This window comes from Podarcis cretensis (genome assembly GCF_951804945.1).
Source record: "Podarcis cretensis genome assembly, chromosome: 1".
NCBI lineage: Eukaryota > Metazoa > Chordata > Lepidosauria > Squamata > Lacertidae > Podarcis > Podarcis cretensis.
In genome coordinates this window covers 103,847,743-103,919,831 of record NC_137170.1, presented here as the reverse complement: position 1 = coordinate 103,919,831, position 72,089 = coordinate 103,847,743, and positions in this window count along the sequence as shown.

Genomic DNA, 72,089 nt, shown 5'->3' with positions numbered 1-72,089 from the left:
GGCAAATTGTGCACAAAAATTACATATATTTAATGAAAAAATGGTGCAAAATTCATTACATTAGGGAAAGCTGCTTGCAAAAAATCTGCATTAGGCAAAGTTGCATCTAAGAGGGAATACATTAGGAAAAAATAGATCTCAAAATGCTGATTAATATTCTTGAAGACTTCTTTAATTTAAAAAATGGCATACAGGAGTGAAAATATAAGAACATTAACTTAAGCTTTGTGGGTGGGGAGGATGAGAAACAGAGAAACCTAATTGACAGATTTGTCCATCTCTGCCAACCTCTTTGAACACACATTCTATTCTAGGGAAGGCTGAATATTTGCACATAGAAAGTTAATCTGTCAGAGAGAAGGGTAGGCTAGAACATTTCCCCTGGATGTCTAGTTTTCTAGATGAAGGGAATTATTCTGTATGCAGAGCTATTCCATCATTTGAGCCCCACCTGCCGTTTCAAGTGGGGCAGTCAAGACACAGAATCAACACCTTTAGAAAGCCCTCGTGTGCAGGAACACAACAGGTGGAACGCTAGCATTGCTAGCGTTTGCTCAACACGAGGTCAAGGTCAGCCACGTACCAGCAATTTAGTTGACAGCAATTTAGAGTACAGTGAAAACGGAGGAGCTAGCTGGCAAATACTTGGCATTCTTAAAGTAATTAACTCCCCAGACAAATGAACACACAATAGTTTGGGGGTACTTCAGCATATGCTGTACAACTCCAACATTATGTGAGGGGGAAAGCAACGTGTTGTTTAGGGAGGGGTTTGGTCTGCATAGCTTCATGTGATTTGCATCAGATCTGATTTGATGTTTCAATAGAAATATCGTCTGGTCTTTTATTTTGCATTGTGAAATGCCTTTGCTTCTGTTCTGTTCTGTTTGGTTGATTGTTTGGTCGGCTGCGGCATTTTCACATATACAGAAATTAATCCAAAATAGTCCATAAGCATGAAGCAGGTGGCAATATAGTAAAAGAAAAGAGAGGAAAAGAAAGGTGAAAAGAACAAAGATGAGTGGAAGGAGGGAAAGTGTGAATGGGGAAATGTAAGCATGAAGCAAACATGCAACACACTAGAAATGGCAGTTGTTCCTCTAAGAAGAAGAAGAAGAAGAAGAAGAAGAAGAAGAAGAAGAGGAGGAGGAGTTTGGATTTGATATCCCGCTTTATCACTTCCTAAAGGAGTCTCAAAGCGGCTAACATTCTCCTTTCCCTTCCTCCCCCACAACAAACACTCTGTGAGGTGAGTGGGCCTGAGAGACTTCAGAGAAGTGTGACTAGCCCAAGGTCACCCAGCAGCTGCATGTGGAGGAGCGGAGACGCGAACCCAGTTCCCCAGATTACGAATCTACTGCTCTCAACCACTACACCACACTGGCTCTCAATATTGATAGGATATCGATAGTGATCGATATTGATAGGATATCTATAAGAATAACTGCAAATTGTAGTCATTCAAAAATGATATTTCAAACTGTGCCAGCAGCCAGGAGACAGGGACAGAAGGAAAGAAATCACATGACATGAGATTATGGCAAAAAAAGGTTTGCCTGTTTATTGGATGCAGCATGGCATTCTGGCACATGAATGTCAGAAAAGCTTGATCCAGATCACCAGCTACAAAATGTGCGTAGGTGGGCAGGTCATCTCCACCCGTAACAGCTGACCCTGTTCCCCTGGTTGTCACTCCTCCCACCACAGCTGCAATAATGATGCCAGTCAGTCCTAAAAGTCTGTTGGCCTATGCCTCACCTGCCACCCAAGGCTTCTTAAGGGGTACCTCCCAGTATGAGGGAACATGGAGCCCTTGACCCCTCTCCAGATTAAATAACCTGCTGATGCCCTAGTGCCACTGGAGGGCAGAAGGTCAGCTTGTCAAGATTCACTGCCATGTTTCTGGAAGCAGTAGCCAAACTACAGTGGTACCTTGGGTTACATACGCTTCAGGTTACATACGCTTCAGGTTTCAGACTCCGCTAACCCAAAAATAGTACCTTGGGTTAAGAACTTTGCTTCAGGATGAGAACAGAAATCGTGCTCTGGTGGTGCAGTGGCAGCGGGAGGCCCCATTAGCTAAAGTGGTGCTTCAGGTTAAGAACAGTTTCAGGTTAAGAATGGACCTCCGGAATGAATTAAGTCCTTAACCCGAGTTACCACTGTAGTAGACCAGCTTCAGTACTTTCTAACCAGATACCATTACACACTGCTGAGAGATGACCTCCACCAGACCTGCTGAGAGATGACCTCCTCCCCACACCAAAATATGTTCCAGAGGACTGAGGAACCTCTAGGTGGGTGAGAGTGAAAAATTCTGTTGCATGAGGAAGTTCATTTACGTGAAGTTGGGTTTAATCGTTAAGTTTCACAAAATACAATGAAAATCTCTCTAGCTAAAATATATACACATGAGCAATATAAATAGCGCTGCATCCAGCCCTGAGACATTATCTAAGGCCTCTATTTTTTGTCATTAAGTGCCATAATATACTGCAATGCATTCCAAAGAAACAAAACACTTAATGGCAGGAATCAGCTCAAAATGTATGGAATAATGTAAATTACACATGTTTAAGAATTCTGAAACATATTTAGCGGCTACTGCTCCTCAGTCTATCAGCTACATAAAAGGCACTTTAAAAAATAGTGCCTAAATACATATTTAACCAATTGACCAGAATGGCACTGAAGGAGTTGTAATGTATTTTGAAAAATTGCCTAAATACATATTTACCCAATAGACTGTAAAAGCTCATTCAAAGGCTTTCTGGTCTCTTGGGTACATAATACGTGTTTTTTAAAACTGCCTGACTATATATTTACCCAATAGACCAGAACAGCTCTCAAGTAAATAATACACATTATATAACACTCTGTCAATATGTTTTTCATCCTTTCTTCAAACTAGAAAACACACAGAAATAAGCCTTAACAGCAAGCAATAGTAGCTAAAAATTCTGAGTGAATGATACATTTCAGAACTGTTATCTTCACACTGCATATGCAATGGAAGCCCCATGATGAAGAAATGCATTGTGCTCTGCCATCCTCAGGTAGCTTCAATGGGAATCCAGTGGGTGGGTTTGCAATCCTATTGTGAAAGGGTCACCTCAAGCTAAATATAAGAGAACCAAGTCAAGTCACTTTCGATGTTAGCTCAGTCACAACACTGCTGATGCCTTGTGTTGCCTAAACAAACAAACAAAAAAATGAGGAAAATTTGGAGGGAAGCTAAGTAAGGCAAGTGAAATTTCTGGTGGCCAGGCATCAGTTTTCACACGTCTCACTGGTCAACATAATTATAATGAGAGCTTCAATGAAGACCTCTGTGATACCCTCTATGCTACAAAAATGGTACCATGATTTTTCTTAGGCAAGAATCTACTTCATCAAATGTAGAAACAATGAATGTGTGAGATGTTATATACCACCTACAAGGGTCTGAGATGGAGACACTGTTATGTAAAGTGGGTGACAAGCTACCATAATCACAGGCCCCATGTAGACAACTGGGTCTCGCCATACTATAGCTTCTCTGTACAGCTGTGTGCCTGAGGACACCACTCCTGGTTCCTCCAAGTCAATGAAGCTGAAAGCTGTGCTTATATCACTGTTTATACCACTGACAATTTGGATGATAGGTTGGTGCCGGCTGGGTGCATGTATATGTGTGTGTATGTATCTGTGTGTGCTTTGACAATAAATATACCTAATGAAATAAGCTGTGAACACTCCTCTATTTCATATAAGCTGCTAAGAACCTTCAGATGGTGAACATTTTCGCTCATTGCTAGCCTCGGCAGGACATGATATACTATTCTGTAAGTGAAGGCTTCCGTATTGTCTCACCATCCCAACTGTTCTCCAAATTCCCATTTCCAGATGATTTAAACGAGCACCACAAATATTGCAAGCCCTAAATTCAAGAAAGAGTGAATGAATGAAGTTTAAAGTAAAATTATATTGGCTTTCAGTGAAAACTGTAAGGTATTAAGAGAAAGAAGAAGAAAAAGGATTTCCAGGAGGATTTTAATTTTGCTGTATCCATTCCAAGCTTTCTATTCACTATTGAGAAGCCTTCCTGCAAGACACAAAATTCATTGTGTAATATTTCCTAGCAGACAGAGGGAGTGTAAAAGTGTACACTGGTTCCTTCAAAAATGGAATCATCTTTCACAGATGTAGATGTGTGCTTGTCATGCCAAGAAGAGACAGATGTGTCTCTATTCACTGAGGGACAGGTGCAGAGGAAGGAGAAATAAAACATTTGTAAAAATGTAAGCAACTGCATCGCTGTCAAATAAATAAACTTGATGCCAAAGGGGGGGGGGAGTTTGTTTGTGTACCCCCACCCCAAACATTTCTTTTAAGCAGTAGCTAACTATACTTGCTACATTTTTTTTGAAAACCATATTGACATTAAAGTAGTCATAATATGCATGTGATATCTGCTATGTGCGTTGCATGAATGCTTCATGTTTTGTACAGTAATTTGACCCAACAGGTTTTTGGTTTTTTAAAAGCCTACTCATAGGCCTTATGACTTGCTAACCAAGCCCTATAATCTTGAATAGTCTGACTGCACATGATTTAAGGGTTATAACTGCAATGGCAGATGTGTCTGAGTTCCCATTTGCAATACAATTGGGTTTGGGGGGTTTTGGGGGTGTGTTTTTTTTAATGGAACCTCAACAAGACTAAAATGTATCACCCTCTTTTAAAAAAACCTTGTGAAAAATCCCTAAATACATACTCTCTGCTTCCTATTCCAAATCACCGGTGTCATATATCACAGAATTCTCATCAGATATATTTACATTCAGCTGATGTCACAACTGATTAGTTCTTGTGCCTGTACAGTTGTTTGGGGTTTTTTATGGATGAAGATGACACGGGGCTCAGCCACATGGCCCGAGTCTGGTGACTTCATTAGCCGGCTGCAAAGTTCAGAGGTCATTTCAGAGACTGAGTTGGGGGGAAGACACAGAAAGACTGGAATAGGGATATATAGTTTATCCCATTTATTGCCAGAGACTCTTCACTTTCTCTGCTGCAACAACACTGCTTTCCCAGGCATATAATGTAGGCTGGAAACATGACTTCCTGGTACCTTTTCATCTTTTCTCCTCTGAGACAGAAGGGAGAGAGAGCCCTAGAAAATAATGCATGGCAACATGTTCAGTGAAACAGTGAGAAAGTGAACTGGAGCAGGTTGGCAAAACCTTTCACATTCTTCCTGGATGTCTTCAATTTTGATAGAAAGATTTTGTTTAAGGATGTTTGGCTCTGCCTTAAGCACCTCCTCCCCACACTGAATTCTCAGGCCAATCTATGAGCTTGGCTTCCTCTTGGCTTTTATAATGTCCCTCCCCCAAGTTTAAGGAAGGTTCTCCACCTTTATTTGAAACACTCACAAATGTATCTGTTCATTGTCGCCTTAGTTAAAACAGGCACTTTGGGAGAAAAAATGTAAAAAGTGCTCGGCATTTCTGAATGACAGCATGGGAACCAGCCAATCGGCACTTGGCACAGACAGTTTCTGCTTAAATGATATGCATGTTTTCACCCTATGACAAACATAGCCTTTGTCAAGCATCATTGGGAAGTTGAATGAACACATGAAGAGTGATGAATCACAATCCTATAGCTAAACACCATCCATTTGATGTTGGAGAAAGTAGATGACACGTTTGGCTATTTTTCAGGCTTGATTGAATTTTGGGGAAGGCAAAATGGGGGAAATTTTGCCACTGACTGCAAAAATTCTTGCTATGTCCCTGAACTGCACTAGATCACAATATAGAATCATTCAGGAACACTATGAGATTTATTTATTTTAAAAATGGCAACCAGCAGCACAGAAGATTCAAGTTTTGCACCCTGCTACTCAGAAAATTTGCCCCACATCCCTCTTTTGTATCATCACCACCCCATAAACAAATAAGTAGCTTCCAGGTCAAGACTTAAGATGCAATAGACACACACTGTTCAATCAGTATGCTCTAGTTCAGCACTTACATTTTGATATATTTACCTTTATGTCAAGAAAGGAATCCTGACAGAGTTGTTGAAAGTAAAGAATGCATAAACATTCCGTTACTTCCTTTAAGTTTATATTTTCTGCACCCCATCTTGATTTGCTCCTTATTTAAGCAACATTTTCTTGATAAATTAAAAAAGCAGCAATAGCCATTACTGCGGGCTATATCGAGCCTCTAATATCACTTAAGCATATTACAGAATATAATATCTGGTACTTAACGACTAACTTGCATATGAAAGCTCACATAATGTCTCATAAAACCCTTAAAATGGCTTCAGTTTAAGAGTCTCCCTTTAAAAAAAAACACCTTCAGGGAATATCTTAAATGAAGTAGCATTCTAGCCTTGGAAAAAAATTTCACACACTTGCAGAAATTTTTAATATAAATTGAACACATTAAAAATTAATTTTGCATGACCATTTCGCATTGCAGTGCCAATGCATAGTTAAGATAAGGCCTTAACTCTGCTTTGTTTAAAATAACATGGAATCTTCCATTGCTCCCTGACTCTACCCTTTTCTTATCTGTACATAATTATTATTTTCATTAATCAGACACTGAAACCCTTTCGTCGTATGACAGCCCCAGCTGGAGTTGAATGAAATCATACCTGTGTTGCTGGGGCAACTTCTAGGAAACTCATTAAAGAAAGGTGCAACCTGACAATTAGCCAAGGCTATGCTAAGCAACAACCCCATTTATGCTGGAATGTATGCACATCACAGAGAAAAGGGATTTGTCGCATACGTACAACTAATTGCACTTTTAAGCCAGACTTGCCAGCAGAGTTCTGTCTCTAACTCCCCTTGTTCAACGGTGACAATTGTCAAAGCAGGCCTAAGTGGGTTTAAGGTTTCATGCACAGGTTATATCTGAATGCACAGTTTGCATTAAGATGTTACCCCGTGGCTGGAATAAGAAATACAAAAGGGGGGAGGGGGAGACACTCTCATCTGACTGTTTCTTTTTTGCAGATTTTCAATTGGACTTGTAGCCACAATTTTACAGCAAGAAATTCCCTCCTCGGCTGGCATCAGTTGCAATAAGACATTGACGAATGTCTTTTTCCACCAGAGCTGGTGTTGCATGGATCTGACATGCTGTAGCTGTATTGTGCGACTCTGATATGGTCTGCTAGAAGTGTTGAATACCACTGGGAAGCTTCCTTGGATTCTATGTGGTGATTCATTGAATTACATTATGCCTCTAGTGATTAATTTTTAAAGGCAGAAAAGGGTCCAAGAATGAAAGAAAATGAGACACATCTTAAAAAGTTTTAACAGAAAATCTATGCACTATTTTCCCCCCAGGGATGGTTTTTTGGTCTTTGGGCATTCATATTTCTGATCATCTTGCTTTGTGTATTAAAGAAGTATTCAGAAAGGTCTGAATCAGATCTGAAATATATTGCTAGCGCATAGTGCTTTGTAAGTCAATGAATCACCCATGGTGGCAGCAGGGGGAAATAGTGGGGATCACAGAAAGGAGAGTTTTTAGGGGGAAGGAGAATTGTGTTCCCTGCATTAGTTTTCTGAAAGAAAGAAGAATTAAAGGACAGGGGCTTAGGAAAAGTATTTTACCTGATCCTAAACTTGCTTTGCTGTCAATACTTAATCCTAACTCCGAACCAGTAATAAATAAAGACATAGATATGTAGTTGATTGTCACAGACAGTTTAACATTAGCCAAAGAGTGGAGAACATTGGCAGGTGACCTGATTATGGAATTTGGCACTCATGGAACAATTAATGCACAAACTTTGAGCTCCAAGCAATGAAAACACATCTGATAAGTTTTATGATATGTGATCAAGTTTTCTTTTTCACACCACTACCAAGGAACATGGTTTTTGTCCACTTGTAGAATAGCACTCTGGGATGAGCTTCATTTGTTTTGATGGCTGGTATGACCAGAGCAGGGAGAGTGTGGGTCTTCTTTCTTCTTTATCTTCTTATATTTTTGTTATGTGAAAACCATTTTTAAAAAGTTAAGACTGTCCTCTTGTGTTTACTCTTTCAGTACAAAATCTTCTGAAGCACCTGTGATAGTTGGGTGTAAGAGTAATACACAGCTTTTTTATCTTACATTGCAAATCTAACCATGTTTACCTGGAAGCAAGCTATACTGAGTTGCATGGTGCTTACTCCCAGAATAAGCAGTGTTAGGATCACAGCCTAAATATTCTTTTGAATGCAAGGCTTCCTATGTTAACATAGCTACGGCAGAAACTGGGTCCAGGTGGAGTGGGATCTTTTGTGTCCATTTATAGGTGGTCTGCATCACCATAGTCCTGCATCACAATGCAAGGAATTTAATAACAGATGTGCATCTAGAAACAGCTTCAGTTACTCAATAAAATATGAAAGATTCATGTATTATACATGTGTATGATAAATAAATTATACCTGTGGATGTATATGTGCATGTATCCACTTTCTTAATAACTGGTGGGATGTTATCTAGTGTGCATTGCCCTTTGACCTGTATAAGAGTCTTAATGATATTGTAAGGAAAGCATGGTGGATGTATTGCTTTTGTTCCCAAAGTTAACTATCGTGGACTAATTAAGCAACTCAACAGTGTAGGCTAAATTCCAAAGCAACTCAGGGAAAAAAAGAAATTCAATGTGCTGAATAAGCACTGGTTGTTTGGTTTTCAGCAGAGTACGAACATTTTTTTTGCCTGTGCTACCAAATGCACTGTGCTCCTCCCCAGCTCTAGAATGAACAGACTGCCTGTTGCAATTAATTATATGCAGGCATAATTTGAACTCAAAGAGGCTTGTTCCAAATCAATTTGAGTTTTAGCAGTTAGATATATACGCTCATCGTGAGCTAGAAGGGGCCAAAAGGCCATGATCTAGCCAAACTAGCTTCTCTGAGATATTGGATCCCCATCAGGCCCCACAGATAAGGCCAGGCAATCCCAGCCACAGTGTGACACCAGAAGCACAATCAGGACCGAAAGTTGCATGCAGAGCAAATATCTCTAGGAAGTCCAGTCAAATGAGCCAAGCTCAAAATATAACTGTCTTGGAGAATAATTCAGAATCTGAATTTTAATTAAAATTGCAACAGTAAATAGTAAAAGAGAGGAAATGGTGATTTTCCTAAATGTCCCTAACTTGTTTATCATAAGCATGCACATATTGAGCTCTACTGAGATGAAGAAAAGTACGTATGCTTCCAAGTGTGTGTCCTCCAAGCAGTACTTTGCTGCGTTGCCAGTTAATGAGGCTGCTGAACTAGAAGCACCTGGAAAAGAGTATCTACCAAAAGGAAGCACCAAATACTGTGCTGGTTGGGGTTCTGCACAAAATGCCTCCATTTAGACCAAACTCCATTTCTTCCATTTCCTCAACCTCGGCCCTCCAGATGTTTTGAGACTGCAATTCCCATCATCCCTGAGCACTGGTCCTGCTAGCTAGGGATCATGGGAGTTGTAGGCCAAAAACATCTGGAGGGCCGAGTTTGAGGAAGCCCGATTCAGATTGTGTAACTTATACTGACACCCATGGTTTCCTATTTAGGCTGGTGGGAGTCAGTGTGGACACTAGAAAGGCCACCATGTTGCATAAAGGCCAGTTCCTATCAATGACCACTTCTGAGCTTCACAGATACGATATATGCAATATAAAGTATCAACACGGCTGTAGCCAGAGGCATACCTAGGGTCCTTTGTGTCATGAAGGTGCTTCTCATTCTTGTCTCTAACAAAGCTGTATAAACTGCAAGTGGAGAAGTGGGAACCAGCACTTAGGTTGCAGTTGTGCCCTAAGTACTGGGGCTAAGACACTTGTGCCTAGTCCCATGAACATCTCTCATATGATGGGCAAAAGTGTGTCTTAAACATCACAGTGCTAATCATGTGCTCTCAGAATTCAGTCCTTTTGAATTCATCGGGGCTTACTTCCAGGTATATGGAGTTACGATTTGCCGCCTTAAAAATTGCTTTAGGTAGATACCTGTTGCAGAGAGGTCACAGCAGGGTCAAATTGTCTGTTCCACAGCAAATTAGAGACATGCATTCATTATCTCTCCAAACCTCATTAAAATGGCTTTAATGTGGTGACTAGTTGAGGTCAGACAAAACTTTAATCTTGCAAACATCAGGCACACCTGTGTTACATTTCCTCTTGAGGATAGTTAGCAGAAATAGGTTAACATACAATTTAAGTCCTCAGTCTGCTGAATTAGTATAGAAACCAGACGTTTACCCATTACCTTGTTTTGAACTCAAGTGGACTCTATGCATCCTTCTAATTTTCCTTCCTTTCCTCCTTTTTTCTTGTTTTACTAGATTATAATCTATTCTTGGCATTTTTATACATCTGTTTACTTTTGAATTTTAAAAAAATTCTGATATATTTTTTCCAGGCTATATATGAGACTCATATTTGTCCTACTTTTCTCCTCATCTTCTGACCTAGATTCAAATTTACACACTGTGAAATAGCTAATAAATCCCCATTAAGGTTGTAAAAGGTGAGGGTTCATCCAGTGTGCAAGTCATCAAGTCATAATGTAAAACTGAATGGTCCTTGATGATAGCCACAGAGGGGTTTTTTTTAATTAAAAAAATAAAATGGTGAGGGGGAGGCTAAAAGGAATCTGTCGGTTCTAAGTATTATTTTTTTTAATGAGAGGATACATTTTTAGTTGCTTAAACTAATGATATCTAATACATGTAGTATCATTACATACCACAACACCAATTTTAAGAGGCATTGAAGCACTTTCAGGATAACATTTTTTCTGAAAGCACTCCTCCATCAAATCAGTGTTATAGAAATTCTCTTTTTCATTGCGACTTCTGCATAATCTGTTCAAGTTTCCCCGTTCACTTCTATTCCCCCCATTTGTTGAAACATCAAACAAAATGCACCAAGCAAAGCCTACAGTAGTACCTCTATGATTTGGTAAACACCACCCCACCTCCAGGTTTCCTGCCGAATGGACTACAAAAACTGTACTGCTTTCAGGTGCCCAGCAGCTGTCCTTGGGCAATATGCCTTCAGTAGGTCCACCTCCTCCTCACCAAGGGCACCGTTGGCCATTCAGATGCCTTCTTACCTCAAGCTGCATATGACCAAACAAATGGAGAGGCACGGGTGCCTCACTCCTCATTCAGAAAGGTCAGGTGGAAAGGCAGCAGTAGGAAGCCAGAGGAGCAGGTTCTCAGGATCAACCTTTGCTCAGAAGCCTCAGCACTTGCCCAAAAATGCCAAGCCCTAATGCCTTGCCAATCCCACAAGACATGGGAAGTGGCTGGTTGGTTCAGAAGAACATTGTGCATGTATGCCTGTAGTGAATGGTATTCTGGGAAAACCAGGCAGTTGTCCTTCTCAAGTTTCAATATCTCCTTCCCCGCCTTCTGAAGCTTTCCTTCAGGAAGAAAAGGACAATGCTGGAAAACCCAATCTATGGCACATTAACAGTGCTGGAGATTGCTGCTGAAAGTGAAGCCAATTATCTATCCATGTAAACATTCAAGTTGTACCTCTTCATCAGCCATAATAATAATAATAATAATAATAATAATAATAATAATTTATTTATACCCCACCCATCTGGCTGGGTTTCCCCAGCCACTCTGGGTGGCTTCCAACCAAATATTAAAAACAATATAGCATCAGACATTAAAAACTTCCCTAAACAGGGAACAGTTGTCTTTTAGAAGTAAAATAGTTTTACTTTTACTTGACATCTGCTGGGAGGGCATTCCACAGGGCAGGCGCACTGCCTGGGTCCCTGTAACCTCACTTCTCGCAGCGAGGGAACCGCCAGAAGGCCTTCGGCGCTGGAACTCAGTGTCCAGGCTGGATGATGGGGGTGGAGAAGCTCCTTCAGGTATACAGGTCCGAGGCTGTTTAGGGCTTTAAAGGTCAGCACCAACACTTTGAATTGTGCTTGGAAATGTACTGGGAGCCAATGAAGATCTTTCAGGACTGGTGCTTCCAGCATTACTGCATGGGTGTCATGGCTTATGCAGCCAAAATGGCACTGCCCACCCACAAGAGGGAGCCACCAGCAAACTCTGAAGTACAAAAAGGAACCCTAAGGAGGGGAGACGCAAAACAGACAGGCATGGAGAATGGCAATGGAATGCTGACTGACTATTGTAAGGGAGGGGGGACAGAAGAATAGGTGACAAGGGGAGCGGAATGGAGTATTGTAGAAAAGGGCACGGCTAGCTAGAACAGGATATCTCTGCACTGCAGCATTTCCACTTGTTCCATATGCCGCTCATCACCAATGGGAGATTCTGTTTTCTCCTCCCTCCCCATCCTACATTTGAAAGCTAAGAAATGTGGCTTGTGTCAATCCAACATGATTGGGGTTCTTTTAAAACTAGTAATAGAGAACATTACAATGATTTACAGAGACACACACTGAAAGTAAATTATGTTGTAAACGCCTGTCCCTTGAGTCAACAAAGAATCACATGGAGGGGAGGGGGAATGCAAGAAGCTTGAAATTCCCAACAGCAAAGGTTGACAGGAAAATATGGTGCTGTTTTTCTATGAGTAAAAGTTACTTTTATGCCGTGTTTTTCCCATGAGAAATTATAAACTTTCAAAGGAATTTTAGTCTCTTGTATGCACACATAAGAGCAATTTATCTGGGCCTGCTCTAGTGGAAATGCTGTTAAGACTTTAAAGCTGTTAAGGGCTGTGGCTGAACTTCATCTAGACTGCTGCTACTTATTTGTTCTTGCTGCCTCATCTTGTCAAAACATTTACTCAGGCTCCGAAGAGTTGCAAGTTGGCAACGTGTTAATAATATTAGAATGCATTTGTGTCGGCCATGTGGCTGCAATATTTCAGTAAATTCATCACTTATTTAATGAATAATGAATCTGAAAGAGTAGCTATGGAGACAAACAACCATATGTAGTAAATTAAACAAGAACTTGTCAATGTATAGAAACACAGAGTGTCACCAAAGCAATTGTTTCTATTTTATGATGTCAATCAATGACAGACTTCCCTCCTGGCTGGCTTTACATGCATTTTATACCATATATGGATCCCTCCCCACACCCCTTCCCTTCCCTCTCTATCATAGTCTATGAGATGGGTAGGAGGTAGAGAGATACTAAGAATTTGGTTTAAAAATGGTTCAAATAAAACAGGATTGCACCCCCACCCACCCCCCAATTTAGGTTGTTTATAAATCCACTGAGCACTGACATGCAGAATATATAGTATAAAAGCAATAATGTTTAGAAAGATATTGCAGAAAAATGTCCCCTCCAGACTGGTGCTTTATTGCAGATATGTTCTGCAACATGTTCTTGACACAAGAATAGTGCAGTAATGGTGGATTTACTGTACTTTTGTTTGTTGCGTGATGCTTGCCCAGTGCTACTGTTGTACGGCTGTCGGGGTGTGTGTGTGTTGTAGCACAACAAAAGCAGGTTAAAAAACCCCTGAAACATTTGTAACATACAGGATATGCACTGATTGGAAATGAAGCAGTGTGGCAGCCCTGAAATCTTTACAGGCACGAACGCTACTGAAAGCGGGATTATGTATGACTGCCCTGATAGCACGATGAGCACAAATAATTATCAGTGTGCAGTAAGAAGGATGTCTGGAATGCCGCACCCCCCCCCCAAAGAACATGGGGCCAACACCATCAATGGCAGTATTGGGTCAAGTTCCAATTTCTCCAACTGGAACAAGGAGGTTGAATTCCTTCCAATCCCTTTCTTGGAGGCTGCAGGCATTGCCTGTAAACATACCTAGGAGTGGGGAGTTCCCTGGCTCCTCCTGTCTTATAGGACTTTCCTTCCTGGGCTGTATTTTGACAAGACTAATCATGTTTCTTGGTTGGCAGATTCCCTAGGATACTATATTGAATAAATACAGTGGTACCTCGGGTTACATACACTTCAGGTTACAGACGCTTCAGGTTACAGACTCCACTAACCCAGAAATAGTACCTCGGGTTAAGGACTTTGCTTCAGGATGAGAACAGAAATTGTGCTCCAGCAGCACGGCAGCAGCAGGAGGCCCCATTAGCTAAAGTGATGCTTCAGGTTAAGAACAGTTTCAGGTTAAGAACAGACCTCCGGAACGAATTAAGTTCTTAACCTGAGGTACCACTGTATAACCTTTTATTACCACAGTATTGTCTCCTGAGTCTTCTTTTCGGTGTAACTGGCAAAATGAAACATGTTTTTCCATTGTGAATCCAAAAACAATGTACAGTCTTATATCACCTTAAAGTCTTAAATATTTATTATGGTATAGGGTTTTTTTATGGAATAGAACCCACTTACAGAAACTGTTATCTTCACATGGCAGTATATACATATTGGGTATAGAGGAAGAAAAAAATATATGGCCACAAGGAGGAAGGCCAAATGACCATTCACAACAATGCTTTTCTCAGTAACTGAAATGATAAACAATGGATATTTTATATACCCAGCTAGCTCCCAATTAAATATAACAATATAAAGTTTTCAATCAGTTTCTCTTTGGATAGAATATACTCACCAATCATGTAAACTCAAAATGATTATCTGTTAATCACTCTGCTATCAAGGCTCTCTAGAACAGTAATTTTGGAACCCACGTCAATATGTAAGGTCCTTCACATACATATTCTTGAGATGTCCTATTTATCAATAATCAGATGAGAAAAAGGAGGGCAGGATTTACTGCTTCCCTTCAAAAGACACATATGTTGTGTTACTATATCACTGCTGCCCATCAAACCAGCTGGCACATCAGTTATGCATTGGGTACCAGAAAATTTTGCTGGCTAACCAATCCAAAAAAGAAGAACAATGGCTTGATGTTGGAATCTGCCAAAATTGGCAAATGATACCTCCTTCTTCCCATCATTATACACACAAACCTATATGTGAGTCTCCATTTGGGGCAGAAATATGCTTGAGTTAATCACACTAATCCTGTGAAATCAAACAACATATAATTCAAACACAAGCCTTTTAATCCTTGTTATGAGTTTCACATATGAAAAACCTCAGCATATTCTCATACAATAGAGCTTTGTTAGTGTATACTTCATGTGGCAATTAACCAACATGTGGTCAGTAACATGGCCTCCTTGGTTATGGAAGATATACTCTTCCAAAAAGTTTTGAAATCTGGATTCTAGACAACTGGCAATATTTAATATGTGGGACCAGATCTCATTCAATATTCAGTACAAAAAACAAGGGCACTTCCAAAGGCAGTGGGAGCTTGGTTCTGGGAACGGGTATGAAAAATGATGGTGCAATCTATCGTTTTGAGCACATAAGGGAACCCTGAAATGTCATGAAATCTCTATTTGATCTGTTGTCACTACTGTTAGTCATATGAAAAATTAACATATTTAATTAACTGCCTGACCAAAGCAGCTGTTACCTTATATACAACCTTCAACATGGATGCCACTAGATGCTTGAATGTGCCAGTGCAATAGTGGTTTAGGACTGATTATGTTTTCACATCGAATGGCACAGCGTAGCTCCACTTTACAATGTGCTCAAATCAAGATCTTTCTTAAATTTATGATGGAGCTTCAGCTGAAATTGCTTCATAGCATCCAACTTTAGGTCTGCCCAACAGGACGCAAGAAAATATATGACCTGGCCACCCAACTGCTTCCTGCCTTTTTGTGTTCCTGTCATCTAGCCCCCTCCCTGATGCCTAGATCACTGACAGGATTGGCAGGTTGTTTCCTTCTAAGTAGTTGGGCCGTGATTTCATTTATAACCAGTTTCTAACATGTGTTACTTCCCTTAAATGTTTCAATTCCCATAAATACCTTTTTAAAAAAAAAAAAATTCTTTGCTTGCAAAAAGGCTAAGTTTAAAATGTTAAAGAAACAAGTTTTAAAGCAAACTTGTGAAGCAACTTTTAAAAGAGCAAACAAATAGACCTGATTTGAGTAATGATTTTGCTTGCCCCCCTCTCACAGTACACAATACCAATAGTGGCAGGCCATGTACAGTGGTACCTCGGGTTACAGACGCTTCAGGTTACAGACGCTTCAGGTTACAGACTCTGCTAACCCAGAAACTCAGAAAGTTAAGAACTTTGCTTCAGGATGAGAACAGAAATTGTGTGGCAATGGCGCAGCAGCAGGAGGAGGCCCCCTTAGCTAAAGTGGTACCTCAGGTTAAGAACAGTTTCAGGTTAAGAACGGACCTCCAGAATGAATTAAGTTCTTAACCCTAGGTACCACTGTATAAAGATAAGGTAAAGGTAAAGGAGCCCTGGATGGTTAAGTCCAGTCAAAGGCGACTATGGGGTTGCGGCACTCATCACGCTTTCAGGCCAAGGGAGCTAGCATTTATCCACAGACAGCTTTCCAGGTCATGGGCCCAGCATGATTAAACCGCAACGGGACACCATGGAAACGCTGTTTACCTTCCTGCCACCCTGTTACCTATTTATCTACTTGCACTGGTGTGCTTTTGAACTGCTAGGTTGGGAGGAGCTGGGACAGAGTAACGGGAGCTCACTCTGTCGCAGGGATTTGAACTGCCAACCTTCCGATTGGCAAGCCCAAGAGGCTCAGCGGTTTAGACTGCAGCACCACCAATAGTGTCAGGCCAGCTATATGCTGCTGCCCTCCCTCACGTTGGTAGTCTTACGCTCCATGAATTTATCTAATCCTATTTTAAAGCTGGTGGTCATCACTATATCTTGTTGTGGTAGCAAATCCCAGTAAGTTTAACTATAGACTGAAGACATGCTTTATTTAATCGGTCCTGAATCTTCCAACATTCAGCTTACTTAGAAGATCCTGAGTTCTCATCTTATGAGAGGGAGAAAAATCCTTTGTTGACTTTCTCCATGCTATACTTTTCAGTGCTCTCCATGAAGCTCTCATTAATTTGTTGCATACTGTATTAACAAACCATCTGGCAATGACCTTAGTGATTGTCTTCCATATTTGCATGATCTCTCAATTCAGTTATCGTAAATATTCTGTGTGGTTGACCTTCCCTTCCAGATCTAGGGCCTCTTTTCAACCAGAAATGAGATAGGAGGTGGTTTGTTGCCTTTCCAAGCAGCTCCCAGCCCTGACTGATACTTTGAGAGGTAGAGTTTCCAAAAGATATGAGATAAGGCATCTTCATCCGGCGCATCTGCTTAAATATACCATGATAACAATTAGATAATCCATCTGTTTTTCTTCCAATGAAGTTCATAAGCTAATTCTGCCAACGGACAAATGTTCTCTGTTGGTTTGCACAGTGGCTGCCTTGAACTGCTTCATTTAGGAAAAGTGTGACCCTGGGCAAATGTTCACCTATCCATGCAGGGGATCTTTGTGGGGAGAAAGTCCCCTGTGTGTGAGGGAGTGTGGAGCATTTGCTCCCCAGCAGCAGTTTTCCTGAGCATAGTTTTGCTAATTCACTTTACTGAAATAAATGGAGGCACCATTCCCTATTAATTTTAATAGGGAGATTTAAGGTGACTTCAGCCTGCAAAACAGGGACGCAGGTGGCGCTGTGGGTTAAAGCCTCAGCGCCTAGGGCTTGCCGATCGAAAGGTCAGCGGTTCGAATCCCTGCGGTGGGGTGCGCTCCCGCTGCTCGGTCCCAGCGCCTGCCAACCCAGCAGTTCGAAAGCACCTCCGGGTGCAAGTAGATAAATAGGGACCGCTTACCAGCGGGAAGGTAAACGGCGTTTCCGTGTGCGGCTCTGGCTCTGGCTCTGGCCAGAGCAGCGATGTCACGCTGGCCACGTGACCCGGAAGTGTCTCCGGACAGCGCTGGCCCCTGGCCTCTTAAGTGAGATGGGCGCACAACCCCAGAGTCTGTCAAGACTGGCCCGTACGGGCAGGGGTACCTTTACTTTTACCTTTACAGCCTGCAAAACAGCAAAAAGCAACCCACTTTTGAATTTCTGAAGCACTCTTCAGTAGTGCGTTGCTGGTTGGCCCTAACCAGGCACTTCTGAACTGAATGACTGTTGAAAACTAATATGAGCCAGAATGAAATGTTGGGCTTCGACGATTCTCCTCTCCTTCCAGGCAAGCATTACCAAGCCACTGAAAGTCATTCCTTGGCCTAGACCTAACTATGCAACCTTTAGAAGACGTCTGAAGGCAGCCCAGTATAAGAAAGATTTTTAACTTTTCATGCTTCGTTACATTTTTATATGTGTTGGAAACCACCCAGATTGGCTGGGGCAACCCAGTCAGATGTGTGGAGTATTACTATTACTATTATTGTTGTTGTTGAATAGGATGCCTCTGTTTTCATCGGAGAAATTTGGAGGGTATGAGATAACAGGTTAATAGTTGACTCACTGAGTGGAGATGAGGTTGCTTGCCTCTTCCCTGTAAGAAGTAGCAAGAAAGGAAAGAAAGGGAAGAAGAAGAAGAAGAAGAAGAAGAAGAAGAAGAAGAAGAAGAAGAAGAAGAAGAAGAGTTTGAATTTGATATCCCGCTTTATCACTACCCAAGGGAGTCTCAAAGCGGCTAACATTCTCCTTTCCCTTCCTCCCCCACAACAAACACTCTGTGAGGTGAATGGGGCTGAGATACTTCAAAGAAGTGTGACTGGCCCAAGGTCACCCAGCAGCTGCTTGTGGAGGAGCGGAGACGCAAACCTGGTTCCCCAGATTACGAGACTACCGCTCTTAACCACTACACCACACTGGCTCTCTAAGAACTAAACCAGACACGAGCCATGTATCTCACAGGCTTAAGACCAGAAACTTGTGTGGTCCTTCTGCGACCTAAGACTCAAGCATTCTTTGTTTACAGCTTTTTTTATTGCACCTTACTTCAAACATTCATTTTAACATGCAACCCATCTGTCAAGCTATGTTTGCCACAGCACTGCTAGTGCATTTGTGCCCCGCCCTCCAATTTGGCAGTCCACACCTTTAACTAGGGCTAGAGCTGCAGAGCAATAAACAGGCTTCTGCAGTTTCAAGCATTAACAAAGCTCACAATGTGAAAGATACTTCTTTGAAAAAGAAAGGAAAGGAGGAAGGAATGAGGCTGAGGGCTGGCAAGCCAAAAGAAGAAAGCTAAAGAGTGACACAGGAAAATACACAGGGATTTGACAGCTTCGAAATGTCCATAGTAGCAAGGGGCAAACATGATAACGCAGTCTCCTTTCAATTATGTCAGTTGGACGGCAGTCCGATGCACGTTTTCTTGGAAGTAACCCATGCTGAACTCAATATGAAGCTTGGTTTTGAGTCGGCTTGCATATGAGTGCACTGTAAAGTTCTCTGCTCCCCTTAAAATAGCAGTCTATTGAAACAAATCCATGTAAAAATTCTTTAGCTTGATAGGGAAAAGGCTGGCTGTGTTTTAGTTAGTTACAAATATCCCCCCAAGTGTAGACAAATGTGAAGTTCTGTGTTCCAAACTTCCCTATAAAACTGCAACTTTCCCTCAGATTACATGAACAGTGGGAATATAAAAAAAACCTGGGGTGCGGGAAAGAAAGTTACTGCTTTACATGAAATATTAAAATCGCATCAGGAATACTTTTCTGGCATTAAAAATAAACAATAACATTTCTTCCTAGTCATGGTTCAGTTGGATTCTTTAAAAATTAATTATTACTTCCTTAAATATTTGATTAAATTAGATTTGGGTGGGTTATCAACAGCCAAAAAAAAAGCCTCCAGTCTCTGACATGCACATACATATGATACTGTTGTATATAAATAAAGCACGGAACTGAATGTCTCTTTCCTCTGGCAGCTCAGAATTGCTGGATCTTTTCGTTTTCAATGAACAAAATAGTATTAGCTGCAGAAATCCTAATAAAGTGAGGGTCGGGAAACGAAATGACTTTCTAAAATATCTGGGACTTTCTTATCAAGTTAACATATTTCACGTTCTAGAAAGGCCACATTACTTTTTAAAAACCATTGTTAATTAGGATTTGGAGATAAGAGCTTGGAAATTGGAAGAAATTGCAGGACAAATGAGGTTTATTTTATATTCGGTGGACAAGGCTTTGTGTACGCTGCAAACACCCAAGTTAGCAAGGGAAGGTTAAATCCCATGGAGTGTCCTAAGAACACTACAACAATTAACTATTATAATAAAAAGTGAATTACTATATTGATACGAAGGAACTGATAAGTATAATACTGGGTATAAGCAAGAAAAGAACATATGTTTTTAAACATTCTCATTTTCAAAATTAATCTCTTTCTCTCAAGATGCTGTCCCCTGGAGTATTTATTATTTCTAGGCCTGCAGCCTGCTTAGTTCCTCCTTAGTTGCAGCATCATGGCCTCTGGGATGGTCCAGTCACAACCTCAGTAACTCTTCTTATGCTTAGTAAAGGTGGGAGACAAAGAATTTGTGGGTGTTGTGGAGGAAGCTGTTGAAGGAAATTAGAATGTGACATAAAATGTTTGAAGTGCATTTGTACCTTGGTTCGCAAACAGAATGCGTTCCGGGAGTCCGTTCGGCTCCCAGAACCATTCGAAAACTGGAACACTCACTTCCAGTTTTTGAACATTTGGGAGCCGAAACGTACGAGTTCCAAGGCATTCGGCAACCAAGGTATGACTGTATTGGATTGGGGGCTGGTTTAGAAGGCTCCTGAACAAATCAGCTCCTGAACGTTGCAAACCCAGAAGTAAGTATTCCGGTTTGTGAACGTTTTTTGGAAGCCGGATGTCTGTTTCAGCTTTTGACATTGTTTCTGGGGACAATCAGCCAATCAGAAGCCATGCCTTGGTTTGCAAATGTTTTGGAAGTCGAACGGACTTCCAGAACAGATTGAGTTTGGGAACCAAGGTACCAGTGGAAACTCAGGTAGAAAGGATGGGGGAAGAAGGTGAAAGCTGTTGTAGGAAGAACTGAATGTAAAAAGCGGGGTAAAAGAAATTTGTAGGGGTTGGGGGAGCATAGGAGCCACCTCTTAGGGGCCAGGGTCCCTTCCCCCCATAAAATATTTGAGGATCCCCAAAGTTAATGGGCATTGCCATTCAAATAGTAAGTGTGCGCTGCATCATGTGACTGGCTCCAGTTACCGATAGCTACACGTCTTGGATTGCCTTGGGAGCAATGCCACATCACATCATGTTGTGCCATTCCTAAAGCATTCCAGGATGCATGGGTGGCAGGAAGTGACCAAAGCATTCTCCAAAGCTTTGCACCAGCCGAACTTCTCACCAAAACCTAATAGGTTGGCTTTCTCCCCAAATTTGGAGAAATTTCATCTGCCACTATGGAATAATCACACACACACACACACACACACACACACCCCACACATTCACAGAGCAGGATACTATTTTTGAGGGAGATAAAACTACACAGGATTTTGTCCCAGCCTTCTTCAACTTCATTATATAAAGTGGCAGAATATCAACATTTCTTAAAAACTCATTTTGAAATTTTACTATGTTGTTTGCAATCGGAATGAAATCCTGATAGATTACTTTTTTAAAAAATAAATACATACATACACAATATGCGCTTCTTGAGAGCTCATCAAGATAATATTTCAGTTCTGTGAGCCGTTTTTCCTACAACATTTTAGGCTTCCTGATCTAGACTACTGAATAGGGTGGGGGAAGCAGTTTCTTTCTGGCAGAAGTTTCCTCACATTCATATTAGTAGCATGGGCATCTCAGTCCAAAAATAAAACTCGAGTGAACTGAAGAGGCTAAATGACGTACTCCTATTTCCATAGTATTTGAATAGTGGCACCCAAATAACAAGTGCTAAGCAGGGGAAAGAGGAAGAAAGACTGGCAGAGTTATCAACTATGTCATGCAAGAGTGTGAAAGAAAGTAGCTTCTTTGATGCTTAATGCTAAGCTCTCTTCCTGTTTCAGTGTCATCCTTAAATTCTTCAGCTGAACAGTTCTATACAGTGCTAAAGCACTCAGACTGGTCGTTCAGGAAGCCAGGGACAGGCAATGGCTTAGGAATAATGTTTCCGTAATTGAACATTTAGAAAAAGGAAGCTGGTGTGCACATATTTGATTTTGCTATTCAGCACAGATTTGGGTCCCTCCTGAAATCTCATACGGTCAATCGGAGGGCTCTAGGAAGTGGCACTTGAGAGGCTGAGGGGAGAGTTGGCCCCAAGCCATGAAATCTGCCCCAAATGCCAAATAAATTATTTTTGCTGCAAAATAATTTTGGATAGGAGAGCTGTTTCGACAGCCAAGTGGAACTGTTTAAGTTGGCCAGGCTGACATGGTGGTGGCTAGTTGATCCCCTGCATTTAATCTCATTCCAAACTTCTCCTTTTGCCCTATGGAACAAAACGCTTCCAACAAAAGTACTAGGCAAGTGATTGTGGCTCCCACAGAAGTAGGTTAGAAAAGTTGCCTAGCTGCTGTAAATGGGCATCAGTCTAGCTGATGATTTCCAGATGGGCACACAATTTATTTTAGACAAAAAGTTGTGGGTGCTAGCAGTAGAGCACCCATCCTCCTCTCTTGGCACTATCAGGGTGAAGAGCTTTACCAACACAAAAAAGAATTAGTCTCTTTGCACTTAGATCACTAGAAGTTTTAAATCAGCATCTTTCAACTGAATCATCAATTAGATTAATTGGGTTGGATGCAGAGTTGCCATCTGACAAATAGAAAGGCTCGATCCGTTTCCAGAATGGGCTCTGATTCAGCATTGGACCAAGGAGAAAGAGATTTTTATCGATTCCCCCTTCTCTCTGTAACCACCAGCACCAAGAGCCCATGCAGATCCCCAATCCTTCCATCTGTAGTGTTCCCTGGCTTCTGTGTAGAATAATGCCAATCTTACTGTTGTTTCTCAGTACAGTGGTACCTCGGTTTAAGAACAGCCCTGTTTACGAACTATTTGGTTTACGAACTCCGCAAAACTGGAAGTAGTGTCCTGGTTTGCGAACTTTACCTCAGGCTAAGAATGGAAGCCAAATGGTGGAAGGGCACCGGAGGAGGGAGGCCTCATTAGGGAAAGCGCACCTTGGTTTAAGAACGGTTTCGGTTTAAGAACGGACTTCCGGAACGGATTAAGTTCATAAACCAAGGTACCACTGTACAGTGAGCCCATCCTGCTAATGGAACACATGATAACTTGGGAAACAAACTCAGATGCTTATTATTTAGCAACTCTGTTGATCATGGGAACTAAGTTAAATTGGTGTTGGCCCAGCCAACCAGCCAGCTACTTTCTCAGTAAACAGCTTTGGAGTGAATATATTGTTCTTTGTGGCTTTCCTTTATGAGACAGGAGGGATCGTTCCTTCAAAGGAGGAGTCCAGAGAAATATAAGCTACCCCTGCTCCAAAGTGTTACCTCATTTCCCTACTGTCGGTTGCCAGAGATTGTTCCCAGTCAGAACGGCTGTGATATCACATGATAAAGATACCTAAGGTACTTGCTGTGCAACATGTGAGACAGTGATGTTGTAAACTGCCCAAAGTAATCTGAGGAGATCTACTGCCTGAACTTCTGCAGTTGTGGTGGTGATTTCCAGTTCCAAAACAGACAGCAAATCTCTACCCCAAGTTGCTTCCAGTCTACAAGATAGTAGTTTAAAATCTGTTAATAGAAAGAGAGAAAAAATGGAAGTTCCATGTGTGCTGCAGCAAATGCAGGTCTAAAGGCAGGAAAAGGTGGCTTTTGAGGAAAGAATTAGAAGGAGAGAAAGTTTCAATCTCAAAGCTTTTCAGGCATAAGGAAATCAAAATACCTACTGCCTTCAAGGGTAAATGTATGCATGACTAGAACTTACAAAGTATAAATATAAGGCAGATTTGGAAGACTTATGTGAAACATGAATCTGATTAAGGAAGCCTGGAAATATTTGCAGGTAAAATGAAAAGGTTCCTAAAATTCCAATCCTTTCGCAATGGCACATACCTGCTTTTGGCATGTATAAATCTGACAAGTTATTTAAGGATATAGCCTCATTCGGATCTAGACAGTTGAATGATTTAGATGCAATATGCTAACATTTTATACCCGGATAGTATAAATGACCCCACTTGCTTACAATACATAAGAAGTATTCCCCTTTCCAATGTTCCTTCTACTTGGTAGGTGGTCAAATTATGTCCTGGTTTGCTTGCAATTATAATACCATACACACACTTTGACTCAACATATTCCTCAACACTTCTTCCTCCCTTTCTCTCACTCGCTGTCTCATCAGTTAATATACACCTCATCCTCACACCATATTTAAAATCACTGCATAATTCATTTTATATAGGAACACATTTACTAGGCTGCATTTATTGGAGTGGTGTTGTAAGGGGGAGACTTCTGTTTTGAATTCAACCTTTCCTTGTCAATATGCAATACAATCTCCTTCCTTTTCTTTTACTGATTTCCTTGCAACCTCCTCTCCTATCTCACTATTATGCCTTTGGGCATTCACCCATGTATAGGAAGAATAAATGGGCAGTGGAGGGATTAACCGTTGTGTTACACATACTATAGCAAAGTAGGATTTCTGGCAAATTGAGGATTTATGCAATTATGTGTTTGATGCTCAGTACTACGTATATGACCCCTTTCATGAGCTCCTTTAAAATTCCAGTGTGCCTCCATCACACAACAGGGGAGTACTGACCATGTTCCTTAGAGTAGGACCATTCAAATGAGGAGATTTCACCCCTCCCATATCCAAGAATCTCCTGATGAGTCTGCTGATTCTCCAGAGAGGAGGGGCAGTGTTCTGCTCCAGCACCACATCAAAGAGACTGAGTGTTACAGATCGTGTGTAGAGATAAGGTTGCTGCTAAGAGCAGCTGCAGACACTCAGTGTAGTGCAGCATTCATTTATGCTTAGACCTCATTAAGCTCTGTATATAGTTGTATAATAGTTGTACATAGAATAAAGAAATTCTACAGAGCTGCTCTCCGAGTCGTTTATACTCTGCTATACTCTGCTGTACTCTGCTGTGCGACGACTGCCTTCTTGTTGGAGTGAATCCCGTGCTCACAACTCTAAGCTGTGAGTCCACAGCACTTTGACCTGTTCCTGTGCAGAAGGTGGTCTCTGGAAGTGCTACCCAGCTCGCCTAGCCCAGTCGGGCTGAAGTGTATGAGTCCAGTTGGTGGCACTGGCTCAAGGGCGATGCTGACATCAAATGCCCCTAGCATTCTCAGAGCTCCCCAAAGCATGAGGAGGAAAAAGGTCAAAGCCTTTTCATGCTAGGACCCATGTCAGATTTGACATCAGGAGACACGATAGTGTCAAGTTCTACATCAAGTACTGTTCAATTAATTAACTGCATTGGCATTCAGTCTGTAGTTATATTATTCATTTTACACCAGAAGGAGGATGCTGTACCTGTGGAAATCTTCTGAACTACTCTCAGGCTGCATCCAAGGTAGCCAGCTGCCTGGGCTCTTGGTTTAGAGCATGTGTGCTAAATTAGAAGTTGTTTGGTAAACGGATTCTTTTCTTGAGGGCGCAACATAATACAACATAGACTCTGCCAACACCTGTGATATTGACATGAACTATTCAGGGATTATCCTTTCCCCTCCAATGCCCATTATAAAGGGGAAAGAGTTCTAAAACATATGTAGAACCATGGCCTCCCCATTAGGAGAGCCAGTGTGGTGTAGTGGTTAAGAGCGGTAGTCTCGTAATCTGGGGAACCGGGTTCGGGTCTCCGCTCCTCCACATGCAGCTGCTGGGTGACCTTGGGCCAGTCACACTTCTCTGAAGTCTCTCAGCCCCACTCACCTCACAGAGTGTTTGTTGTGGGGGAGGAAGGGAAAGGAGAATGTTAGTCGCTTTGAGACTCCTTAAAGGGAGTGAAAGGCGGGATATCAAATCCAAACTCTTTTTCTTCTTCTAATACCTACAAATCCATGGACAAATTTGAATAAGATAATCCTTACTCCCATAATTTGAGGCTGAAATACTTGGCAAATTTACCTGACAGAAAGCTGTGCTCAATAAATGAATTGCAACCTTCTTCTGGATAGAGTCTACCTCAGGGAACATTCTTATAACCTTTCTCCTTTGGTGATATTTTCCTCTACAATGCATAATTCTCAATCTCCTGCACATTTCTCCATTTGTAATTATATTTACAGTATAATCTTAAACCTGCCTACAAGGCCCTGATATCTAATTGATGAAGGGTGATTTTAAAGTATTTTAATTAATAAATAAATGCTCAGAAATAAGTTACTCTGAGTACTTTGGGATAAGTGTGCACATAATTTCATTCATAGTTAAGTGTTTTGCTTAAAATGGAAGTGAAAAAGAAGTCTGACAGAACAATCCTAACTCTAGAAAGTTGGCAGAATTTATGATGACATAGATCACACCAGCTTAAGTTGTCCCTATTCCAGACTCTGCTCAGGATCAAGTTAGAGGAATTCAACTTTCACCACACTTTCTGCCGGCTGTGTTCCACTGGGTTGCTAGGTCATGTGACTGAGGTGAAGGGGTTTGGAATAGATGTAAGATTCTTCTCGCCCTGCATTGCCTATGCCACTCCCCTAGAACATCCCTTTTGGGGAACATACACCAGTGTAAATCACACTGGCTTCAGTGCCACTGGATGAACTGGGGCGAGGGAGTTAAGCCTATATCATAGTTTATTTGAAACAGATGAATGGTGGTATAATTGCAATGTTTTTCAATTCTGTATTAGCATGCTCATTGTAGTGCTAGCAATTCTTCATTTAAGAAAAAAGGAGTAGTTACAAATATAGCCAAACTCTCACCTCAGAAAATATTTGCCATATGACAAATGAATCCATTAAGGCAGGCAGAGGAGACTATAACTGGGTTAATCTGAGGCTAATTTTGACCATGTCAATTAGCATATCCTGACTTGTTATGTATCAAATTCAGATACCTAGAACAACAAGAATGAAATACATTTGAATACATAAAACAGGTGACAACGTGTTTGAATTTGGCATAACATAATGAGCTGCATTTTCATTTGAAATGTGTCAAAATAAAATACCACAGGGAGATTGGATGTCTTATCGAATCTCTTATAATGGGCAACATAACCAAAATGTGAGAAATCAGATAAAGTTTTTTTTAAGAAGAAATGTTTATGTATCACCTTTCAAGAGTAACTACAAAGTTTTGCTACTATGAAAAGCCAGCATCACAAAGTACCCAACTTTTCTGAAATGTATTTGCCCATCATCATGTAGCTCTATGATTATTATTTCTTCAGGAACAAGGTCTAGAAGTATACAGAACTATGTTTTTTTCTGTGCCCTTGCCCCTTCCCTGGCCAGGTGTATCAGCCTGGTGTGCACCATCTGTTTCAGACTACAAATCCCATCATCCCTGACTAATGGCCATACTGGCTGGGGCAGATGAAAGCTGAAGTCCAAAACATCTAAAGGAACTAGGTTGGGGATGACTAAGTTATATCATTATGGGCATTACAGTAAATGTTACCTGTTTCTGTATGGCAAAGCTGCTGTTGGAGACACAGGAACAGACCTAGAAGAAAGAACTAGCAATTCAGTTCCGGAAACAACAAACAATTACTTTATGCTTACAAGAAAAGTTGCTTTTCTCAAGTGAATATCACAATTTTGTGGATTAGCCTTCTACTTTTGGACATACTGCCCCACTGTCATGTTTCTATCCCTCTTAAGAAGGCTTCATTCCCATGGTACTTGGATAACACCAGGTTACCAACTAACAGGGCAAATTTATTTGTTTATTTCCCATCCTTCACCTTAAGGCCATATAATATAAGAGCCCCCATGAAGGAAATATACCTGCCTGAGCACATTGCTGCTTCTGACATGTTTTACCTAGCCAAAAATAGTTAAGGAAAAACGCCTGAGAAAATGTTGTTGTTGTTTAAATTTATGCAGTCCTTTTTTCTGGGGGGGACACAGGGGTATGCATACCCCTAAACATTTTGTGAATCTAAGTTTAGCCTCATTGAGGGGCAGTACTTCAATATGAGTAGGAAAATGAGAGAAACCCTTTTTTTTAAGGAAAAAAAGCACTGAATTTATGTACCGCCGTTGCTCCCAAGGGACCTGGATCAGCAAACAACAAAACAACACATGTTAAAACAATTTAAAACATTTAAAATGTCTGACACATATCCTAACAGCTAATAATTTCACGGTTGCCAGCTACAACGTATTTCAGTCATGGAATGCCGAGGTGAACAGATGTCAACAGCAGTGGTATTCTTTGCATCTTCTGTGACACAGTGCCAGTGTTGCACTACCAGCACAGCATGCAGTGTTGCACTGACCCTACAAATTGATCCTGAGCATTAGGAAATGCAGCAGTCAGAGCTGCTTTTTCTCATTCAAGCCCCTTCTGGCTCCTTCTTTCAGTGAGCCTTTCAGCTTTAGATGCTGGCACTGGCTTCCGATGAGAAAAGGAGTCTGCAGAAGAGTTTTCCTCAGCGGGGAAACAAAGCTAAAACAGCGCAGGGTGTGCCAACCGACTTCCTACAAACAAAACTCCAAGTCCAACTACGGTGATTTTGAAGCCTCAATATTTCTACCAGCATCTACCCGTGTAGTACTTTGTGTTCTCAAGATAAAATAAGCAAGACAAGCTTATCTGAGAAGCATGTAAACAACAACAACCACTGTGATTAAAAAGACCCTTCCTTAATGGTAAACAGATACCTCTGACTAATTCTTGTAGGCTAAATAGTCACCGTATTTGGCAGTGGCACACAAGTTATCTGTGTGTGAGAGAGGGGGGCGGGGAGGCAGTTATTATTATTTTTAAATAGAACTTAATCCAGCTTTGAGCTGGATTAATTCCCAGTGAAGCTTGGGGACAGACAGCTGTTTCTCTTCTGGCTAGAAACTTCACCCTCCCGTATCTTTGCATACACATATGTGTCAGTATCCTCACTGTACCCCTCTTCCTTGCCTCCCCTGTGTGCAGGATGGTAGCATCCTCCACGTTGCTTGAAAGGAACGTGTGTGACAGTTGGACACCTTTCTCGTTTGGGCTTGGAGTGAGGCAGGGTTTTGTGTTATTGTTTTTGAAGCTCCCTGGCTCATCTGGAGATGGAGGTGGGGGGAAGGATGAGTGTTTGCAAAGGAGATAGTTGACAGGAAAATCAGTATTAGCCTCTAGGGCAGCACAACCAGATAAATCCTGCGCTGGCTCTTATGACTGAAATGCTGGAGAAAAAAGAGAAAGAGAGAAGGAGGGAGAGAGAGGGAGAAAGAGAGAAATGAAGGCCTGAAGTGTTTATGCACCTTAGGCCTTGAGGTAAGTTAAAGTGAAACATGAGAGGGTGGAAAAGAAGGAGGGTAGCAAATAATGCACATGGCATACTCCAGGGATAAAAATGTACTCTCATGTTGAGTGCAGAGGTTACTCATATCTCAAGGTTTGCAAATGCTTTTATTTATTCATTGGCCTAGACACTGCAGCCAAGTGAATTGCATGGCACTGATGCTCTGTGGACAGTTGGCATGACACACATTCGTTCTATAATAGCCGTAACATAGTAGATGTGAAATGCTAGATGGTTTTCAAAGCCGCGATTGGGGGTCAGAGTGGGGTGATAGCCAGATAAAACATCTGGAAGGCTTTCAATCTTTTTCTAGGTCTCCCATGTTTTGTTTTCTGTTATCTAGCTAATGTACAGAAGGCAGAACCTACCTAAAAAGTGCCTCAGTGTGTGTTTATTCTTGCTTTTTTTTTTTACAGTCAGACTTGGAAAATTAATAATTTAATGTTCTAATATTAGCTGTCATCTAAGCTATGATAAAATTAATAATTCATCCAATTTATATCCAACAAATGGCACCTTTTTATTGTGGATGAGAGAGAGCCTCTTTGCTATGGTTGAAGAGCTGGAATCAAGGAGTAACTGTTTTCCTTCAGATCAAATGCACTTTTCAGAACATAATTTGATTCCATATATAGTTGTCTCTCTTTTTTAAAGCTTTAGTTACAGCTTGTTAAGCTTATCTCCCCTTTTAACCAATAGCTTCCAATCCTGACACAACACGTAATTTCTCATAATGTGTAGTCAGGGCCGTCGTTACCCGGGGGTGCAAGGGGTGCAGGGCACCTGGGCGCTGAATTCTGGGGGGCACCAGGCACCTACTGCTGAAGCAGTCTAATCTCTTAACTATCTACCTGTTGTGAAATACTAAATAATTTTGATCAAACTAGAGAAACAATATATATATATATATATATAGGTATTACTGAAATGTCTACCTACTGTTTCACTAAAGGACTTTTGACTTTGTGTGCTCATTTACCAAAGACGCGCCACGCCAGTGGTGGCACTTGTCATTCATAACAGCGGCGCTTGTCAGACTCAATCGCAGTGCTTGTCATTAACTCTTGAAATTAACTCTTACATCAAAATATTATGTTACCTATTGTACTGAGCTGCTATGCGGCAGAGGGGTCAGCAGCACCTTTGACACGACTGATGTTTCTCCCAAGCAGGTGCCTAAACAATACTTATAAGTTTAGGTGTGGTGATGTTGTATACTTAAGTATAAGTATTGTAAATAAATGAGCAAATAAAAAAAAATGTTTCTTTTTCCTCCCTTCTTTCGTAAACAAGAGATAAGGCGTAAGCGTGGTGTCTGAGATAAGCATAATAAAAGTTAATTTGGGGGCTAAACTAAATTTGGGGGTGCTGGGCGGATCTTTGCATCCCGGCAGCACATATGCTAAAAACAGCCCTGTGTGTAGTGGGAATCGACTTCCATGCAGATTTCATCCATAGGTGAAACCCTTCCCTCTTGTGAACAAGTGCAATTGCTGGGTTTGGAAGCCCTTTGGAAGCTTGTTACTGAGAGGTCTTCTCACTTTGGCATACTTCTTGCCTGCATATGTCCCTAGTGGGAACTTGGGAACCAGAAAGTTTGATGCATAAGTCAAAGAGAGGCTCCAAACATTCAAAAAGTAATTGTTATAGTCTTTTGTTAACACAATAAACACTCTCTGGCTGAAGAGTTTGAAAAGAAGGAGGAACACAGACACTATGGCTATGCTCTCTTTCTATGGACTTTAAGGCTTGTTTGGATTATGGGCCTAGATAGATAGATAAAGACAGCCTGTCTTTAAAAGATTCATATTTCTACTTTAAAAATTTCCTGGTAGATTTGGAGATCTAATAGCAACATATTTTCTTGCTGGTTCTCTTCTGTCCTTGCTATAAATATAAAAGATGCATTTAGTGAGTGTAATGTTTGGCTAGTATCAACATGTATTGATTCTCAGGATAAAAATTGACTTGGCTACTGGACTTGACCTCACTTTCCCTCTATATTTACTTCTTGAGTCAATAGGGCTGGAAACTGATCTGACAGGAGTCAATAATGCTTTAAATTCTAAAAACTAACTGCTTCGCTGTAAAGAAACCATTTTCTATTCAACAGCTACCTCGGTTAAGAAGTCGTAACAAGTGTAACAATTTACTGTACACACGCCAATGTGGGAAAATTGTCCCGTTTGGTAACAGCTTTAACACCAGGTCCACAAAGCAGCTATGCAACTTCAGGCCAACAATTTCAGACCTGACTCAGGAGCATTTAAAACGTTTATCTCTCACTCTCCCTGCATAATCTTTGAATTTTGCTCTTAGGAGCTGAAGAAAAGGCTCTAGAGTCTAGAAAATGCAGGCTGGAGATGGTGGGGCCTTGTCAGCTTCAGACTCTGAGGATACACACATATCACTAGCAGACCCTCCAACTGCCTGTATTTTCCAGGGACATCCCTGATTTAGAGAAGCCATCCTGGTTTCTGATTTGATCTCAGAATGCCCCACTTTTCCTAAGGATGTCCCTATTTTCATTGGAGAAATGTTGGAGGGTATGGAGTTATCCGAGCCCCAAGCTGTCTGAAGGTGATCCTATATAGTGAAGGTTTTTTTAAAAAAAGTTTTATGTTTTATGGTGTTCTTATATATGTTGGAAGCTTCCCAGAGTGGCTAGGGCAACCCAGTAAGATATGTGGGGTTAAATAGTAAAATTATCATTATGGAATGGGACGTCCCTATTTTCAACAGAGAAATGTTGGTGGTATGCACTAGTAGGGAGAAAGTTAACATTATGATGATCTGTATTCTTATCTCACTCCCTTGTGCATTTTCTTTGAGAAAAACTATTGAAGGGGGAAAGTATTTTGAATTTTAAAAACAGTGTCACTTCCTATCATGTTTCCTAATGTATATTTGCCTTTCTTGGTTTTGCAGACAAATATTGGCTATGCTTCTGCCCTTAAGAGTTCACAGAGGCTTCACACTTATTTCTCTTTTCATTGACCTTACAACCACAGCAAATGCCTCCATGCCCTTTTAATAAAGTCTTCCAGCTGTGTGTCTCCTCCCTTCTTTCCAGCTTGTTTAGAATGCAAATTAGCGTTGCCTTTCTGGTACGTATCACAAATTTGATCTGCTAGTCACTGTATACTGTGAATTAAGAAGAGGCCATAGTACAGCTCTATTAGCACTTCGCTTTAAGGGTATTTTGAGTTGTTGGACTGTGTCTCACTGCCCCCAAGGTAGACATGCACACATTGGATATATTGCCATGACACGCCACCTGTGTGCATTCTGTGGCCTGATTTACATGTGTATGTTCAAGTGCTGACTGTAACATCAAGTGATGATTTACATGGGTGACTGAGTCATCACATACCTATGGATTTGGGGTATCAACTGATCACAAAAAGGACCCACAGAGTTTTGGAGGGTTCCCTCCCTCCAATTACCAATTAGAGGTAAAAGACAGATTTCCTCCCCTTATTTGATTTTATACTCATTTCTAAAAACATTGTTTGTATACATCTCTCTTTGTGCATATCTATGCTGTGGCTTTGTGGTCCACATATTGTTCCGGAAAGTATTGATTATGTAGGTTGAATTGAATCATGTTCTTCCTCCATCCCTAGACTGCACAGGGCAGTGGTATGGCAAAACTGAAAATGCTGTGGTTTCTCACTGTGTCACCTTGCCAAAAGGGCCATAGAGGCATGAAGGAGCCACTGACTTTAAAGTTCTGTCACCCAAACTGCTAGTAATAGCAGGGATAAAAAGCAGATTCCATTGGTAGGAAATGAACTTTTAAACTTTCATAAAAATACAAATTACATAATAAATGAATACCGTGAGATATGTATTTTAACATTCAATGTGATTTAAATAAATTTAGCAAATACATTTAACAGGTATCATCTCTGCTTGGTCTTACACCACCAGTGATTAGATACAGCCCCATTCTCTGAGGGACTTTTCTTCTTCTTCTTTTTCTTCCTCTATATTCTTGCCACTGTTTACAAGCAATAATGTCAATACTGCATGTTTATAAATAAATGAAATAAACTTTTATGCCTTCAGCTGAGTCCCTTTACCACGGTTGTCTCTTTTGTACGGTTCCTCCAGTCATTTTTGCTCCATTCCTTTCTTCTGATGCCACGATTCTAATTCCTGTTGGGAGGAAGCCATTTTCCTCATTTTTATCAGGTAGCCTGCCCCTCTTCTAATTCCAAAACAGCTTTCTCTGACTCAAAAGCAATAGCAACAGCTGAAGAGTGCTTGGCAAGAACACTAGTCAATTTAAGGCATTTTGCGCAACCTGTTGCATTTCTGTATGCTTCCCTTTTGCATTTGACATCATGCACACACCTCACCTGAGTCTCCTAGGCTGCATGACTACTGACTGGATCTCACAACCTAGGGCTAGGCCTTCTTGTTTCTCACATACAGAAAAGAGTGCATAAAGATGTCTGCTTCCACTTTGAATCCAGTAAAATCTCCCTGTTGGTCATTAGGGCTGCCTGCTTATTAAGACAGGGCAAAGAGACTGGGTATAAGGAATTTGTAAGACTTTGTTTAGTAGTCAAGCTTGCATTTATTTCCATGGAACCCTGACACCTCACCAGACATTTACAGTTTATTTCCAATGGATGACCAGACAAGGTCTCATTGTTTTCAATGGGCTTTCTTGCCATTTTAGTATGACCCCTGTCTGTGAAAAGGGTGTTTGGGTAGGAGGGGAATTTGAGTTTACTGAAAATAGGAAGACGAGCAAAGGGGGCAGTGACATGGAATCATAGAGTTGGGAGGGACCCTCAGGGTCATTTAGTCTAACCCCTGCAATGCAGGAATCTTTTCCCCAGTGTGGGGCGAAAACTTATGATGCTGAGATTAAGAATCTCATGCTCTACCTACTGAGCTATCCTAGCTCAGCTACTGAAAAAGGGTCCTTTAATTGAGGCAAAAATTGAGAATTAATGAAGGCTGGTGAGGGATTTTTCTAGTACTATATATGTTACAAAATATGACAGGTGAATATGACAAGTGATGGTCAGATCCAGGACAAAGCACCACCTTTCAGAAATTCCCCACAGAACTCCTACTTGCCTAGGGATTCTCCAAATTTCCACTCTTAGTGCCCATAGCAGGACACAGCAGCAGACAGCTGGGGAAGGAGAGTATGAATGTACCATGTCTGTTATGGATGAGGGAGACAAAGAAAATGGGAAAGAGATGTGGGGTGCGCTTGTGTGTGTGGACAAATGTCAATAGGACAAAAAGTGGTGTGTATGTGTGAAACACAGAGGTGATACGACACATGGATAGATGAATGGGAAGGAGAGCAAAAGATTGGTGGGTGTGAAGAAAAAGCTAGGATGATTGTGCATGACCATGAAACACAGGGGTGTTACATTTACGAAATTGCGTTTTACCCATGGGTTCACCTGATATGAAGCCTATGGCTTGGGTCATTTCTTTTCTGAGTTCTCTACATGGGTTTTGACTCTGCTGCCATGTAAGCCACAGTTAGGGCCAGGATGAAAATCCACATGGGACCAGTCATCCTTAATGATTGCAGGGGAGAAGACTTTAATGAACTCAAATGAATTTTTTTAAAAAACAAAACATTTTTGTGAGGATTGGACTTACCTTTAAAATGGGTAGCCAAAGATTTTTCTTTTAAAGAAAAGGTGAGGAAGCAGAGTTTTCCTCCAAGAAAGCCTGTGGGGATGATGTTATGTCACAACATAGCACCATTACCATTGAGGCATTCTGGCTCAAGTTATGAAGGTATGCCACTAGGTTGAGGAGTGCAGCCATGCTACTGTCAATGTGGCCAGTTTCAGAAGCGAGGAATTTGTTTCCCTAAACTTTTTAGCTTGAATGCTCAGTCCCAAATTGGCTGGGTTTTTGTTTGTTTATTTGTTTTCACCTATATGAAATTAAGTCCGTATGAAAATGACTCCTTTGCCACAGGTGTATCCCTTTGACTCAAGCCACAGTTCAATGGAATTATTTCTGTGTAAACGCAAGTGCATATCTACCTTCCAGAATGGCAGTCATTGGTTTAATTTTTTTAATTCACCAACATAATTAGAAGTTTCCAATTTCAGTAGCAGTAGCATTCTTGCATACACTGAACAAAGTGTCTGGAAGTAAAAGTAAAAATAAGGCTGCACATTTTCCTTCCTAAATTCAGGCTCAGTTCCCCACTTAATGTAGGCAGTTGTTAGAGATATAGATTTATGCACTATTCCTAGCAAAAATAATCTGTTGTAGCATGGTAAATGGTCATCTGGGACCATGATGGAGCACTTAGATGACCACCATGTTCACATCTAAAGCCAAAACAATGTGAATGGGGAAATTAGCCTTAAAGTGGCTCTGAGATCATCATGATGTAGGATGTAATGCTTACTTAATGACACCCTGATTAACACATGAAAATAATGTGCCAGGTTGCCGCTTGAAAAGACAATCATCCATATCATGTGTTGGGAACCTTTGGCTCTCCATTGGTTGTTGAACTACCACTTCCATCAGCCTCACCAAGTATGGCCAATGGTAAGGGCTGGTGGGAGATGTAGTTCAGTGACCTCTGGAGGGCCAAAGTTTTCTCCACAACTGATCTATACAGTACTTGATGACAGATGAAGGTAAAAAATGATGTTAGCAAGATTTAGCTTTCAAATCTATCATAGTGCACCGGGTGGAAAAATGTTTTGGACTGATTGCTTAAAGTACACTGGCAATCCAAGTGGACCAGAACTGCCAATACTGCCAAAAACTGTGTAGTGTGCAAATGGTCCTCTGATTGCTATAATGTCATGCTTGAACATGCCGCAGAAGGCTTTGCAATTTTCTCCCAAAAAGTATGTGATGCAAAGTATTTGTAGCTCCTCTGCATTGTTTGCTTTTCTCTCTGTTATTGTATTATCCTTTTAAAATCCCTTTTCTTTTTCTATTTGTCCTTCCCTGAGGTTTGTAACTGCTTTCTCTACTTATGTAACAAAATAAATTAAAGGCGCATTTGATGGGGAAAAGGAGAAGATGTATATAAGTGAAAAGAGCCAAAGCAAAGTATCTGATTTTTATCCCAGGACTTCTCCTTTTTGCCCCAGGATTTCCAATTTTTTAGCAGAAGACTTCTTGGTGGTCACAAGAGTGCACTGAATTACATTCAGACTTGTGGAAAAATATGTACAGAGACTACATAAACACTGGGTTGTTTTTTCATTTTTTATGCTACTTCATTTTTCACAATTAGAACCTCCCTCCTTTTGTGTTAACAAAATATAACTAGGATTATTATTATTATTATTATTAGGGGTAAAATAAAATAAAAAATCACAAAAGAGACAATATGCTAAAAATATGCAGTGAACAAATATCATCTGTACAGACTGGAAGAGAACCTTCATAAATTAACCTTATTAGTGCATTACTGTAAGTGAATGCCAAAAAAGCTCCTAATTTGCATTAAGATAGATTTTTCAGGTTGGCTGCATGATTTAATTAAAGAAAAGATTAAGAATCATTAAACAAGCTGCTCTACCTTGCAATAACAGAATTCATATCTGATTCAGGTTAACGAAAACACAGATGGTGATTCTGTAACTGTTGAGTTGCTGTAACAGAATGAAAATGATCCCATTAGTTCTCTGGAAATGTGAGGGAATTTGAAAATTAGTATGCAGATACATTGTATGGTGCTAGACAGCTTGGTCTGCTTGGATCATCACTGATTACTCTTTGTTTGGGTTGGCAACACTGAACTTAATAAATGAAAAAATGTTCCAGTATACCACAGTTGGAAACTGTTCAAGGTTGAAATAGGTGTGCAGACTTACAAGAAGAGAGAGTTAAGTAAACAAATGTCAATCATTTCAGGGCTGGCAAGATTCCTCCCCACCACCCGGATGTCTGTTCCTGAGAAGCAAAGTGTCATCAATTTTTTAATTATTATTTTATTTTAAAAAACACACATCTCTTTACCTACATCCATAAATCGTTTATTATTCCAAAGGCATTTTAAATGCATTGTGTGTCCACTAGTGAGGAGTGTTCTGCATGCAACAGGAAGAGCGATAGAGCCTTCCCTCAAAAATGGGACCTATGATCCAAGACAAATGAGTTCAGTTTGCTTCCATCAGAAACAGGGGACATGTAGCCCTCTAGATGTTTTTGGACTATAACCCCCAAAAACATCTATTATCCTGACCAGGGACTGATGGGAGCCACAGGTTTGCACAATATGTCGTTTGTTCATCTCACACATAATTAACTCATGGAATCCATTGCCTAAAATATTGCTATAGGTTTGCTGGGGCCAATCTGGAAGATATCTGTGTCAGAATTCAGTGCCGGTCAGAGGTATGTGCCTATCTCTCCAGGCACCGGCTGAATTCTTTCGACCTCCCTCCGGCGACTCCCGGTAGGAAAAACACACGAGGTCCGTTCCGGCGATTTTCCTCAGGCTGTGAGAAAAACACACCAAACTGCTTCTCCTCCTCCCTGCTCTCCAGCATATCCCCAGGGAGGGGAATCAGACACAGACAGAAATGTGTCTACATGTTTTATTCCTGTCTTCAGCAGTCAAACAGTAAAAGATGTCCGCTCTGTTCAACAAACAGAGAGAAACTCCAAACTCCACCCATGTACATCCTGTACAGGTCATATGACACACACACTGAGCTAACATCCGGTGCTCAGTACAGAATGGACTGCCCCTTTGTTTCCATGGCAACAGTCACACACATCCTGTTTGGCTTTCCAGCCACAAGCAGCTGACTTGGCTGCTAGAGCCTTTGCTTGCTGCTGCATTGCTGCTTTAGAATAACATACTCCCCCTAAAGTATCAATGCGTGCTGCGAGCAAAGCGTCATCCAGAGAAGAAAACAAACAGTTGTTATACTTATAACACTCCCCTGTTGTTTCAGTTCCACCCTTGGAACTACCCGCCACTGGTTTTACCAATGTACCTCTCTGGTTGTGTGACTTCCAAGGAATGAGTGCTTCTGCATTACCTTGGTTAACAACTCTCTGTTGTGCCTTTGTCTCTGACTCAGACACAGCTTCAATTTGACCTTGGTCATTTACAACAGCAACACATACAATAGCTTGGTTGGCAAACTCTTTTGAATACCTTTTGGGTGGTACACCCTTCGTTGCTCTCTCAGACCTACGTAAGAGGTGCTGCTCTCCCTTGCTTTCTGGTTCAGCCTCTGAACTCTCTGGAGAACCAGTACTAAGCTTAATCAGTGGTTCATCCTCCTCTTCTGAGGGTCTAGTCATTACGTGAGATTTCCTCTCAATGACTGTGACAACTGAGCTGTCTGAGCTATCGCTGTCATCATCAGTACTACTGAACTCAATAAGATCAAACTCATCATCATCATCATCAGAATCATCATCATCACCTGTGGGAAATGTGTGAACAATCACTCGCTCCTGTTCAGGAGCACTCTCTAGAAATTTTGTGAGAATCACCTTACCAGATTCAGACAAAATTACTCTGTAGAGACCCTTTTCATAACCCACAAAAATGCCTCTGGCATTCTTTACTCCACCCGGAGCTTCTGTTCTCACATGAGACCCAAAAACCTTGAAATGGGCAACAGAAGGTTTTCTGTGGAACAGTTTCTCAAAAGGAGAACTTCCCAATTCTTTTGAAACCTTTCTCAACCACGTGTAACAAAATGACATTAGTGACTCAGCCCAGTACTCATGTGGCAGATGTGAACTAAGCAATTGCGCATGCATTCCCTTTTGCAATTCTTTGTTCACCCTAACACAGACACATCTCTTCCAAGCTTCTTCGGAACTAGCAATTTTGTGTCTTATCCCTTTCTTCTTCAGGAACCTCTGGAATTCCTGTAAGAGAAAAATTGGCTTCTCATCTGTGCAAAGACAATCTATGTCAGCATCATGCATATTTTTAACTTTGTCACAAAACTCTTTAAACCTTTCTAAGGCTTCTTTCGGTCTCTCCAAAAGATTAATCCAGACAAAACCTGTAAAAGAATCAACACATATTAGGTAATACTTTGCATTGTCTCTAGATGGTGCTAAAGGACCAATCACATCAGCATACACCCGCTGAAATGCCCTGTCGACCCTCGAGGTGACCTTCTTGGCGTTCTTCTTGGCTACACCTGCAAAAGAAATCATGTTAGAATCACAAGAATTACATTCCATGTAATCACTTTGATCAAAAGTCAACAAATACAGTCCATCTTTCTCTTCGGCAGAAAGATACAACTCTCCATCTTTGTAGATCTCGCAGTGTTGATCATCATAGGACAGTTTTAGTCCCTTCTTGGCAATCTGCGAAACGCTGAGCAGATTGTACTTCAACTCTGGAACCAAATAAACATCGTTTATAGTCAGGTTCAGACTTTTAAGATACACAGTCCCAATTCCGGTGGCTTCCAGCTCTTGACCGTTGGCTTGTTGTACAACGAAGCTTTGCTTCTTAAACGACGAAAACAAATCCCTGCGATGGGTCATGTGAACCGTCGCTCCCGTGTCTAAAATGAAGGAATTCCCCACTTGTGGTGTGGCTTTTAGGGACATCAAAGCCTTTGCAGGCTTCGCCTGTGACTTGGCATGACTTCTGCCTGACGCCTCAGACTTCGTGGAGCTTCCCTTGGCTCCTTTGTTCTGACGTGGCTTCCTGCAGTTCCGCTGAAGATGCCCAGTCTGTCCACAATTGTGGCATCGGACAACGTTCAAAGCTACAGCGTCTCCTCCAGTAGCTACAGCAGTGGGGGTGTCTGAACTCCGTTCTTCCCTCCCCCTGTCCTTGACTTCCAGGGCGGCAAGCCTGTCATGTTCGTTCAGAACCACGGCAAAGACCCTGTCCGACGTTAGATCTTGCGCTGGGAGAGACCCCAGCTGACTGGCAACCGTTTTGTAAGTCCGATTCAGGCTGTTGATCACCATGAAGCAAAACACTTCCTCCTGCAGACGGAAATTGCGTTCCACCATCTGCTGACGCAGAAATTTCATTTCCGTCAGGTGCGCTTGAACATCTCCATCAGGCGCAAGCCTCAGGTTAGTCAGCTTTTCAAAATACAGCAACGCTGAAGAACCTGCATCTCTCTGATGTGTCCTTCTCAGCGTGTCCCAAACATCTTTCGCGTGCTGTAAATCTTGTATATGAATAAGCTGAGAGTCTGACACGCACAGAATTATAGCGGTTCTGGCCTTCACATCCTGTGACTCCCAAACAGGCGTTGGTGCTGCAGGGATGGGGTTCTCAATCACCCTAAACAGTCTCTGATTCTGCAGCAAAGCCTTCATCTTAATAGACCAAGATGCATAATTGTCACTGGTCAAAAGGGGTGGAGAAGGCAGGCTTCCCTTCTTGACATCCATTTTGAGTCCTTGCATTGACTCTCAAACACAAGCCTCTAAAATCCAATAGCTGGCTTGTTTACACTCTGTGCACCTGGCAGCAATAACACTGGCGGCTTGGAAAGTCCCCTTCCAACAGTTCCTTTGTAAGGGCCTAGTCAAAACACGAGCTGTTTGTGCCTATCTGGGCATAGCCTGACTTCCAGCCCTTATCTTGAAACTGGCCTGCGTTGCTAAGCAACCACATTCCTTTCCTTGGACAGGAAAAACCACAGGAATGTTTGGAATGCAGACTCTTCTCTCTCGGAGCTGTTTTTCCCAAACGTTGCTCCCATGAAGCAGAGAATTAATCCATCTGCATTCACACTTCTAAGCCCGAAGATCTCATACCTGGGCTCCGTAGCTTGGCTTTCAGCTTTTTCTGGTCAGCTTCTGGCTGCAGAGAATCAGCTTCCATCTCAGGCTTCCATGGAGAGGGATTAATACAGTCTCCTTGATGCAGACTCCCATGGATCGTAGCAACCATCCTCTGCTACCAATGTCAGAATTCAGTGCCGGTCAGAGGTATGTGCCTATCTCTCCAGGCACCGGCTGAATTCTTTCGACCTCCCTCCGGCGACTCCCGGTAGGAAAAACACACGAGGTCCGTTCCGGCGATTTTCCTCAGGCTGTGAGAAAAACACACCAAACTGCTTCTCCTCCTCCCTGCTCTCCAGCATATCCCCAGGGAGGGGAATCAGACACAGACAGAAATGTGTCTACATGTTTTATTCCTGTCTTCAGCAGTCAAACAGTAAAAGATGTCCGCTCTGTTCAACAAACAGAGAGAAACTCCAAACTCCACCCATGTACATCCTGTACAGGTCATATGACACACACACTGAGCTAACATCCGGTGCTCAGTACAGAATGGACTGCCCCTTTGTTTCCATGGCAACAGTCACACACATCCTGTTTGGCTTTCCAGCCACAAGCAGCTGACTTGGCTGCTAGAGCCTTTGCTTGCTGCTGCATTGCTGCTTTAGAATAACAATCTGTGGGTTCCTTCCAAACTCTTTCAAACCTATGTGAGATTAGAACCATAAGGGGAAACCTGCTGAACCAACCAACCCAGTTCCTTTGTTAAGGTAATGACCTTAGTTGACCAGTTAAGTACTGTCATTTGCAGACCCAAGTAAGTTGCCAGTTGCCATAGACACAAATGGGTGAGCTTTATCTCTTTTCAGAAGTTGCAGGGACTGAGCCATCAGTAAATCACACCATGCAAGTTGGCGTTAACTCTTTATTTGCAAAAACACAATCTGCACAGGAGTGTCAGGCCTAATGAGCAAAGCGACTCATATCCAGTAGGTCTTGCCCCGATGAAGCAGTTGCTGAGACTGAAGGTCCTCACCTTCCCACAACTGCTTAAGTCCCCTCTTCTCCAGGGTTTTTTCCAAGCCATCGGAGACTGTGTCTGCATGCAGCCAATGTTTCCTCTGCCCTTTTCATGCCTCTTCTGCTTCAGGGAGACAAGAAGAAGAAGAAGAAGAAGAAGAAGAAGAAGAAGAGTAGTTTGTATTTGATATCCTGCTTTATCACTACCCTAAGGAGTCTCAAAGCAGCTAACAATCTCCTTTCCCTTCCTCCCCCACAACAAACACTCTGTGAGATGAGTGAGGCTGAGAGACTTCAGAGAAGTGTGAGTAGCCCAAGGTTACCCAGCAGCTGCATGTGGAAGAGCAGGGAATCTGTTCACCAGATTATGAGTCTCCCGCTTTTAACCACTACACCACACTGGAGGAGGGGAGCTTGTTGCAGCAGGATGGAAGAGACACCCATGACTCTTCACCAGCCTGACTTATCTCTGCCTCTTGACCTCCCTCCTCCCACTCTCCTGCTTCAGCTTCAGCTTCTGCCTCTGATTCTGGACTTCTCTCTGCCACAAACTCTCTCAGCTCATTAAGCCCTGTTAACCCTTCTTCTTCTGACACCTCTTCTTCTTAAGTCTTCTCCATCTTTTCCCTGTGACCACTCATCATTATCCTGCCACCACACCCCAGGCTCTGAGCCTTCTTCCCTTGGTGGTTCCTCAGCTGGTTCCTCCAACCATTCCTCTGCATCCAACCAGTCCATGACACATTGAGTCTCCCTCTTCTCCTCAGATATGCTTCTCAGTATTTCTGCCTGAAACTGCTGGAGTTCCTGGTACATAACATCCACCTTCTCTTTGAACCGCCTCTGCTGCTGGAACACCAACTTCCTGGCCTGCTGTTTTTTCTCCCTCCATCTTTACTTAGTAAAGTTCCTACTCCAGGAAACACAACCCCCCTGCTAACACCAGTGTTGCCTGCAACAATATCTCTGAGATGCCTACACCTATCCAGAGTTCAGTTTCCTTGGAATGAAGGTCAATGGAGAGACTGTGGTGTCTTTAAGATATATGGTTTTAGTTACACATCTATACAAACCTGAGTGTAGGGGCTGATGGGAGCGGGAATGCACTACATCTGGAGGGCCACAGATGGGTTATGCCCATATCTAGCCCAGCAGGCTACACACTATTAGATGCTGGCTCCCAAGCATTCACACACTGCCTTTGAAACCCCTCTGCTCCATGCAGGATTGCCAGGCAATTCCTGATCATTTCATGAATATGGCTTGGTTCTGCCATACGTTCAGCCCTGCTTGCTTTAGCTCTTGGATTTTAGCTTCAAGTATTTACCTGGCACCCATTTTATTTTATTTATAGTTATAACTACGGGTATTTTGCTTTTATAGTCAGCTGTATGTTTTACATCTGCTGCTGCTATAGGTTGCTTTAATATATATTTTATTTTAAAACTCTAAAATCACAATCAGCATTTGTTTTTTACTGAAAGGAAATGGGGAAAGATTGAAATTAAATACAAGAAAGAAACATCAACCATGGCGTATTTGGACTGGTAATCATGGAGACAGAGAGAGGGGAGTGAGAGAGTTAACACGTGTCATTTGCCTACATGGGTGTATAGGTGCGCCTGTATTGGGATGGTATATATTTGCCACTTAAAATGCCTGTTTTTTTATGTTCCACAGCACACAGCAAGGAAAAGGTAGCTAAAGATTGCCTCTGTTTGCTTATTGTGTATGGGAGCTTTTCTTAAATATGTCAGGCATATTTACTACACCATACAGACACAACACATTGGGGTATTTTAGTATGATGGTAATAATAAAAGGTTTAACTGGAAAACTGTCTTGTTCTATGGAAGACACCACATTCTGAAGTCAGCTTTGCATCAGGTTTTGAGGTGAGAACCTTCTTTTGAATGTGTGAACCTCAACATCTCTGAAATGTGTGAACCATGAGCATTGTTTTCTCAGTGATAATTAGCTACAGGGTTGGTCAATCCAGACAGGATTAAACCATTAATTTACATTAAAAAAAGCACAATTTCACATCTACTTTTTCTGGATTTTTCAGTGCCTTACTTTCCTTGTTGTAGCTAGGTGATGAATCACAGCCCAAGAATAGTTTGGGCAGGAATAGTTTGATTTCAGTTTGTGTGCGCCAGGATGAGATTTTTTTTCTGGACTTGGGTCCACATTACCCTAAAGGAAAGCTGCCAGGGGCCACATTCCAAAGGTGAATGTAGATAGCACACTGTCAGACACTATTAAACCACACACACATGCATAACTACATACACAACCTTCACAGAAAGACATACATAGCACATGCACACACAGAACCATACTTGGTTCAGCTATGGAGGAGGCAAGTTTTATTTCCTTTCCCCTTCTGGAGTTTCTCCCTATCAAATATGTTTCAGATTGTACTCCTAGGATTATGGATCTGTAACGAAGGACAAATTCTGCCAAGAGGGAGGTGGCATAGACAGTCTGGGCTGCCTGCTAACTTGCTGTTTAAACTCATTTTGAAGGACCAGCTTTATTCTTCAACCTGCATCTGAAAAATAACATTGGGTTAGATCTAAACAACTTAGCACTTCAGTCTCACTGAAATCAATGGGTCAAGTTAGCCTTGGCTCAAGTCCCATTGAGTTCAGTAACAACTAGGCACAACTCATTTAGTCTGCATCCAGCTCTCAACAGAAGGAAGATGGCACATACAGCAGCAGAGAAACTTTTACTGCTTTCCATGACTACAATACATAAAGGAAGAGATGATGGAGACAATCTTGAATTTCCCATTAAGACCACAAGAGAACTTCAGGTGCCTAACTCTGAGAATACTGTAGAACTCGATTGCCATGGACATGTATTTTCTGACTTTGGTATCAAAATTTGGTTTGGCTTTGCTTGCAACCTGTTATTCAGGGTGCATTCCCAAGCACAATTTCTAGCGAGTAAGCCCATCAAATATGATGAGCATACTTCAGATTGCATGGCCAGTTGTCTCCAGTAGCTGCGTTCAAAACATTTAAGGCTGACCATTTGAACAATGAAAGCATTCTACAGGTTCTTCCACAGAGCCAGTATAAAAGGGGCCTTTAATTAAAGTTTCTCGCTGGTTCAGCTCTCTTCTAGTTCTCCCTCCCCCCTTTTCTCTAATTGCTCAAACCATCCTGTCACATTATAGTTTGTTTTATTTTAATTTTTCAGCATGTATGAGCATTCAGGAAGGCCAGTACAAAACCCGGGCTGTCAAAAGCTGCAGTGTGCGGCGTCATCACGTGGCTGATGGCTAGAAGCCAGGTCTGTCAACACATGGCTTTGTACTATCCGGGGGAGAGAATTTGATTCTTCAGCAGTGTCTAATCAGTTTAAAACAAATCTGGAAGATGTTACTAAAAGACTAGATGAGTTCCAGGCCACAGCAGCCTCAGCACACAAAGGAGTGGAGGATTTAGTTTGAGAAGTAAATTGAAGATACGGAGACAACACTTGACAGCTCCAACATGATTACAGCTGTGAATAACACGAAGTGCACTACTGTTCTAGAAAATTGGATTACAGGTACCTGGCAGAAGATGCTTGCAGATACCTTGGCTGTCTGTGGGAGAGGCAGGTTTGGTTTCCAGATTCCCAGCACAGAACATTTGCTTTGCTGTTGTGTGCTCTTCTGATGTTTAAGACAACAATCTTTAGAAGCAGACAATTGCAAAGAAAACAATAGTATAATAAACTTCAAAGACAATACTGAAGGATGATGCACTGGTGTACAAACAAGTTCCAGTCTTCCTCTCCAGTCTTGTCATAATCTCAAATTCCCCATTTTCCTTTTGTAGTGGTTTAATGTACAGGAATTCTAGTACATGAGGGACTCTTAAAGGAATCCACGCTGATTATGTTTTAAGGGAAACATATGCAGCATCTTACTTCCGAGTCACCATGGTTAGGTTCAGGCTGTGCATTAAAACCAGAGCTTGCCCAGCAGTTGTAAGACTTTTCTGCTTCCCACCACAAGAGCACGTAGAATGGGAGAGAACTGAGCTACTAGTACACCAATATATCTCACATAAAGCATTGTAGTATGAAGCCATTGCAGTAGCATTACAGGAAACAGGACAAGGCCAGAGGTCCATGATTGTGAAATGAATGGTGAAAAGCCCCAAAGATCTTGACAAGTGAGAGAAAGGTTGTGTGCTTGCTTGGGGGATCAGAGTATGGATCTATGGAAGATTTTCCCAACAACGCCCTCTTGTCCCACCTAAGATTGCCTTACAACAAGAATGGCAAAACTTTGACCCTCTTATTGTTGCTGAACTACAATTTCCATCACCCTGGCCATTGGCTATGCTCTTTGACACTCCCGGAAGACCAGCAACATCTGGAGGGCCTGAGCTTCCACATAAAAAGGTAAAGGTAAAGGTACCCCTGCCCGTACGGGCCAGTCTTGACAGACTCTGGGGTTGTGCGCCCATCTCACTTAAGAGGCCAGGGGCCAGCGCTGACTGGAGACACTTCCGGGTCATGTGGCCAGCATGACGGAGCTGCTCTGGCGAACCAGCACCAGTGCAGCACATGGAAACGCTGTTTACCTTCCCGCTAGAAAGTGGTACCTATTTATCTACTTGCACTTAAGGGTGCTTTCGAACTGCTAGGTGGGCAGGAGCTGGGACCGAAAGACGGGAGCTCACCCCGCCGCGGGGATTCGAACCACCGACCATATGATCAGCAAGTCCTAGGCACTGAGGTTTTACCCACAGTGCCACCCACGTCCCCAAGCTTCCACATACCTGCCTTAGAATAAGCAAACCTTAAGCTATGACATGTTCTGACCCAATTCAGTTTAAATCAGGCCTTGTTGTGCCTGCCACTGAGAATGCGATAAGCTCCTCCTCCTCCTCCTCCTCCTCCTCCTCCTCCTCCTCCTCCTCCTCCTCACCTTTATGACCATCCCAGACACCTTGCCAATCTTCTTTTGCTTCTATCTTTAGAAGTCTCTGGCAGTTTTAGAAGGTAGAGACACATGCTAGTCCCTGATACCAACACTGAAATAACAGTCATCCAAACACTCAGCACACTAAGACATGTGTTGATTTCATCACATTTTAGATCATTCTTTAATATGGAGTTATAAGGGTGATTTAAAAAACTTTAAAACAAAGCGACAATACAATAAAAATAAAGATTTTCAACATTTATCGCCCACTTTTCTTCAAAAATAAACCCAAGGCAACTGATAGACCACTTTACAAGCAGCGCCCTGCTGGGTAGGTGACCAGGAGGAGTTGACATTTTCTTCAGTTTGGATAATACACTAAGCTGGAAAACAAAAAGACTATGGGTTTTTCTTTAAATAATTGGTTCAATAAAGTAATGTTTATTATCATTTCTGAGAAACTGACTTATAAATTAAGGGTACAGCTAAGCCTATGTATTTTGCCTCAATTTGGAGGCCATTTGTTACTTAAATGATAGGCCAACACAGGGATGGCAAGTCTCAATGAAGTACAACGACTCTCAACTTACATTCTGGGGGTAGCATGTAAAGCCAAAATCACATATAGTCAAATCCCATTGGATTCAATGGGTTGAATTGCCAAAGTCTTTTTTCTCGGAGCTCTGGTGCACCCAACTGATCAGTGCCAGACCTGAAGGCAAATGTGCTATTCCCATGCGCATGCTAATAACTCTGACATTTACTGGTTGGAGGAACATGAGTGTATATAAGGGATGTGACTACAGCCACATAATGTTTCTCAATTCAGAAACAACCCATGATTGGTGTGGAATGGAAAACTCCACATTCATTCTCTAATAACAGCAACATGTGAACAGGTAATCACTCTTTTGAAAATGCTGGATCAAACATGCAACTATACCATTATAAATGCCAAGTCCACTACCATATATGTTTACCCAGAAATAAGCCCCATTATCTTCAGTGGATCTTATTTTCCATTAAAATGTGCTTACTATTGCAGCCTATGTAGTTTTGGCCCACCCCTGTCCTCCTTGCTGGAACATCTTCTCAGTACGGCCCTGGGTCAGTTCCACAAGGACAATGTTGTTTCTCTTCTAAGGGCATTATTTGTTGGAATGAGCATGGTGATGAAAGGATTTCCGAGTGGCGGTGAATCCTTTCTTATATCCTCCATTCTAACCACCTAATCTCTAGGTTATGAAGTCTCTGCAAGTCTGGCAGCCTTATCTTTTGACAGACGCTGCCTTCCAATGTGGTGTGCTTGGGGAGTTGCAGTACCTGGTATGAAAGGTGTGAAGAACCTCCTGGCAGCAACTGTGACTGAAGGAAGCCATATTGTGTGCCAAGATATTAAGTGAGCTGCTAGACCCAGAAGGTGGTGCCAGGTCTTCTGACAGTGCTATATTAGATGTTGTGGGATACAACCATCAAAGGAAAATGAATCTCTATTTGAAATGTGATTAAAGGTTCAAGTCTTGATCCTAGTGGACATATGTTAACATCATCACGACTGATGAATATCGGTGTTGGCAGCATAACGAAGGGAACACTGAGGTGAATAAGCATTTAGACGAATTTGCAGAACTTGGTTTTGGGATACTAAGCCTATAGAAGGCTGAGCACAGAAGAAATTCTAGGATTAAATACATGTAAAGTCTTTTTGCAGAAGAAGTTGGCACTGCACTGGTTTTGTTATTCTACACACTTTCATTCCAGAAGAACCCATGTTTGTGGACAAGAGAAACAGAAGTAGAAAGATATTTTAAATCTTCATCGCAGCATCTTCCATTGCTAACGAGGAAAGCAACTCCTCAGCTCAAAAGGAGTATTGTGGACCCATGTGCAGCAGTGCCCCCCGGGGTGGAAGAATGTGGAATTGACAGGCGAAATGAAAGAACACAACAACTTTGTGGAATTGAAAATTGGCCACAGCTTTATTGATTACAGATGTAGGTAGGCTTTGGTTTAAGCCCTGGGTGTGCATCCTGCATCAGGTTATCACCTAATGGCTGAAGGTTGAACAGGGTCGTGCCTGGTTATGGGCTACCTCAAGACACAAGTCAACTAAGCTGGCCCTCCCCCAGCCACCATTGGAAGTTCTACAGCCCATATACTTTCCCTATGGCTTCAGGACAGAAACTTCCACTCAGATATGGATACCCTGATTTGTCGGACCTACACATGATTGAGGTATTGCACCATGATCTAAACTAAGAATTCAACCCAAGGCTTTATCCACCAAAAGTTGTGACAATAGCTATGAGTAAGGCAAAAAAACAAACAAAAACAAAAAACCCCAATGGGTCCAATTTGTTTGCAGGCAAATTCCTTCCTTGCCCTGAATATGGAGACCAATGGAATCCACAGCAAAATCCAAGAACATGGTGCCAGAAACCAACAGAAACCACTGACTGTGCTGCTGGCACAGGAACAGCCGAGTTATATCCCCCCGTGGCAGTCCAGAGTGAAGACTTCTTCACTCAGGTCCACTGCCAAGGCTCCACCCCCTCTGACTGCCCCATTGGCTGGTTGCAATTTGAAAATTGGTGGGCTATCCCTCCATTCCCTGCAGTCTGGCCAGCTGTGTGGCCAGGGGGCTTTCTTCTCTCTCCTGTCTGATAGGTAAGTTGTCAAGGAAAACCATGGATATGGCGCTCATCCCCAGGTGTAAGATAGCTTCTTTTGATTATCGCCCATTTAGGATCAATTCCGTCCATTAGAATATTGTGTCCAAGATAACAGGCAGAGAGTAGGTGCAATAGAAGCTATCAAGGAATCTCCATGGGCACAATTTTGGAGTTGGGTCACTATGTGGAACTTGGTTTACCTTGGATCAGTTCTGCAAAATAATGCAAGAAATAATTCAATTTTCCACCCTAGGAAATTGAGAGAATGCTCCTCCTCCACCCATTGCTAACAAGGCATTTTGCTTTTCAACTATAGATATTTTAACTTTCCCCCCAGATAGTTCCATCAAATGGTACCAAAAATAAAATAAAATATGGATGATTATACTAAAGATTTCCTCTTCTTCTTTTTTTGTAAAAGAAAAAGAAAAAAGAAAAAAACACAGAGACACAAACATATGTTAAAAGACAACCTATGTATTTATAAATAAATAAATAAATAAATAAATAAATAAATAAATAAATAAATGCCATTACATACTTTTAAATATCTTGCTCAAAACAAACTGAATTATTCATGCATAGAATCGTACAGCATTACAACACCTGTTTTCAATCATGCATAATGTAAAATCACTCATTACCTCACAAGAGCCTCTACATCTCCAGCAATCAAATGGCATTGAAACAGCAAAACAGGTGCCTGGCAGGTGGATTCAAACAGATGTTTGGAGCTTGCATGTCTTTTCTTGTACAGGTGTGATGATCTTGTTTTCAGCAGCATAATTGCTATTTAAGTAGGTAATGTTTAATTCTTACGTGCTTTAATATTTATTTTTGCTTCTTCAATTCCTTTTCTTTCCACTTTGCAAACTGTGTAGGCTTGAGAAGCAGCTTTGGCGGTGTGTAAAAGCTTTGGATGAGCTGTTGGCAGAGCGACGCCAGCTTGAGAAGGCACCGCTTCTTCCTTGGGCTTTTCATTGCAGAATTGGCTTCACATCACTTTTCCACATTTGAAAATGCAGCCCCTTGCTTCTGTGCTCTTCCCCACCAAAGAATAGGACAAGGATGTATCTATTTTCCAAGTGATTAGGCCTCCATGGCAAAGATTTAGGAATGATTTCTGCGAAATCATGATGTGCAGTTTGCAGTATGTAGTTTTGACACTGTATGCTAACTGAATATGAGATCCTTGTGAAAAGTCACATGAGAGACTCATTTCGACATTCAGAATGTACAGTGCTACCTCTGGTTAAGAACTTAATTTGTTCCGGAGGTCCATTCTTAACCTGAAACCGTTCTTAACCTGAGGTACCACTTTAGCTAATGGGGCCTCCCACTGCCTCCGCACGATTTCTATTCTCATCCTGAAGCAAAGTTTTTAATCCAAGGTACTATTTCTGGGTTAGCGGATTCTGTAACCTGAAGCATCTGTCACCTGAGGTGCCACTGTATATGTATTTGTGTGTGAGAGAAAAAGCTTCTTTAAGAAACTTGCACAGGGACAAATTTTGTCAGAAGAGGTAAATGCATGTATAGGAACATTTTTACAGAGGGGTGAGCAGAGTAGTTGTTGTTTTTTTACACATGCTTAGTACGGAACAGAACATTATGGCTAGCCAAATATTTTCTTTCTGTCTGAGGCAAAGGATGTAAGAAAAGTGGAGGCAATGCTAGCAGCCATTGGCAGTCATATCTTCCATGAATTTGTCTAATCCTTTTTAACGCCATCTAAAGGGACGGGGGTGGTGCTGTGGGTTAAACCACAGAGCATAGGACTTGCCAATCAGAAGGCTGGCGGTTCGAATCCCTGCGATGGGGTGAGCTCCCGTTGCTCGGTCCCAGCTTCTGCCAACCTAGCAGTTCGAAAGCACACCAAAAAAGAGAGAGGTGCAAGTAGATAAATAGGTACCGCTCCGGCGGGAAGGTAAACGGCGTTTCCGTGTGCTGCTCTGGTTCACCAGAAGTGGCTTAGTCATGCTGGCCACATGACCCAGAAGCTGTACGCTGGCTCCCTCGGCCAATAAAGCGAGATGAGCGCCGCAACCCCAGAGTCGGTCACGACTGGACCTAATGGTCAGGGTTCCCTTTACCTTTACCTTAAATTGATAGCCACCACAGCCTCTTGTGGGGGCAAATTACTATAGTTTAACTATGCACTGTGTGAAGAAGCCCCTTCTTTTGTCAGGTCTGAATCGGCCACCCGTCAGCTCCATTAGACGTCCCCAAATTCCATTGTTAAGAGAGAGGGCAATAACACTCCCTACAGTTTCCCTGGACTAGAGGTTTAATCTTCCATCGACGCTGGGTGTCTCCCAATCACCTGAGGGAATGAAGCTAGTTTAAGGGATGCAGGATGGGTTAGCGGCACCTACTGCTTTGTCTTGTAACCCCTCACTGCCACCCCCTCCTGCTAGCATCTGGCCCCTAAGGTGGCTGCCTAATCCCGCCTAATGATAAAGTTGGCCTTGTACACAAGCAGTTCATATTTGAAACTATACTGTCTGAAAAGAGAGGCATCCTGTAGATTAAGCAGCAGCTCCTTGATCCCTGGGTCACCAGGAATGCTCACTGCAGAAGGGAGCTGAGACCATTTAAGATGGAAATTTGACATTGTGTCCCATGATCCTCCTGGGTTGGGAGGGAAGCCGCCACCAACTGTCTTCCCTGCTTTCTTTTCTCGTTTCAGCTCTTTGCTCCCATTAAGCTTGCCCCCAGGTTGCTGGCTGCCTTTAACACAACTTTCTCCAAGGTACCTGCCCACAGTTTGCATTCAGCCCCTGACAAACGATGGAGTATTTGCACTCTGTCTGCTGAAAAGTGCCTGTTGCACTTGGCTGACTCACAGTCAGGTGAAGAATTAACTTAATAATAAATGCCAGTGATCTTCTAACTCAAATCATAGGAATACTGAGAGAGAGAGAGAGAGAGAGAGAGAGAGAGAGAGAGAGAGAGAGAAATCTTACATCCAAGGAGAATGAGGTTTGAACCTATATATATATTCCAAGAATACTATTTACTGCTGACAAGGGAGAGAGGAAAAAACTGTCACCATGATCGGTCTGCAAAATGCTTTAAACCAAACGTAATAACACAAACATGTCCTCGCCTCCCTTTCTCTTATGAGTATGGCTGTGGAACATTCACTGAAGATTTACTTGGGTGACAACGAGCAAAGAATCTGCCCGTTTTAGAGAAATGGATGTTGGCTGACATTTATTTCTATACCGGCTTTGAAATAAAGCACTAAATCTCCCGTTATACGTCACCGTGCTAACAGAAACACATACTTCAAGTATCATATTTTGTTTGTCGCGTGCGCGTGTGAGTGTACACATATAATTTTTGTTGCTGTTGCATTTTAAATCCAAAGTCATGCACTTTTCCCTGCCCTTGATACTCCTGTCACCCTCGTGCACCTAGCATTCCCTGCTTGTCAGTGACAGTATCTGCTTGATGAGCAGGCTAGGGCTAGTCCCAGGCAGCTCCCCTTTCAGCCTGACAGCTGCATATCCCAGGTGGTCTGACATTTGAGATCGAGGCTGTGGATAAGATTGAAGGTGTTTTAGGGGAGAAGAAGGCTGTGAATAACACCAAGCCCTCATCCAGATGGAATCATTCACAAGACAACCTGAGATACTCTATTACTGTCCATATGTCTTCCAGGTCTCTAAAGGCCTTGCTCTATTGATTTATTAGAAATTCTGCCTCCCCCCCCCTTTTTACACCAGCATTGGCCCTTCCCCAAACAGACAGTACTGGTTGGATATCAGAGTGATGCTCAGTTACAAAAATAGCAAACCTACTAAAGGTACCCTTTATGCTAACATTATCACCGCTTAATATGTACCCACTAATAAACCAGTTCACCTTTAAGATAGCTCACCTTTAAATTAGCACATTTAGTAAGCATTTAGAAAGTGAGCCTACATAATGTATGTTTTCCTTCTCCAAGGTTGCTTGTAGTTTAACTATTAAAAAGCCTGAAATGAAGGATAAATCTTTTTTGTACAACACCCCTGTGGTAGATACATGACTAAATTTCTGGAAAAAATTAAATCAAACACTGCGAAGATCATAATTCTGCTTAAGCACTTTACTCTCCACCCTGAGCAGATAAACTCAGAGACATTATATTATTGTTTTGAACACTTAAAACAGTTGTTATTAGTGTGCCTTATTTATAGACAGTTCTTTGAGGCACAATAGTAATATATCAAAATATCAGTTCTTTCATCATGCGGGTGAATTTAATGAACCTGAAGGTGTGTGTTATTTTAGCACTTGCTGCAGCTCCTGTGAAAACCCAGTGGTGCTAAAATCTGTAAACCTGTCATTGCTTAAGTAATAACCTTGTTAAAAGCATCTTCATTTAACTTATTTTGGCATTTGCAGGAGGCAGGTTTTATTTTATCCGTGAAGGGAATAGGTGTTTCCAACCAAACCACTTATTGCAAATATATTTAATTGTAGTCCATGAATTTATTCCTGGGGTTATTGCTTCACTTACTTTGAATTAAGTGTTCCCTGGAACCAAGTTTTCATTTTCTATTAAGTTGCTTTAAAAAGAAATAGAAAAAAACACCACCAGCACACACACACACACACACACACACACACACACACACAGATGCACTATAATTTGTTTTATATTCTGCAAAGTGTACCTTTTCATCATAAGGTTCACTTCAACAAGCATGAATGTTTGCCTTTTGTAGGTCAACAGTTTTGGAAGACAATAGTGTGTGGGCTAGAAGAGGGGACTCGCATCTTAAACTACTAAAATCAATGTGGGATTTATCAGTAAGATGTGTTTGCTCCAAAACTTTTCTTGATCTGTACTTGCGCTCTCAGTCTTTCAAAGTAAAATAAAATGGACTGATGACACTTTTATGTGTTGTCAACTTGACTTTACAAACTCTACAGCAGGGTTCTCCAAAGATCTCACAAGAAAAGGGGGAATGCCTGCTAATGTAATCCAATTAAGAAGAAACAAAAAAATATATATAGGCATCCCTTCCTTAATTACAGACTAACAATCCTGAAACATATTATTCTATATTAACACAGACAGGTTCACACTGCATCAATGGATAATCCCCCCCAGTTACCACTTCACACTTCGAAGGTGAGTGCCTAGCAGTATGGTACATTTTTTCCCTTTTACATACTTCATTGTGCAATTTAAATTATGCTGGCGAAGGGATTCTTAGCAGTCACTCTATTGATTGTATTCAAATTCTAATCTCATTGGCAGTAGAAAACACAGGTACTGTTTTAAACAGGGCAATAGAAAGAGCAAAATAGGAAGCTTTGCCTGCACATGTCACCTCAATGTCTTTTTGTTTGCTCGGAAGGCCCGATTCCATGATTGGAAGACTGGTTGCCATTTTTTTCTAATGAAATGATAGCCAGTTGGTATAACCTTACATTGGAAAGAACCTGGATATGCTGGGTGGTATCCGGAATCCCTGTGAGTAGAAGTCCCCTCCAGGGATACTCCCACTGGAGAAAGAGGGGTGATTTTTGCAGAGTCCATCTCACCCCTAGAGCCCACAAAGAAAGTCTCCTACAAAATCTGCCCTGGAGGGCTGGGGGACACATGGGAACAGTGTTAGAAATGTGTCAGGGAGAGTAGAATTGGCAAAAAGCAACACTTCCCACTGCCCTGCCTTGGCCAATAGGGTTCTTCTGCTGGCTCTCATTCCCATCCATGAATGGAAGAAGCCCTTCAACTTGTGGAAGGGCAAGGGTTCCTCCAAAGAGATCGGGGTGACACACTTAATTTCTCCCCTTTAGTTATCACAACTGTGTGAGGTAGGTTATGCTGAGAAAGAGTGAGTGGCCAAAGGTCACCCAGTATTTAACTGTTGTGGTCCCAATGAAAATGGACACACAAACAAACAATTCCCAGGGTTCTATTTGAATGTTGAGATAAGTCCCTGTTAGCACCAATCAAGGTTTTCATCCCAATGCAAATAGCAGGATGCTTTTTGGGGGAGCAGTGATTTTGTCATGACCATGAAAGGCAGGAACGGGTTAAATTCTCCCTCCCCCCCCCTTTACTATGGTCCTAATACTGTTCAACCTTCTCATGGCTGCTATTTACATAACATCTAGTTTGGCTCTTAGGTAACCCAGATTGACTCATAATCAGGAATGCCTTGGTTGATAAGAATAAGGTTACAAATAAATCCTTAATCATATACTTTTTTATTCAGAAGTAAGTCCAAGTTAATTTAACGAGACATTTTCTAGCAAATATGCTTAGTAGAACTTAATCTGTGTATTTGTGTTAATAAAAGCATTCATTTCCTTCACACACAACCCCCCAAAAAACATTAATGTCAACTTTTCTCCCTCCAGATCAAAGTAATAATCTTAGAAGCCAATCAAATGTTCTTTAAATAAGTCTCGTTAATTATTTGGAAGATTTGGACGCTGGAGTCATATTGTTTGGTCACTTAGTGCAGCTTTTAAGCAGAATAAAGTCTAATCATATCTTTCAGCAGCACTGACTAAAAAGATGCACTAATGTTAGAACAATTTAATGAAATCCCCATTTATTGCAAGGGATATTTAATTAAATCTATTGGTTGTTGGTATCCATAAAGCCTTAAGAATAAACACCTGCAGTGTTTTATTATGTAAAAAGGTGGTTTAATTGCTTCATATTTATCACTGACAAATCAAGCTCTATTCAGGAGATAATAATGACATGGTAATTGGATCAGTAATTGGTTCAGGATGCTTCAATATTGTACTAATAATCATAAATACTTGTGTCTCCTACTTTGGTACAGGGCTGACTCTACATTATAGATTGCAATAAATATTACTGAACTGGATCTGATATCAATGAAACATTGTTAGTTTGACTGCATTAGTAGCTAACAGGTATCATCAAAGGACACACTCTTAAAAGCCATCAATATGTAACCTATTGAACACATTTCTCCCTGTGGTTCCTTACCGTACTAGCTGTATGCCCATGAAATTATGGGATTCTTTCAAATCTGCAGCGTCCATTGGCATGCCATTTAAAGCTCACAAACATAGCACATAGCATAAATGAACTAGTCTACTGGCTTCTGGTGTCACAATGACCCCGGCCTTAGCTCAAATCCCCCTGGTCTAATATCCCGAGTACAACAAGACTGTCACAAGAGTTGTTGTTTAGTCGTTTAGTCATGTCTGACTCTTCGTGACCCCATGGACCAGAGCACGCCAGGCACTTCTGTCCTCCACTGCCTCCCGCAGTTTGATCAAACTCATGCTGGTAGCTTCAAGAACACCATCCAACCATCTCATCCTCTGTCGTCCCCTTCTCTTTTCCAACATCAGGGTCTTTTCCAGGGAGTCTTCTCTTCTCATGAGGTGGCCAAAGTATTGGAGCCTCAGCTTCACAATCTGTCCTTCCAGTGAGCACTCAGGGCTGATTTCCTTAAGAATGGATACGTTTGATCTTCTTGCAGTCCATGGGACTCTCAAGAGTCTCCTCCAGCACCATAATTCAAAAGCATCAATTCTTCAGCGATCAGCCTTCTTTATGGTCCAGCTCTCACTTCCATACATTACTACTGGGAAAACCATGGCTTTAACTATACGGACCTTTGTTGGCAAGGTGATGTCTCTGCTTTTTAATATGCTGTCTAGGTTTGCCATTGCCTTTCTCCCAAGGAGCAGGCGTCTTTTAATTTCGTGACTGCTGTCACCGTCTGCAGTGATCATGGAGCCCAAGAAGGTAAAATCTCTTACTGCCTCTATTTCTTCCCCTTCTATTTGCCAGGAGGAGATGGGCCCAGTGGCCATGATCTTTGTTTTTTTGATGTTGAGCTTCAGACCATATTTTGCGCTCTTCTCTTTCACCCTCAATAAAAGGTTCTTTAATTCCTCCTCACTTTCTGCCATCAAGGTTGTGTCATCTGCATATCTGAGGTTGTTGATATTTCTTCCGGCGATCTTAATTCCGGCTTGGGATTCATCCAGCCCAGCCTTTCGCATGATGAATTCTGCATATAAGTTAAATAAGCAGGGAGACAATATACAGCCTTGCCGCACTCCTTTCCCAATTTTGAACCAATCAGTTGTTCCATATTCAGTTCTAACTGTAGCTTCTTGTCCCACATAGAGATTTCTCAGGAGACAGATGAGGTGATCAGGCACTCCCATTTCTTTAAGAACTTGCCATAGTTTGCTGTGGTCGACACAGTCAAAGGCTTTTGTATAGTCAATGAAGCAGAAGTAGATGTCTTTCTGGAACTCTCTAGCTTTCTCCATAATCCAGCACATGTTTGCAATTTGGTCTCTGGTTCCTCTGCCTCTTCTAAATCCAGCTTGCACTTCTGGGAGTTCTCGCTCCACATACTGCTTAAGCCTGCCTTGTAGAATTTTAAGCATAACCTTGCTAGCGTGTGAAATGAGTGCAATTGTGCGGTAGTTGGAGCATTCTTTGGCACTGCCTTTCTTTGGGATTGGGATGTAGACTGATCTTCTCCAATCCTCTGACCACTGCTGAGTTTTCCAAACTTGCTGGCATATTGAGTGTAGCACCTTAACAGCATCATCTTTTAAAATTTTAAATAGTTCAGCTGGAATACCCTCACTTCCACTGGCCTTGTTATTTGCAGTGCTTTCTAAGGCCCATTTGACTTCACTCTCCAGGATGTCTGGCTCAAGGTCAGCAGCCACACTACCTGGGGTGTACGAGACATCCATATCTTTCTGGTATAATTCCTCTGTGTATTCTTGCCACCTCTTCTTGATGTCTTCTGCTTCTGTTAGGTCCTTACCACTTTTGTCCTTTATTATGGTAATCTTTGTATGAAATGTTCCTTTCATATTTCCGATTTTCTTGAACAGATCTCTGGTTCTTCCCATTCTGTTGTTTTCCTCTATTTCTTTGCATTGCTCGTTTAAGAAGGCCTTCTTGTCTCTCCTTGCTATTCTTTGGAAATCTGCATTCAATTTCCTGTATCTTTCACTATCTCCCTCGCATTTTGCTTGCCTTCTCTCCCCCGCTATTTGTAAGGCCTCATTGGACAGCCACTTTGCTTTCTTACATTTCTTTTTCATTGGGATGGTTTTAGTTGCTGCCTCCTGTATAATGTTGTGAGCCTCCACCCATAGTTCTTCTTTTTTTATATATAATAATTTTTATTAATTTTCCAATTAAAACAAAACAACAACAACACACAAACATCAACAAATACAAACAAACACACAAATATAATTTCTTAACCTCATTTTCATAAACCTCCTTTCTCGGACTTCCCCATACCTCCCCCTTTTTGCATCCTTGTTTTACAGTTTTTCAGCAACCCTTTTTACCAATTAAATTTAAACTTATTATCTTTCTCAATTTCACCTTAAATCATCAAACAATTTCAGCTGTAATTCTGCCTCTTCCCTCCCCTTGACATTTTAGCACTCCTCAATTTTGTAACAGTTCTTAAGATATAATTTAAACTTCTTCCAATCTTCCTCCACCGTCTCTTTCTCTTGGTCTTGTCCCTCCTTGACACCAATTGGTCGACCATGCCCAAGAGAAATGCCTCTGGTTTCTTGTGAAAAGTACATTTAAGTACCTTCTTAATTTCATTATAGATCATTTCCCAGAAGACCTTAATCTTTGGGCAGGTCCACCAGAGGTGAAAGAAGGTCCCTTCAGTCTCATTACACTTCCAACATTTGTTATTGGGCAAATGATAAATCTTCGCAAGCTTGACTGGGGTCATGTACCACCTGTAAATCATTTTCATAACATTTTCTCTTAAGGCATTGCATGCCGTAAATTTAATACCGGTGGTCCATAACTGTTCCCAGTCAGCAAACATAATATTTTGACCTATGTCCTGTGCCCATTTAATCATAGCTGATTTAACAGTCTCATCTATTGTATTCCACTTCAGCAACAAATTGTACATTCTTGATAAATTCTTAGTATTGGGTTCTAACAATTCTGTTTCTAATTTCGATTTCTCCACCTGAAAGCCAATTTTCCTGTCTTGTTTAAATGTCTCCATTATTTGATAAGAATGGAGCCAATCTCGTACCATGGACTTTATTTTCTCAAAACTCCGTAATTTAAATTTGCCACTTTCTTGCTCTAAAATTTCAAAATATTTTGGCCATTTAGATTCCATATTAAGCTTCTTCACCTCCTTAGCCTCCATTGGTGATAACCACCTAGGAGTTTTATTTTCCAACAAATCCTTATATCGGATCCAAACATTGTATAATGCTTTCCTAACAATATGGTTTTTGAAACCTTTATGAACTTTAACCTTGTCATACCATATATATGCATGCCACCCAAATCTATTGTCAAATCCTTCCAGATCCAAAATATCTGTATTCTCAAGAAGTAGCCAATCTTTCAACCAGCAGAAAGCTGCTGATTCATAGTACAGTCTTGAGTCCGGCAGGGCAAACCCCCCTCTTTCTTTCGCATCAGTTAGTATCTTAAATTTTATTCTGGGCTTTTTGCCCTGCCAGACAAATTTGGATATATCTTTCTGCCACTTCTTGAAACAATCTAGTTTATCCACAATCTGTAATGTCTGAAACAAAAATAACATTCTTGGCAATACATTCATTTTGATTACTGCAATTCGGCCTAACAAGGAAAGCTTCAGATTCGACCATATTTCTAAATCTTTCTTTACCTCCGTCCAACATTTGTCATAATTGTCTTTAAATAAATTCACATTTTTAGATGTCATATTAATCCCCAAATATTTTACTTTCTTTGCCACCATTAACCCAGTTTCACTTTGAAACCTCTCTCTTTCAGCATTTGTTAAGTTTTTTTCCAAAACTTTGGTTTTTTGTTTATTCAACTTAAATCCTGCCACCTGACCAAAAACTTGAATTAATTCTAAGACTCTTTTTGTACTAGTGTCTGGCTCTTGTAAAGTCAATACTAAGTCATCTGCAAATGCCTTCAATTTATATTGTTTGGCTCCGACCTGAACTCCTTTCACCAGCTGGTCCCCCCTGATCATATTCAACAAGACCTCCAGGACTGATATAAAGAGTAATGGGGATATTGGGCACCCCTGCCGTGTCCCTTTTTCTATAGAAAGTTCATCAGTAACCACATTATTTACAATTAGCTTCGCCTTTTGTTCAGAGTATATTGCACCTATACCATTTTCAAACCTTTGACCTACCCCCATCCCATGGAGATTCTTCTTCATGAAGTTCCAAGAAATATTATCAAAGGCTTTCTCCGCGTCCACAAAAATTAAAACTGCCTTTGTATTAATATTTACTGTCAACAGTTCCATAATGTCAATTATATTCCTTACATTATCTGATAAATGTCTTCCTGGGAGAAAGCCTGCCTGGTCCTTATGAATCTCCTCCATCAACACCCTCTTCAGTCTTTTGGCTAAAATGTCAGCAAATATTTTGTAATCCACGTTAAGTAATGATATAGGGCGGTAGTTCTTGATCTGATTTTTTTCAGTTTCAGTCTTTGGTATAAGTGTGATGAAAGCTTCTTTCCACGATTCAGGTGATTTTTCCCCCTCTAATATTTCATTACAAACCTCCTTAAACGGCTGTATTAACCATTCCTTCAATGCTTTATAGTATCTGGAGGTTAGTCCATCTGGTCCTGGAGATTTCCCTAGTTGCATGTTTTGAATGGCACCCTCTATTTCTTGATCCGTTATTTTCTCATTTAAAACCAACATACTTTGTTGCGAAATTTTTTGTAATCCATGTTTCTTAAGAAAATCTTCTATATCTCCTTCGTTTTCCGGCCCTTGTGCATATAATCTTCTGAAATAGCTCTGAAAGCAATTACTGATCTCATTTGGTTTAACAATATTCTTTCCATCCACCTCCAAACTTGTGACTGTGTTCAATTTTTGTCTCTTCTTCAGTTGCCATGCTAGAAGTTTCCTGCATTTGTCTGCTGATTCAAATGTCCTCTGTCTCATTTGCTTGATTTTCCATTCTATCTCCTGATTCATCAATTCCATATACTGCATCTGGTAAAACTTAATTTCTCTCAGAATCTCATGAGACTTTGGTTTAGACCTCAATTTCTTTTCTCCTTCTTTTATTTTTCCCAGAATCTTATCTTTCTTCTCATTTTGTTCCTTCCTCTTTAAAGAATTCTGTTGTATTAGGAAACCTCACATCACGGCCTTGCTTGCATCCCAAATCACTCTTTTCTCAACTTCTGTCCTCAGATTTATCTCAAAATAGTCCTTCAAAGTTTTTTGGGCCTTTTTGTAAATCTCAACATCTCTGAATAGGGTGTCATTCATTCTCCATCTGAAGGAACCAGCTGTTGTTAATTTCATTTCCATCTTTACTGCATTATGGTCGGAGCATGTCTTTGGGCAGATTTCCACTTTTTTTTATCTTTGGAGCCATTCCACTAGTAGTCCATATTTGATCTATTCTTGTCCATGTCATCTGTGCCTCTGAGAAAAATGTTCCCTCTCTCTCAAGAGGGTTTCTTGTTCTCCAAATACAATCAAGTCCATATTTTCAGTCATTTCAAAGAAAGTCTTAGGTAGTCTCCCATCCTTAGAAACCACCTGTCTTTGTGCTTTGTCCATATTAGTAGAAACTACGCCATTCATATCTCCTAGCAAAATCACCTTGTAATCCAGGTAGTCCATTAATGTCTCATGCAATTTCTTATAAAATTCTGCCTTCCCTTCATTTGGTGCATAAATGCCAACTGTCAAAAATTTTTCTCCTTGGACTTGTATCTCAATTGCCAAAATTCTTCCATGTTCATCTTTAAAATCAATTTTGGGCCAATTTCTCCTTCACATAGATCACCACTCCTCTTTTCTTAACTTTGTCTGATGAAATAAATTCCTGTCCTAATCTTTTATTTATAAGCAATCTTCTATGTGCCCTTGTCACATGGGTTTCTTGTAAACAAATCAAATCCAATTGTTCTCTTTTCAAAATGTGAAAAACCTCACGCCTTTTCCTGGGAAGGTTCAGTCCATTACAGTTCCAAGTTAAAAATTGCAGAGACATTGTTAATTAGTTACCTCCAACTGCTCCCTGCAGCTGTTCTTCTTCCGTTGGTGATTTAAGTCCAAATGTCAGATTTCCAAGATCTGTTTCAGAGGTCGATTCTAGCACTCCTTTCAGAAGGTCCTCCTCATTTCTGTCCAGGAATTGTTCTTTATCTTGCACCGTTCTTATTTTAACTTTCTTTCCTTTGAAGTTAAAAGACAAACCTTGTGGAAATTCCCACCTAAAAGGTATATTGTTCTTCTTCAGCAGGTCAACCAGGTTCTTGTAGTAGGTTCTTACCTCCAGAATGTATTTTGGGATGTCCTTGTAAATTTGCACAGAAGCATTTCCAATCTGAAGAGTTCTCTGGTAATGCAAGTTTAGTATTTTATCTCTTTCCTTTTTAGATCTCAAAGTTATCAGACAGTCCCTTGGAATCTTCCTGCCTTGCCTTCTGCCCAATCTGAAGGCAGTTGTTATCTTAAATTCTTCTTCCTCTGAGTTTACCTGCCAAAATTCTGAAAGTTCTTTTGTAAGAAAGTCCACTAGGTTGTCCCCCTCACTTTCAGGGACAAGTCTTAATCTTAAGTTCTTCTCCTTCCTCTGCATCTCCCACAAAGACAAGGCCGCCTCATGTTGGTCAAGCTTCTTGCAAACTGGTATTAAATTATCCTGTGTGGTTTCAGCAGTAAGTTTGGCTTCTTCCGCGATTTTTCGGATTGTAGCGTTTTCTCGAACCAATTTATTTATAGTCTCTGTATTAGATGTAATGCTTTTGGTATTTAAATCTAATTTTGTTGTAAGTTCTGTCAGTTGTTTGGCATTTTCCGTACTCTGCTTTGTCAAATTTTCTAAGGATTCATTTATTTTAAATAGTGCTTGTGTCACTGAATCCATGAATATGCCTATTCCTTTTTCCTGTCCAGCTGTGCCTGTTGGCAATAAGCCTGATATTGAGCCCCTTTTCTTTTGTGCAGCCTTAGCTTTAGATCTTGTTGCTATCTCTTCTGCGGAGCCGCTCATGTCCCACAGGAACAGCTCTTAAATGGAAAAATCCAATGACTTGGGTTTTTTTGACAGTCTATGTTACAACTGTTACCTTTTAACCCTCTAGAGGGAGCAATTCAGTATATCCAATGAGCAGAAGAAACGAAGAAACCAAAAGCCCTCAGAGGGAGAAAGTTTTTAACAACAATCTTTCAGTCTTTTAATTGCAACAATGTTGTTTCTGTAAAGTCCCAAAAAATGTATCCAATAAAGTCTGCGCTTTGCGGCAAGTCTTGACAGTCCCTTGTCAAAGTGCTTCACCCAGGCAGTCTGTTCCCAGAGTTAGAGACAGCAGAAATTTTCCCCTTATATTTTCTCTCATGCAGGTTAAGCCAAATTCCCTTTTCTCCCCCCCCCCTGCTTCTGCTTGCTGGGGGGGAGTTGAAATTCAATGTCAAGGTTTAACAGTTCAAAAAGTTCAAAGTTACTTTTCCTTCAATTGCAGCTTTCTAGTTCCGTTGCTTTAAGAATCATGCAGTCCGGGGGAGGCAGACTTCCTTTATTTACCGTCCCCGATTTCGGCCAAATTTCAAATACTTTTTTAATAATCCCAGTAGATTTTCCAATCCTACTTACGGGTATTCAATTTCAGTCCAAATTTCAGGAAGGAATCGACGCTCTCTGCCTATGGCGACGCGGCTTCACTCCACGGGCTGGGTAACGACTCTCAGCACCGCACGCACCCCGATGCCACTCCGGAGCCTTTAAAAAGGCTCCTTAACAGGTAAGGGGGGCGCAAATGGTGCCCACCGAGTCTCCTTGTTCACAGGCTTCCGCGCCTGTGATTTTAGGGGTCCCCGCTTCGCTGTAGCGGTCAGACCCGAACTCGTGGAGCAGTCCTCCTCCGGAGATCGAAGGGAGGGCCGCCATTAAGCGCTGGCGCCGACCGGAAGTGACCCCACCCATAGTTCTTCAGGCACTCTGTCCAGCAAATCTAAATCCTTAAACCTTTTTTTAAAAAAAATTATTAAAATTTTCCAGAATAAAAAGGAAAGATAGAAGGAAAGGACAAATATAGTTTACACTTAATTTCAATAACATCTTTCCCGGACTTCCCCCTCCCCTCCCCCTCTTGTATTCCATTCCCTTAAATTGATTCCACAAATTCTTACCCCAAATTTTAAAACCTTATTATAATTTTAACTAACCCATTTATTCCAAATTAATTTATCTTATTTATCTTAATTAACCATTTCTCCTTATATTTTATATAATTCCCTAAGATCGACCCCATTTCCCTTCCACGAATTCCCCTATTTTCAAACAACAGACAAGAAAAAAAAAGAAAAGAAAAGAAAGAAATAATATGTAATTTTACAGCCTTTGGGTTCCAAGTCTCCCCCCCCCCCATTCCCCGGTTCCGATCCCCAAAATTCATCCATTGTCTACTGCCAGCCTGGTGCATCCAAGTCTATATCTCAGCTCCACTTTGCCGTCTTTTGATAGCTTTTAATTTCAAAAAGTCTAATCTCGGAGAAACTCTCAAAAAAGATCATTCTTCTTCCATCCAGACCTCTGTGTTTAAGAGTCTAACTCAAATTCTATTTCTTGATCCTTTTAAAGTCTGGATGATCCAAATGCTCCAACTTCGAATTTAGTCCAGCTCTTTGCTTTTTCCTGTTCTGCCACAGAAACCTTCTAATTCAGAAACTTCTTGTTCTCCACAGAGGCTTTTGTTATTCAGGAACATAAACTTGCATCCAGTCCCTTCCTTTCTTCAATAGATAAATCCATTGTCTCCTTTAGTATAGAAACCTCTGTAGACAAAATAATGCTTCATTTTTGCAGCTTTCCCAAGAGATAACAAGTCCTGCTCAAATCCATAGTATTTTTCCACTTGCTGTTACTGTTGCAATATCCCGGTCTCCCTCTAGAGGGAATATGGTAACTTAATTTCTTTCCAGATCAGACCCAAAAGTCAAATAACTTGTTGCCTTTATTTCCAGTAATTTATGTCCAAATTATAACAAATCTAACCAGCAAAGCCATCGTAACAAAGTTCTCTTTTATTTTCTTGCTTTGACAGCTACTTTGAAGCTGTCAAAGTTTCTGTGCCTCTTCGCCAGTCTCTCATAGCGGATCATTCCCGGTTCCCGGGGGGGGGGGTTGCACTTTAGTTCCCGCAAACCAATCTTCTCCTCCAGCACAATTATTGTAATTTCCCTTCGTGAAGTTAAATTTTTTTTTTCAAATAAGCAAGTTCATCTCTCGATCTTAGTTGTCAAATCCTTGCGTTAAGCCATCTACAACAGGGGGAGGCGGACTTCCTTCTTGCACCCCCCCTGCTCGCTCCAAATTCGTAGATCAAATTTCCCTTTTAGGTCCAATAAATTTACTCACAGGTTGTTCTTTTTAGTCCAAATCCGAAATTTCCAAAGAAGAAGTCGTTGCTCTCCGCCGAATGGCATGCAGCTTCGCTAGGCAGGGGAAGCAGTGGACTCATAGCACCACACCCCCCCGTCACCCACTCCGCAGCCTTTAAAAAGGCTCCTTCGCGGGTCGGGGGGCGCAAACGGTGCCCGCCGAGTCACCAAGTCCATGGGCATCTCCGCCCATGGTTTTTGAGGGTCCCCGTGTCGCCGGCGCGGCAGGACCCAACCCCTACCCAGCAGACTCCCTCCGGAGCTCGGAGGGAGTCCGCCATTCGGCGATGGCGCCGACCCGGAAGTCTCCCTTAAACCTGTTCCTCACTTCCACTGTGTATTCATAAGGGATTTGGTTTAGATTGTATCTTACCGGCCCAGTGGTTTTTCCTACTTTCTTCAGTTTAAGCTTGAATTTTGCTATAAAAAGCTGATGATCTGAGCCACAGTCAGCTCCAGGTCTTGTTTTTGCTGACTGTATAGAGCTTCTCCATCTTTGGCTGCAGAGTATATAATCAATCTGATTTCGATGTTGCCCATCTGGTGATGTCCATGTGTAGAGTTGTCTCTTGTGTTGTTGGAAAAGCGTGTTTGTGATGACCAGCTTGTTCTCTGGACAGAACTCTATTAGCCTTTGCCCTGCTTCGTTTTGATCTCCAAGGCCAAACTTGCCAGTTGTTCCTTTTATCTCTTGATTCCCTACTTTAGCATTCCAATCCCCTATAATGAGAAGAACATCCTTCTTTGGTGTCACTTCTATAAGGTCTTGTAAGTCTTCATAGAATCGGTCAATTTCAGTTTCTTCAGCACCAGTAGTTGGTGCATAAACTTGGATTAAAAAGGTAAAGGTACCCCTGCCCGTACGGGCCAGTCTTGACAGACTCTGGGGTTGTGCGCCCATCTCACTTAAGAGGCCAGGGGCCAGCGCTGTCCGGAGACACGTCCGGGTCACGTGGCCAGCGTGACATCGCTGCTCTGGCCAGAGCCAGAGCCAGAGCCGCACACGGAAACGCCGTTTACCTTCCCGCTGGTAAGCGGTCCCTATTTATCTACTTGCACCCGGAGGTGCTTTCGAACTGCTAGGTTGGCAGGCGCTGGGACCGAGCAGCGGGAGCGCACCCCGCCGCAGGGATTCGAACCGCCGACCTTTCGATCGGCAAGCCCTAGGCGCTGAGGCTTTAACCCACAGTGCCACCTGCGTCCCAGATAAACTTGGATTACTGTGATGTTAAAAGGTCTGCCTTGGATTCGTATTGAGATCATTCTATCATTTTTGAGATTGCATCCCAGTACAGCTTTCACCACTCTTTTGTTGACTATGAGGGCCACTCCATTTCTTTTCTTGCCCACAGTAGTAGATATGATAGGCATCCGAACTGAATTCGTCCATTCCCGTCCATTTTAGTTCACTGATGCCCAGGATGTCAATATTTATTCTTGCCATCTCATTTTTGACCACATCCAACTTATCCAGGTTCATGGTTCTTACATTCCAGGTTACTATACAATATTTTTCTTTACAGCATTTGACTTTCCTTTCGCTTCCATGCATATCCGCAACTGAGCGTCCTTTCGGTTTTGGCCCAGCCGCTTCATCAGCTCTGGATCTACTTGTACTTGTCCTCCGCTCTTCCCCAGTAGCATGTTGGACACCTTCCAACCTGAGGGGCTCATCTTCCAGCGTCATAACTTTTACATGCCTGTTTTCTTTGTCCATGGAGTTTTCTTGGCAGGGATACTGGAGTGGCTTGCCGGTTCCTGCTCCAGGTGGATCACGTTTGGTCAAAACTCTCCACTATGACCTGTTCATCTTGGGTGCCCTGCTTGGCATAGTTCATAGCTTCTCTGAGTTATTCAAGCCCCTTCGCCACGGCAAGGCAGTGATCCATGAAGGTGGTCACAAGAGTACCTGGTTGAAAATTGTCAACCAAAAACTTCACTCTTGTGGTTTATCTCCACAACAGCTACTCACTGTGGGTTATAGCAAAGCAAACAGTTTAATTTGCCTAAATGATATTGAGCATCAGAACAACTTGGTCACAATAAGGAAATTTTGCCATGGTGTGACCATTTTCTATCCTTCCACTTTGACTCTCTGGCACCCTATTTGTATAACCTAGCAATTCCAAAACATAGACATGCCTTTACCCTCGCAAGACTGAATGTACTGCCCTCGGCTGTACTTGAGGGACGATTCCATACGAGAAATGCTTATGTCCCTGCAGAGATGGCAGCATTCCTTCCTCGCGTGCACTCTTTACAAAGACCTGAGGAATGAGATTATTACGCCTCTTATTGACCATTCCGGGTCGGACAACCACTGCCACGGTGTCATTTCTCCTGGCAGATCAAGAGGAGCAGATGACTGCAAAGGTTGCAAGGTTTCTTTTTTTAAAAAAAAATAATTTTTATTAACTGGCCAATCACATCAAATTAAATCACATCATATAAATTCCGAATTACAAAGCCAAATTTTTAAATTTTGTTGGGGGAACCCATACTTCAAGATCCAAAGGGGAATTCAGATCATCTTCTTATTACTGCGTTAATGTCCAAATCAGTCCCAATCAGTCCAAACAAAGTTCATAATTCTATCCAGTCTTATCTTGGTGTTGCCACATCATATCTTGTTCGTATAATTTCTCTTTTTCCTTTACGATCTCTTCTGTTAGTCTCCTTAAGCCGATAGCAAGTGTAATAATCCTGTGTGGATTTCCCGTTCCTCCACTAAGTCCAGGTGGTTTCCATATATCTCCTTCGTAGATAACATCACTTTATCCATCGTAAATTTTGGCATCTGTCGCTCTTAAGTCCCACCGAGGAGTTGATTCACGATATGTAAACAACTCTATTTCTCTCTTTCTCCTCCCAGACCCAAGAGCTCCCACAATGCCTCACAAAATGGCGAACGGCATTTTTTCCTGACTGCGTCACTCCAAAACTCTTAGCTTTCCAGCTTCATCTTGAAACATTGCTTTGGATCGAAAGTTTATCTCCACACAGCCTTAAATCCACAGCTTAAGTCCTTAATTTCTGATTCATTAGGGGAGGGGGATTCTTGTTAAATCACATAAAAAAGTAGAGGCAGGTTTTCCCCCCTCCCCCCTCAGTCATTACCGTATCTTGACGTTCTTCTCGTATTTTATTGTTGTCTTGTTATCAGAGATCTCTTCTGTCAGCAGTATTTACTCCCCTTTTTCCTTGGTGTATGTGCAATTAATCATGTCCAAATTATTTCTTTTAAAGATCATTGCAACCAGCGGCGCGAATCGGGGACGGCGTTGAGGAGTGCCGAAAATCCCACAGGAGGGCTTTGTGCCTAGTGCCCCCACCCCCACAAATTCGGGGGTGGTATAGGGCACAGCAGGCAAGGGCCGTCCCCCCCCCATAATCCTGGGGGGGTTAAGGAGGCTAATTACCCCCATCATAGCCTCCAAATTACCTCGTGTGGGTCGGAGAGATGTTATTGTCAGCCATCTTCCGATGTGCCACCTAGTGGCCCCCCCAAGGTTGCAAAGTTTCTAGCTGGATCAATCAGAATAAGGTCCACTATTTGACTGCTGATTCAGGACCCTAAACCGTGTTTTATATAACCCACTTTTATTTTGTTCTGTGTATATCGCAATGCTTTTTGTTGCTATGGCTGATGGCTGACGCAAATAAAGTTTCTTTCATTCAACTCTGCATGATGGCGCAGAATTTCAGATGGGGTTGACAAGCAACCTTTTGAAGTTTGGGCTCAGCCCACAATGGTCACTCCTAACACCAGCTCTCCCTTCCTGCAGCCTTTTCCCCTTCCGTCAGACAAATCTGGAAGCAAGTGTAAGGGAGACTTAGTGCCAGGATCTCCACTTTGTCAGGAAACACTATGGTCACACCCAAACCACACATTTAAAGTACTTATACCACTTGAATAGTAATGGGTTTCTTCAAGGAATCCTAGGCACTGTAGTTCGTTAAGGGTGTGTTGGGAAGTCTAGCTGTGTGAGGGGTCTCCTAATGATCATCAACAGCTTTAACAAACTACAGTTCCCAAGATTCTTTGAGGAATGATATGATGGTTAAAGTGTTGTAAGAGTGCTTTAATCATATGATGTGGATGTGACTTGTGGCAGCAATGCCCCAGAGAAGAGAATTACCTTGGAATTGTGTGTTTCCCAGAGCTCCCTAAATTCTTAGAAATGATTCAGTATTCCTGATAAAGGATAGGTATCTCTTATTTGAGTCTTCATACTTGGGATACTACTGAGCATAATGCAGTTCCCTAGGGTTTCTGGTATCTGAAATGCTCCTGGACATACTGGAATTGGTGCCAGATTATTAGACCCAATATATTTCTCAGTGTGTGAGAAGAAGAGGACAAATAGCTTTTATCTTACCTTATTTAGGTACCGTACCTTCTCATTCCATGTTTCTATCCGTGCTTGTTTTGCAGGCCATGAAGGTTTGTGTTATACCTGTTACAGGTTTGTTCCAGATTAAGGCTACAGCGCTATTCATATTTACCTGTAAGTCCCAATGCACTCAGTGGTCTTCCTTCTGAGCAGACATGTACAGCATTGCAAGATAAGCTAGTTGCATTTAGTTCTCATTGAAATCAATGGAGCAATTTAAAAGTTCCATTGATGTCAGTGGGAATTTACACGAATCCAACCTGACAGTTTTATGAGCATTGCAAAATTCACACAAATTCAACCCTAATTGTATTTTCTCATTTTTATTTTTATTTTTTAAAAAAATGTGAATTAAATAATGGCAAAGTTACTTTATTATGATTTTAAAATTGATTTTATGTGAAGCCAGGTTTTAGATCATAAAACCCAGTTGCTTCTCACCAAAAGTGATAACTCAATTTAGAATTGGTGCCAAGCAATTTCAGTTATAAAATACATAATCTGTCTTCTTTTGATTTCTGTGTGAACACTTGCTATTTATATCTGCTATTTCAAATCTGAATCCCTTTAACTACATTTGTTTAATTTCATATCCTAATGTAGCACAAAACACAATTATAAATTTGTCCCAAGATGGAAGCATTTCTTCTAGGTGCCCCCCTCTACTCAGGGTACCATCAGCTACCAGACATGTTTGGGTCTCTCATGTTTCCTCTGTTTTGGAAAAAAGAAAAGGAAACAATCTAAAATACCTTTTGCTTTACTTATAGTCATTCAAGCAAGGCAAGGGAAGTCGTGGAACAGAACGTGTTGATAATATTACAATGCAGAGCCAGGAAATAACTGTTAACAACCCCTAAATGGCAGTTTCAGCAAACCTATGTTTCCTTTTTCACGGCCATAACCTTCAGTTTACCAGTGTGTTTAGTCAACTCTATTCCATGCACAGTATATGGATGCCACAATTTTCTCAGCATATGCTCAGCTGAATCCCTTATGATGGCATCTATGTTGGCCTCTTTCCATGTATAGGCATGGAAGGATGACTTCATAGGCAGAAGTCTGGGGCTACAGCCAAAGGCAAAAATCCAAGCTCTGCAGGCAATGCGAGGAGATGTTTTTGATTTCCTAATAAGAATTAGGGGTTTGTAACACCTGGGCATTTGAACAGCCTTGTTGGCCTGCTCCTAGACCACATGCCATACATTACCAAGGAGAATTCTTATTGAACCAAAACATATTGTTATACGAGATCTGCTGGAAATGACAGATAAGTAACAGGAGCAGCAACCCACACAGATGTGTGTGTAATGTCCCTACCAGTCATTTGAGAGTTTTGTCTCTGATGCCTGAAAAAACAACAACCTGCGTCCTTAGATCAACTTGGTTCAAAGCAAGAAAATGGGGTTGGCATGTTTTAAAATCATTTTATAATTAGTTTAACTAGGATAGTTGTCCCCAAGTTCATAAATGTATCCAGTGTCAAATTACTTTATCTTCCCTATCTGTCCCTCTGTCTAGCCATCTCTAAGTCCACACATTTAAAAGCAGCGTTGTCACTTGTTTCTATGTCTTGCAAATCACAATCTGCGAGAGTTTGTGTGGTTGGGGTGAAAATGGCTAGATGCATGGGGGACAGGTGGTGGGCAGGGGTGGGGGACTCCCTGGTCCTGAATGGGGTAACTGTGCCCCTGAAAGACCAGGTGCGCAGGCTGGG